At 57.1% G+C, this 54,544-nt stretch overlaps 4 protein-coding genes across 16 annotated transcripts; 2 read left to right on the top strand and 2 right to left on the bottom strand.

The window, feature by feature from the left end:
• Positions 1 to 18,923: 18,923 nt before the first annotated feature.
• MFSD11 (major facilitator superfamily domain containing 11) lies at positions 18,924 to 36,432 on the bottom strand. Of its 2 annotated transcripts, XM_028519253.2 has the most exons (13): positions 35,749 to 36,432; positions 35,128 to 35,183; positions 33,454 to 33,561; positions 32,796 to 32,875; positions 32,578 to 32,674; positions 31,467 to 31,525; positions 30,606 to 30,750; positions 28,832 to 28,872; positions 25,909 to 25,974; positions 24,695 to 24,820; positions 21,641 to 21,815; positions 20,252 to 20,387; positions 18,924 to 19,756 (listed from the first exon to the last, which is right to left on the bottom strand). In XM_028519253.2, the coding sequence occupies exons 1-13, from the start codon at positions 35,842 to 35,844 to the stop codon at positions 19,592 to 19,594; spliced, it is 1,350 nt and encodes a 449-aa protein (XP_028375054.1). In that variant the 5' UTR covers positions 35,845 to 36,432; the 3' UTR covers positions 18,924 to 19,591. The 2 variants fall into 2 exon arrangements, with proteins under 2 accessions (XP_028375054.1, XP_035890074.1); XM_036034181.1 differs by lacking the exon at positions 21,641 to 21,815.
• Positions 36,433 to 36,807: 375 nt separating this feature from the next.
• SRSF2 (serine and arginine rich splicing factor 2) lies at positions 36,808 to 40,064 on the top strand. Of its 6 annotated transcripts, XR_004904970.1 has the most exons (5): positions 36,808 to 37,415; positions 37,674 to 37,984; positions 38,260 to 38,363; positions 39,019 to 39,115; positions 39,627 to 40,064. XR_004904970.1 is itself a non-coding variant. In XM_036034193.1 (3 exons), exons 1-2 carry the CDS (start codon positions 37,054 to 37,056, stop codon positions 37,975 to 37,977), a joined length of 666 nt encoding a protein of 221 aa, XP_035890086.1. In that variant the 5' UTR covers positions 36,808 to 37,053; the 3' UTR covers positions 37,978 to 37,984; positions 38,260 to 40,064. The 6 variants fall into 6 exon arrangements, 2 of the variants coding, with proteins under 2 accessions (XP_035890086.1, XP_035890085.1); XR_004904967.1 differs by having other exon boundaries at positions 39,019 to 40,064; XR_004904969.1 differs by having other exon boundaries at positions 38,260 to 39,115.
• Positions 39,554 to 44,605, bottom strand: METTL23 (methyltransferase like 23). 2 transcript variants are annotated; one of them, XM_028520877.2, is made up of 5 exons: positions 44,472 to 44,605; positions 42,466 to 42,570; positions 40,965 to 41,202; positions 40,798 to 40,882; positions 39,554 to 40,657 (listed from the first exon to the last, which is right to left on the bottom strand). In XM_028520877.2, the coding sequence occupies exons 2-5, from the start codon at positions 42,547 to 42,549 to the stop codon at positions 40,492 to 40,494; spliced, it is 573 nt and encodes a 190-aa protein (XP_028376678.1). In that variant the 5' UTR covers positions 42,550 to 42,570; positions 44,472 to 44,605; the 3' UTR covers positions 39,554 to 40,491. The 2 variants fall into 2 exon arrangements, with proteins under 2 accessions (XP_028376678.1, XP_028376677.1); XM_028520876.2 differs by lacking the exon at positions 44,472 to 44,605 and having other exon boundaries at positions 42,483 to 42,554.
• A 308-nt stretch (positions 44,606 to 44,913) lies between these two features.
• JMJD6 (jumonji domain containing 6, arginine demethylase and lysine hydroxylase) lies at positions 44,914 to 50,231 on the top strand. 6 transcript variants are annotated; one of them, XM_036034178.1, is made up of 7 exons: positions 44,917 to 45,342; positions 45,842 to 46,230; positions 46,498 to 46,784; positions 47,469 to 47,566; positions 48,076 to 48,164; positions 48,889 to 49,027; positions 49,823 to 50,231. In XM_036034178.1, exons 1-7 carry the CDS (start codon positions 45,214 to 45,216, stop codon positions 49,952 to 49,954), a joined length of 1,263 nt encoding a protein of 420 aa, XP_035890071.1. In that variant the 5' UTR covers positions 44,917 to 45,213; the 3' UTR covers positions 49,955 to 50,231. The 6 variants fall into 6 exon arrangements, 5 of the variants coding, with proteins under 5 accessions (XP_035890070.1, XP_035890071.1, XP_035890073.1 ...); XR_004904965.1 differs by having other exon boundaries at positions 44,922 to 45,342; positions 47,469 to 47,604; positions 48,071 to 48,164; positions 49,823 to 49,957; XM_036034180.1 differs by lacking the exon at positions 49,823 to 50,231 and having other exon boundaries at positions 44,922 to 45,342; positions 48,071 to 48,164.
• Positions 50,232 to 54,544: the final 4,313 nt, after the last annotated feature.

Raw genomic sequence — 54,544 nt, 5'->3', positions numbered from 1 at the left:
ACCCGCGGTTCCGGATGAACAGCCGTTGCCTTCCGGGAAGGAAGGCGGGGACAGGAGTCGGGGGCCACTCCTGCCGGAGGGCACGCCCAAGGACTGATGACCTCAGGTCATGCAAGGCTTCAGAACCCTCCCCTCTTCGTGCCTTTTCTCTTCGGAGGCCGTAAACAGAACCGCGGGCCCGCCTGACACGGGGGTCCAGGGCCCAGACCACACCAGCCCGGGGGGCTCTGAACGTGGCACTTCCCGGCTCTCCCTGCCGCCTCCTGGCTGGAAGGGCGGGGAGAGGCCTCTGCCAGGAGACGCGGGCCCTCTGCCCCAAAAGGGAGGGCAGGATCCCGGGGAGGGTTTTGGAGAAAGTGAAACGCGACTACTCAGGGTTTTCACACTCCGAATGCCCAGAGGGCGGGCCAGACAGAGACAGGAAGGGGGCCACTGCGGTGGCCCCTTGGGGACCGAGGGGCTGCAGACAACAGAAGTTGACGGCCCCCAGGTCTGGAGGCCGGAAGCCCAACATCAAGGTGTCGGCGGCGTTGGATCCCCCCGGGAGACTCCACGGGAGGCCCCATCCCGCCTCTCCCTGGGTTCCGGCGGGGGCCGGCGGTCCTGGACATCGTCGGCTTGTGACACGCGGTCTTGTCCCCTGCGTGTGTCTGTGTGTCCTCTCCTCTCCTGACGAGGCCACCAGTCGCTGGGTTAGGCCCACCCTAATCTAGAATGACCTCACCTTGGCTCACCCATCTGCAAAGACCCTGTTCCAAGTGAGATCCCACTTGGAGGCTCCAGGCAGGCAGGAGTGTGTGTGTGCTGGGGGGGGGGGGGGGGGGGCGCTATGGAAAGGGAGCAGCCAGCATCCGTGAGGACTGGAGGTAGGTCCCCACGCTGTGAGTGACCGTGAGCCCCGTCATTTCAAGAGAGTCAGAAATCCGGGCTTCTCATGGGAAGTCACAGAATTTTAAAATGCAGGCTCGATTTTTTTGAAGCGCTGTGCAAGATCATACAATCCACTGGCAAGTCCGCCATTCGGGTCCCCGCAGATGTCATCAGCAGCAGGCAGAGCAGGGAGCCCGGCAGCAGCTCTCCTGCAGCCCACCCTGGACCCTTCCACTGCAAAGACGCCTCCCTGTCCCCAGGGGCGAGCTCAACACTCCCTGGGGGCCTCCTTGCCCCTTGGTGGCCCCCCCCCCCCGCCCACCGCCAGCCTCCCTGGGCGCGGGAGTCTGAGCTGCCGCCCCTGCCTTCTCAGGGCGGCCAGGTTGCTCTGGAGCCCACAGAGGAGGCCTGTGGGGGGGCGGGGCGGGCAGGAGGCGAGAAAGAAACAAGCAGCGTATGGTGTTTGAAACCCCCATTTAACGGGCTCCGACTCGGGCAGCAGACAGCACATTAAGAGGCAACAGGCCATTGTCCTCTGCCGGGGAGCGGAGCATTCATAATGTCATAACAGCGTTTAGTGACACCGCGCACAGATCATCCCCGGCCTCACGGGGTGGCAACAAGCAGCCCCGCGGACGGACGGGCAGGCGGGCAGGCGGGCAGGCGGGCGGGTGCCAGCCGCCGCGAGCTGGGCAGGGAGGCCGGGAGGTGGGGGGCGCCGTGTCCCCGATGCATATTTCATGCTTCCTGTTTCCCAACATTGAGGCTAATCCACCGATTGAAAAGCGGCGTCTGGGTTTATTTTTATTGGTGCCAGAAGGCCATTCTGCCGCACGGCGTGTGGGCGCCGCGGGCGCGGCCGCTGCACTTTCCTGGTCTGCAGGGGCGTCGGCTGCTGTGCCTATGCCTGGGTGTGCGTGTGCATGCATGTGCATGCGTGTGCATGCGTGTATAAGGCAGTGTGTGCTCCGGGAGCGGGCAGGGGAGCCAGGGACAGAGCAGACAGGGGGCCTCCCACGTGGCCCCCACCCCAGCGCTGGACACACTGGTGAGCTCTTCCTTTAATGAGACTGTGAGGTCCCACTGATTGAGCACCTACTGTGCACCAGGAGATGATCTAGGGACCCTAACTATGTCACCATGTTTACGCTGCTGTTTTATTTAAAGTTGCTTTAGCAGGACAGCTTTTTAAAAAGTGACCCCTTTTCTGTTCTGGCTGGTGGAGCTCAGTGGACTGAGCATCGGCCTGTGGACCACAAGGTTGCCAGTTCGATGCCCAGTCAGGGCTCATGCCCAGAGTGCAGGCCAGGTCCCCCAGCAGGGGGCACTTGAGAGACAACCACACACGGATGTTTCTCTTCCTCTCTCCCTCCCTTCCCCTCTCTCTAAAAATAAATAAATCAAATCTTAAAAAAATATATATCTTCCAAGGCTATAGGGAAAAAAATAAAAAGTGACCCCCTTTCTTTCCGGACAGCCCCCTGGATGGATCACAGGCCACGCTGCACTGCAGGTGTGCGGCAGGAGCCCCCTGGGGGGGGCAGACTGGGGGGCTCCCAGCGGTGACCACACCCTGGTCCCCAGCACCTGTGAACATGTTGCATTGCGTGGCAAACGGGGTCAAGGTTGCAGAGGTCATTAGGTTGGCAACCAGCCAACCTTCAGAGGGAGATCATCCCAGATAATCCAGGTGGGTCTAATGCAGTGACAGTCCTTAAATGGGAACAGGGCAGGGGGCAGGGCAGAAGGGAAGTGAGCATTGTTAGTGTGACGCCGTGTGAGCAGCACTCAGCAGCCTTTGCCAGCTCCGAAGAAGAGGCCCTGGCCCAGCAGCTCAGCTGGTTGGAGCGTCGTCCCAACACACCAAGGTTGCGGGTTCAGTTCTCGGTCAGGGCACCTGCGAGAAGAAACTGATGAACGCGTACATAACTGGAACAACACATCGATGTCTTTCTCTCCCTCCCCTTCCTCTTTCTCTAAAAAATCAGTCAATAAATAAAAATTTTTTAAAAAGTTGGGGGAAGAGGCCACGGGCCAAGGAATGCAGACAGACGCCAGAAGCTGAAAACGGCAAGGAGCGGGTCCCCCCACCCCCCCCCCCCCCCCCCCCCCCCCCCCCCCGCCTGACCCTCCAGAAGGAACGCAGCCCCCGCCCCTCGGTCTTAGCCCCGGGAGACACACTTTGGACTTCCGGTCTCCTGACCTGTAAAATGATACATTTCTGTTGTTTTCAGCCACTAAGCAAGCGCCAGGTTATTTGTTACAGTTTTCAGCCACGAAGGGGGTATTTGTTACAGTGTCACAGAAAACACGCCCGTCTTTCCCCAACGGCCCGCCGCTACCAGACACTCGCTGCTCCCAGGAGGGGTGCACGCCTCCGCTTCACAGGGGAGGGCACCGTGGTTCTGGGGGGAGGGGGGCGGTTCCGGGGGGCGAGCATCTCACGCAGAGACTCACCGCGGATCCCCGCAGAACTCGGAGCCCACGCCATCCCCGGCTGTCAGTCACTGGGCCCCAAACCCCAGTCCAGGGCCCGAGGGGCAGGCTCAAGCAGGCACCCCCTGGGGACTTTGGGTCCCGAACAGACCTGGTTCCTTTGCGCAAATCCCTGCGCATGGTGGGCGTTGCCCTGGGCTCGGCTTCCCTCCAACATTCCTGGCCTTTTTTCCCCCCTCACGGTTGATCCACAGGGTCCTCAGGGCGTCGTGGGCCAGGCACTGAGTAGCCGATGCCTTTCTGACTGGCCAACACCCAGAGTTCGGGGAGTGCAGGGCCGGGGCGCGGCCCCAGGGTTCCCAGTGTGAAGGCGACCGTCCTGTGACCCACCACGCCCCCGAGGGGGCCTCTCCCGTGTCATTGTGGACATTTAGAACCTTCCCCCTAGAACGGAGTGCCCAGACCTTTCTCTCCCCGTCCTCTCTCCGCTGAGCGATGAGAGAGAGTCTTCATTAAATGCCCAGTGGCTGCTGGTTTAATTTGATAAATACAACACTGAAGCACGCTAACAAAGCCCTCCATCAGCCCAGATCGCAACGGTCCCTGAGCTGAGGGTCCTTTTTTAAAATCCGTTTTCTGGAGGTTAACAAATCGGGTCTCATTCAGGGATATCATCAGCATGAGAGGCGGCTCAAGGTGACATGGAGCCACCTCCAGGGATGTGTCACCTCTGTGCGAATTCTCCCAGGATCCCGCCTGTTTTTGTCCCACCGCCCAGGGGGCCCCGGAACGGCACCCCAGCTTGCACCCCCACTTCGTGGGAGCAGGAAGTACCTCGAGTGACTTCCCAGGGGCACTCTGGGGAGTCTCGGAGGATCCTGGCCCCGCTCCCGGGCTGAGCTCAGCCCCGCCAGGGGCACCTGGCCCACAGGTGCGGCCGGTCCGGCCTTGGCCTCGACTGCAGGAGGAGCCTCATGACCTCAAGGGTGGGGTTTTCTGGTTCCATCCTTCAAGGCTGCTCCTGAAGAAAGAGGCTGACACAGGGAGGGGGCCAGCCACACACACACAGGCGCTGCCCCCAAACCACCCATCTGGTCCTGAGCCAGCTCTAAGCCCCTCAAGGAACACCCCAAGCTTCCGAAGCGAAGACCCATTTCATGGTTTGGTTGTTTGTTTCTAGGGGGAAGATTAAGGCAGCAGCACACGGTGGGCTGAAGGCCCGGCCAGGGCCTGGCTGCTGCCTTCAGGGGCCCCGTGGGCAAGGCTGGTTCTGAGCCGCACCTGCACGCCCCCTCCCGTCCCTGACTGCCAGGGAGCACGCCCCGGGCCGCACGGTCTGTGCCAAGGACACGGTTCTCGACCGTCGCCGGCTCTGCCTACAGGAGCCTGGACCTCTGCCAGGCGGGGATGCTGACCACTGAGCTATCAGGGAGCTGTCAGGGGTCTGGAATTTCGAGTTGTTCAGTGCGTGACCAGCACCCAGCAAACACCCATAGAGCGGAGTCTCCAGTGGGCATCTGTGTGGGCAGATATCACACTGGTGTCACTGCATTTCTCGTGGCCCTCTGCTGCACTCGGGGTGGGCGCAGGGTCGGAAGCCTGCAGAGCTCTCTGGACCCGCCTGCGGCTCTGCCCCCTGCAGCCACGGCTGCGGGCCCTTTGCTGCGATGAACCTCAGGCCTGAGGACACACTGCGTGCGGAGTCCCGCGAGCCTCTCTGGTGAATCACTGAACGTGGGGGGCCGTCTCAGGGACCCAAAACCCCACAGGGCCAAGCAGGAAGATGGGCACCAAGGGGAAATGTAATAAAAACTGTCTCCATCCCAAACAGAGTCAGGTGCGAGCTGTGTGTGGGGGTTGCCTTGGAGGCAACAGGCTGAAGACTTAGGTCCCCTTGTACAGAGCGGCCCTGGGGGGCTGGAAGGGGCTGCCCGGTGAGGGCTGCTGGGGCGGAATGCAGAGAGGGGTCCCCGAGAGCCACTGCGTGGGGTGCAGCCCGCAGAGCCGCCCCACGCCCCAGCTGCACAGCAGGCCTGCTGACAGCAGGCCACCCCGGCTGTTCTCCGCTGTTAGGGGAAGAGCATGCAGGGCGGAAGTCCCCTTCCCACCTGTGGTCACCGTGGTCACCGTGGGCGGCTCCAGGCCCTGCAGGCTGGCCACGCCCCCTCTCCGGCGTTCCCTGCTCCCATCAGCCCCTCGTTCCAGGGCTGCAGACTCCAGCTGGCCCCTGGGAGGCCTGCTGTGGCCGTCTCCTCCACGCCCTGCTCTCCTCCACGCCCGTCCACACTCCGGCTCCCACCTGGGGTTCCTCCAGTCGAGGGGAAGACTCACCTTGACCCACAGTGCCTTGAGGGCAGTGCGATCCCTCCGTGACCCCCAGAAGGTCTCCAGCCACGAGAGTGCCCAGCAGGCATGACTGTGGCCGTGGGGAGGGGTCCCAGTCCCCGGTGGCCGGCCTGCCCAGGGCTAGGGATCCTTCCTTGGCAGCTCAAACCAGCTCCACGCCACGCTGCGCCACCCCCCCCCCCACTGCCGCCCCGCCCAGCTCTCAGCACAGGGCAGATTACTGGAACCGTCACACTCAGGCGAACACCGGATCGATTTTCTGACATCCCCGCAGAAATGGCACGCTGTGGGAGCCAAGGCAACCAGAGCACAAGCAAACAGGGGGGACTCCAGCATTCTACAAAAGCTTCTGCACAGCCAAGTTGACCACAAACAGGACGAAAAGGCCGCCTGTGGAGTGGGAGAAAGAATTCGCACACCACGTATCGGATAAGGGGTTAATATCCAGACTATAAAAAGAACTCACAGAGCGCAGTAACAGCAACAACAAACCTGCACGAGTAACCCAATTTAAAAACGAGCAAAAGGCCCCGGCTGGTGAGGCTCCATGGACTGAGCGCTGGCCTGTGAACCAAAGGGTCACCAATTCGATTCCCCGTCAAGGCACAGGCCTGGGCTGTGGGCCAGGTCCCCAGTAGGGGGCGTGCGAGAGGCAACCACACACTGGTGTTTCTCTCCCTTTCCTTTCTCCCTCCCTTCCCCTCTCTAAAAATAAGTAAATAAAATCTTTTTGTAAAACACGAGCAAAAGACCCTGGCTGGTGTGGCTCAGTGGATTGAGTGCTGACCTGTGAACCAAAGGATCATGGGTTCGATTCCTAGTCAGGGCACATGCTTGTGTTGTGGGCTGGATCCCCAGTTGGAGGCATGCAAGAGGCAACCAATCAATGTATCTCTCACACATTGATGTTTCTCTCCTCTCTTTCTCCCTCCCTTCCCCTGTCTAAAAGTAAATAAATAAAATCGTTTTTAACAATGAGCAAGAGGCCTGAATAGATGGTTTTCCAGAGAAGACATCCAAATGGCCAACAGGGCATCCAAGGTGCTCAGCGTCACCAGCCATCAGGGAAACGCAGGTCAAAGCCACTGGGATGTGTCCCGTATACCTGTTCGAAGTGAATTAACGAACAGATGAGGGATAAGGGTGCCGGTGAGGAGGTGGGGAAGAAGGGGCCCTTGGGCACCGTTGGTGGGGACACAGATCGGCCACTACAGGACACATAGCACGGAGGCCCCCCAGAACATTAACAATAGATCTGCCATGTCACCCAGCAACCCCACCTCCGTGTTGGGGACTGCCCTGCGTGGTCTCAGGAAGCTGTAACCCCTCGTGACTTAGGCTGGGTGAAAGACCTCCGGACCAGAAGCCACTAAGGAGACAAAGCTTATTTCCCTGGCATGAGCGCTGCCTGTTCTAATGCCTGGCTCTCACTGCATGATCGGCAGTCAGTGACGGGTAACAATCCTCTAAGAAAGAGAATGAATCTAAGACAGACGCGATCACATGGGAATGCCCTAAGGGGAGAGACTCGGGGCTGTGGAAATGAAGGGGTGATGGACATCAACCCCTGCCCCCTCGGCTTGTCAAAGCCTGAGTCCTTGTGAGAAATCCAAGTCTCCTGGCTGCCTTTGTCTCCTCTGTTAACTCAGGCCTGCAGGGGCAGTGCAGCCCAGACCAGAGACGGCGGACCCCTGGGGTAATCAGGCCTGGGACATAGAATATGCAAGATCCTGTGAGATCTGTTTGCTGGAGGATGTTATTAGACTAGAATCTAAAGGCATAGGCAGGAAACCAAAACTGCCCTTTGAGCCCTGTTACTCCTTTCAAATGTTAAAACTCCAATCTCTGCGGAGAATCACAGCGGGGGTTCTGTCTGCACTTTTAATAGTCACCTACTTCTTTTGATCTTTTCTGCCAGACTGTGAATCCACAAACTGAGTCTGTTTTCTCAATAAAAATCTGCCCGGGAATGGGTAGGGCACACTCTTTCCCCTAGAGAGAGGGGCTGTTCTGTCCCTACTTCCCCACAGGACCTGGTTGTCTCTGTGTATGTTTTTCTCGTGTTTTGATGAGCATCCGCAGCAGAGGTGGATACTGCTGGCCGGCATCATCCACGGCTCCGGGCGTATCTGAAAGAAACGGAGTCACCCTCCTGGAGAGATACCTGCACTCCCATGTGCACTGCAACAGTAATCACAGTGGCCGAGGCACAGGAGCAACCCGAGTATCAAGGAATGAGTGAGCGAAGAGAATGTGGTGGATGTCACACACACACACACACACACACACACACACAGTGGAGTAGAATTCCGCCTTTTGTTTTTAAGATTTTATTTATTTATTTTTAGAGAGGGAAGGGAGGGAGAAAGAGAGAGAGAGGGAGAGAGAGAAACATCAGTGTGCGGTTGCTGGGGGTCGTGGCCTGCAACCCAGGCATGTGTGCCCTGACTGGGAATCGAACCTGCGACACTTTGGTTCGCAGCCCGAGCTCAATCCACTGAGCTACGCCAGCCAGGGCTCTTTCTGCCTTTTAACAAGAAGGAAATCCTGCCATTCGCCACAATGTGGATGAAACCAGAGGAAGTTATGCCGAGTAAAGTAAGCTGGATAGAAAGAGACAAATACTATACAGTATCCCTTCTGTCTAGAATCTAAAAAAACACCGAACTCGCCCTGGCCAGGAGGCTCATTGGGTCAGGGCATCGTCCTGATACGCCAAGGGGGCGTGTTCGATCCCCAGTCGGGGCCCATACAGTGAATGCACCAACCAGCGACTGCATCAGTGAGTGGGAAACAAACTGATGTCTCTCTCTGTAAAAAATATCAATAAGTAAACGTTGAAATAAACCCAACTCACAGACACAGAGTAGCAAGGTGGCTGCCAGGGGCTGTGGGTGGGGGGAGCAGGGCGCGGGGCCCGGTTACGTAATAACTAAGGTCATCCGTGGCGACTGTATTGACAGCACTGTGCGGCAGAGCGGAAGTCTAATTCGCCGGAGTGGCAGTTCAGTGGTCCCCCACAAGGGGGCGCCTGTGGGGCGAGGGGCATGTTCATCACGGCGCTGGGCAGCCTTTCACATGTGCACGCACCTAAAATCACCACGACGTGCGCTTTAGAATGTTACAGTTTTATAACCGGCCAGTTCCTAACCTCCAGAGGCTAGAAAAAGTTCTTTGTTTTGATGATGGCGTTGATGACGGGTGAATCCCTGGCCTGATACACTTAAAAGGTGTGTTTTAGTTCTGAAAGCTACACTTCAATAAAGTTTGCTGGGGTTTCTTTTGCTTGTTTGTTTGTTTTTTAAGAGGGGCGTGCTGCGTGCTCCGCAGGGTGGAGGGAAGCCGAGCTCAGCGCTCAGACGATCGGTCTTTCCCCGCTACTGGGAGACACGCCCACACGCACGGCCCCGCCCACTGCACGCCCCGCCCTGCCGCGTGACGGTGCCTGAGGTTCCTCTCCTTTGAAGCCGAAGGGCAAGGCCCAGTTGCACTTGGCCGACTGGCCGCAGCGCGGAGGGCAGGCGGACTCGCCCTGCCGCCAGGCAACGGCGCAAGGCTGCCCCCGCTGGGGGTGCTGGGTCGGCCTCCGAGGGCTGCCGTAGCCAGGGGCCGCGGGCTGGGCGGCAGAAAGCCGCTTTGTCCCAGTCTGAGGCCGGACGTCTGAGACCCCGGTGTGGGCAGGGTCAGTTCCTTCCGAGACCTCGCTCCTCGGCTTGTGGGGCCTTCATGCGGTCACCCCGCTGTGTCCACCTGTGTCCTAACTCCCTCTTAGAGGGGCACCGGTCATACTGGATCAGGGCCCACACTGATGACCTCGTTTTTCCTTAATCACCCCATCCTGAGGTCCTGGGCTTGGGGCTTGAACTTGTGAATCTGGGGAGGGGGCCCATTCAGCCCATAACTGACCCCCCCAGCAGCAAAAGGGTTACAGTTAGAAGCCAGGGGAGTGGGGGACCGTGTGTCCGCCTCACGCAGACTGAGGAGGAAGGACTGCTGCGGCCTGGGCTCTCCTGAGAGCAATGGAGGTCAGGGCCGGACAGTTCGGGCGGCTGTGTCTGCTGGCCCAGGCCGGGAGGGTCGCCTTTGCTGCTGCTGCAGCTGCTCTGGGATAAGGGAGGGGCCTTGGAAGGAGGCGAGTCCAGCCAGGGTCCTCTCGTTGGCTCAGGGCACACCTGGGTCGAGGTGGGACAGTCCAGAAGCCCCTGGGTGGACCCTGGTCTCAGCACACCCCAAGTCTCCCCTCTGCCCCCGGCCGCCGGCTGCCGGCTCCCACCTGGAGAGGACCGTCAGCCCCTCTCCCCAGGAACAACCTAATTTGCTCCCTGAGCTCCAAGCGTGGGTGCTGGTTTGAAACCTACAGTCACCAGAGGATCCCCCCAGGCACCCTGGACCTGCTGGGCGCAACAAGAAACATTCCTGGGGGTGCTCTGGTTGGGGGGTGGGGGGGCAGGCCAGGTAAGGGAGCCGAGAGGGGGGCTCTACCCCCCACGGGACTCAGCATGGGCACCCAGTCCCGACCTCGGCTGGGACCCCATGACGTGAGGACGGCTCAGGAATTCCGGTTTCCTCCCCGCTTCTAGCCTTCGCCCAAGAGACGGGAACCCGGGCAGACAAAGGGACAAAGGGGACAAAGGGGACGACGAAGGAGAGCAGAGCCTCAGACGGAGAGGGAGACCCGGCCTCCCCCGACGACACAGCGTCGTGGGACGGCAGGCATCTTCAACGCCTGGCTGGCTGTCGCGACACCAGCTGGAGTCTCCCGTGTGTGTCTGCATTGGTGGTTTTCCCTGCAGGGACTGATGGCAAAGGCCTCTTGGGGCCCCGCACGGAGCCCTGTGGCTGCACAGGGAGCCCCAGGCACCGTCTCGGAGGCACAGGCTCCCCACACAGGTGTGTCCGTTCCCCAAGAACGGGGCTGGATGGTGCCCCTGGGTGGGGCCCCCCAGGGCCACTGACAGCGTTGCAATGGTCCAGTGGCTCCTCCGGCCGCACAGGGGCGGCCTGTAGCGGGTCCCAGAGTCCACGGGGAAGCACCAAGATTGGGAGCAGCAGGCCGGGAGGCGGTGATGAGAGAGGACTGGACTGACGGAGAGAGCATACCTGGATTCGCTGAAAGCATCCGTCCGCTAGGCAAGGGCCCCTTCGACACCCCTCCCCGCTCAAGTCCGGGGAAACCCAGGAGCGCGGCGCCGAGCCGGGACCGATGTGGCGCCGTCGGTCGGACCGGGTAAGACGAGCTTCAGGAGCCCAGGCGGCGGGCGTGGGGGCCGCACAGAGACAACGCCTGCTCCGCGGCGGCACCGCGGGGGCACGGCGGCTTCCCGTCCCTGCTCTCGTCTCCGCCCCCGCTCAGAGACAAGCCGTGGGCGAAAATGGGCCTAATTCAGTGCAGAGACCACAGGTCCGTTCAGCCACCGTCTCCAGACGCACACAAGCCAACCGCAGGAGCAGGGCGCCCTCTGCAGGGCGTGGAAGGACAGGAGCCCACTTCTGCCTGCCCAGGATTCTTCCCCGCGAGAAACCCGAAGCCAGCAGAGGAACGCCTGCCCCCCGAGAGCGACAGGCGGCGCTGTGAGCGGCACCACCGGCCAAGCCTACAGGGACAGGCCTGGACCGGTTTCTCCTCCGACACTCGTCACCGTCTGTTCTGGGGCAGTGATTCCGTTCTACTCGTCGGGGTGAGTCTTCCTCCCACTGCACCACCCTGACCCTGACCCCTGACCCCAACCCCGACCCCAACCCTGACCACTTTCTTTCACTGACAAGGATGCTTGTGATTTGTGGCCCAATAAAATAACCGAGGATGACCCCCCCAGCTCCAGGTCGGCTGACTGGCAGCCCCCGTTCTCCTCTGCCTTGTAAGAGTCACAGGTTCCAGAGGTGAGGGTGTGGACTGGTCTGGGGGCGGGTCCTCATTCTGCTGACCACGCGCCCCCCCCCACCCCCACCCCCCCCCCGTACCTGGAAAACAAGGTGGATCCAGGCTGCCTCTGCTGTGACGGTCCCGGCATCCTGCTGGGACAGCCACCTGTACCACAGCTGCAGCACAGCCGTTCACTGTCCGGGTTCCAAACCAGAGGTCTGGGACGGAGCTCGGCCTCCCCACTCATTGCTTCTGCCATCTCGGGACTGCACTTGACCTCTCCGTGCCTTTCCTCATGGCCGTCTGCACGTGCTGTCCTCGTATAGAAATGGATGTAGTGCCCTGGCTGGCGCAGCTCAGTGGATTAGGCACGGGCTGCGAACCAAAGCATCACAGGTTCAATCCCCAGTCAGGCCACATGCCTGGGTTGTAGGCCATGACCCCCAGCAACTGCACATGGATGTTTCTATCTCCCCCTCTCTCTCTCTTTCTCCCTCCCTTCCTGCTCTGAAAATAAATACATAAAATCTTAAAAAAAAAAAAAAAAAAGATGTAGTAAGGGTGATGGGGGACTCCAATGTGGGAAAAATTTTAGCCTCAGGTGATAGCTAATAAGCTTAGTAATCAATGCAAGTACAAAGCTATTGTTCCAGGAACTGAAGGTGCGACCCACCCTGACTCCAGGACCCTAAGCAGTTCCCCCTTTGTGCCCCCGGGGAGGGGGTGGCTGCAAACCTGCAGATGGTATCTGAGCCCTGTGCTCCGGGGCGAGACGCCCAGGCCCCGGGCACCGATAAAGACCACCACCCGGAAGTTGCAGCTCTTATCTGATGAACCCCTCCCCTGAATTCCAATGCCCTGACCTACACTCTTATTATTATTATTAAAAGGGGCCGGTTTAAAATGGAGTTTAGGACCGTCTGCTAGGGCACAAACCCGCCCAGAGAGATTCTGAACCCGGCGCCCAGAGAGATGCAGCCCCCGTCTCTCTTATTGGGTCCGGCAGGTGACCGGCAGCACGGACAGACGCCGGCTCTCCCGGTTCCGAGGGCACCTGGATGCTCTACCTGTGAAGTGCCCAGAACAGGGCCCAGTGCCGACAAGCGCCCAGCAGACTGGCGAGCTCTGGACACAGAGAGACCGGCGCTGGATGGAGCCCGGGCCCCGGGGGGCGTGGGGGCGGGCACGGAGAAGCACCTGGCGTGAAGAGTCCACGTGGAACCACCCAAACCCGTGGAAAGTTTCCGGAGGGGTCACTGGGGTTCACAGGAGCCAAACAGAGGACGTGCCTGGAAGCCATGCCTCCCAGGAGACAGCGCGCGGCATGCTGGGACAGCGGCGCCCCCCCCCCTCCCCCCGCTGCAGCTCCTGCACGGTAGTTTGGCGTGGGGGCGGGAAGGGAGGACGAGTCCGTGAAGGTGGCGGCGGGCAGGGCAGAGCAGGGGCCGGGTGCAGGACGGTTCCCAAGGTTACGTGCCTCCTTGAGGGCAGCCGCGCTCCCAGGGGTCTGAGGGAGCTTTTCCTAAAGAAGGTCAAGGCCTGGGGCGGGACCACCCACCGTGACCTGCCCGCCAAGGGATTCATAACGCGGTCGCCCTGTGAGGCGGCTCTCAGTCACCGCGCGTGGCTGAGGTGGCAGGTGTAGCCCGAGCCCCCTTCTCACCCACGTGGACGCCAGGAGCGCGCTGCTCCGAGGGGAACGCAAGCAAGGGGCTGATCTCTCAGGAGAGGAAGCTGACGGTGTGCCAGGCACGTTGCACTTGAACCTGCAAAACAGTGGGACGGGCCAGAATGGTTCCTGGGCGTGAGGGTCTGCCGCCGCCCAGGCGATGACCTTGGGTCTCCAGCAAGTGCTGGCCGCAGAACAAATCCCTTCCCCGCAGAATGGAGCGCAGGGTAGCCGTGGGTCCGGGCACCTGCAGGAGAGCCGGCCCTGCAGCCCTGCGCGGCTCCCTGTGATGGCGTGGTCCACTCGGCAGACCACATATCCAACACACCTGTGATGGCATCGCCCACGTGGCAGACCATGTACCAAACACGCCTGTGACAGTGTCATCCACGTGGCAGACCACGCACCCAAAACGCCTGTGGCAGCATTGTCCACGTGACTAACCACGTACCCAACACCTCTGTGGCAGCATTGTCCACGTGACCAACCATGTACCCAACACACCTGTGGCAGCATTGTCCACGTGACCAACCACGTACCCCACACGCCAAACGAAAACACTGCGGCGCCCCTTATCCATCTGAACGCTTCCGACCGCACGGAAGGAGGCGAGGAGGAGACGGCTGCCCTCCCCCACTGCGCCCCCCGTGTCTGCAGGATGAGTCACCGCGACCGTGCTTTCGGTTCCCGTGGCAATTACCCTAAAAGATCCTTTTAAAATGTGAAATGGAGAGAACTAAACCAATTTAGAAAGAAAAGTCAAACAGGCTCAGAATATAAACAGAGAAGATTGGAGAATCAGGACGATCTGACAACATCTTCAGGAAGAAAAGGAAAAAAGAGGAACCATGAATTGAAGTGGAAAAAAGAAATGCGCAAAGGCGGCTTTTTTTTCTGATGTCTCTAAAACAGCAATCTGCTTTTTTTAAAAAAAAAAATTTCTCTCCATTCACACAGAATTAGGGCTGTTAAAACCCAAAATTCAGCGGAGTGGATTCGGAAGTCTGATTGGCTTTATTCAGCAACCCACGACCGGGCAGCACCCACCCAACCACAGGGGCAGCTCCAGGGCTGAGGAGGGGTGGACTTCCATCTGGAATGGCAGGGTTTTGCAGGCGGAAGGGTGGGGCAAGGGCACTGCTGACAGAAGAAAAGAAAGTGTTATTTTTAGAGCAGGACATCTTTGTAGGGGGGAGTGGCGTGTTTTTTTTTTTTTTTTTATCATGCAGGCTGCACCTTGCATGTGGGGAGGTTAGACATCCATGGGGCAGGTGACCTCACTGGTGTAGACCAGAAACCTCCAGGCTGGCGGACACCGTGTTTCTGGGGGAGGTTGACTCCGTGACCTCCCAGTCAGGTCATGTATGAAGCCTTGGTTTGGGGTCACGGGCTGTCGGCACGAGTGACGCCACTCGGGGCCTGTGGTTTTCTCTTGAACAATTCCCCCTTTCGAGATGCCTCTCGGCTTTCCCGGGAGACAAGAGCTAAAACTGAGGGACCAGAGTCACCCCCAGCTTCCTGGGCCGCCCTGCGGATCCTTGGTGTTGCCTCATCCCTGCGACCTTCACGGGTCACGGTGCCAGGCCCCTAATTCCGGAAGCCAGCCAATCTCCCTGTTCCCCTTTTTGACTTCCCAGGCTCAGCACGGCCCTTTGCTGGGCAGTGAGCGGCTGCCAACGTGAGTGCAGCGCCTCTGAGGGACTTCCAGGGCAGGGGCGTGGGGATGCGGGCGTAGGAGCCGTGTAGACCTGGTGGCGGGGGGGGGGGGGGGGGGGCGGTGATTTTCGTGAGCGTCTCGGAGCCACACCGACAACTGCCGGGAAGCGAAGCCTCAACAAACTGAGAAAACGCCCGGGAGACGGCAGTGGTGCGGCTTGTGGGGGGAATCGGAGGAGGGGACACATGGGGGTCTGTGAAATCCACTGGGGGGAGGTTAAGGCAGGGAGAGGAAGCACGGCGGGGAAACCTCTGGGTTTGGATACGGAGTAAAACTCGGAGACACTCATTTCTTCTACATTGGCGGGGGCGGAGGGTAGCCATGACCGCTCATGTCATGCAGAGCTGGCACGTGGGCCACCAGGTAACGCCGTGACCCCGCCTCCGGCTCCGGTGCCCCAGGCGGTGCCTCCCAGGGCTCTGGGGACGAGGAGGACGCTGACCTTTCAAAAGCATGTTATCTTAGATGCACAAAGACGACAGACAATGTCAAAGGTGAAGGGTGACCTTTGTCGAGGAAGCTGCAGGCCCAGGACGTGACTCCCTGCCACAACCTGCCCCTCGTTAGGGATCCTTCCCCTCAGCCCACGCTGGCGGGCTACTCTCCTGCTCTGAGCTCGGGAGGCTAATTGCCTAACGAGGCGAGTGGGGATGCAAGGACGCTCTGGCTTCCTGGCCGGAGCACTCGGGGTCAGAACAGGCGTTCGGCCCCTTCCCACCAGCCCAGCTGAGAGCCCGGGGGAACGAGCCACAACGTGGGTGGCAGGGCCCAGCTCTGGGCTCAGACGGGAGCCGAGCAGCCTTGTACGATGGTCCCGAGGACCCCCGGCTGCTGGCACTCACCTCCTCCGGCAGTCCTGTCCCGTGAGTGCGGGGTACTGCTTTAGAGACGGCAACTTCCGTCTCGCTGGCACTCTGTCTCCCCTTGCTTGCTGTCTTTGGCGAAGACAGTTGCCACGTGGGGAGCTGCCCGGAGGACGAACGGCTCCAGGCAGCGGGGCACAGGGGCGGCCTGCAGCTGGCAGCCCCGGGGAGCGAAGACTCGGGTCCAGGGGCACGTGAGGAACCGCCTGTGGCCCACCACCACGTGAACGCCCGGGTGGAGCCCAGCCAACGCTCTGACCACGGCCTCGGGACAGACCTGGCTCGGCCACACCCAGGTTCCCGACCCCCAGGAAGTCTGGGTTGACGAGCGTGTGCTGTTGCCGGCAGCTGAGTGTTAGGTTACTCTGTTGTGTGGTGATTAGAACGAACACACGTGGGTAAACAGTAATGGGCTCAGATAACGAAATAACAAAAGCACTTAATTCTTTCCGAAATAGCATTCACTGTATTTCTAAAAAAGGGAAAACAAGGTGTTGTTTTTCCTCTTGGCTTAACGTACCTCGCCCTCGATTCCTTCCCTCGTACGGCTAAAAAAACCCGTGTTTAGAAGTCACTGCACTTTGCGGGCACGGGTCGAGCAGTTAGGAGCCACGAGGGCGCTCGCCGCGCTGGAAGGCACCCGGGAGAGGTGGACGTGGGCCGGCTCAGACCACTAGGTTTCCCGCCAACTGCAAGCAGAAGCCCATGCGACGAGAGGTACAGGGTAAAAGCATCCACAGTCCCGCCCCCTGCAGCAGGATCCCCGCCTAGGTTTAGGGAGCAAAGACTTCCCCTTGTATCAGCCTATTGTGGCGAGGTATTTGTGAGCGGTTCAGCTTCTTGCTGAGCCCCGAAGAAAAGAGGTACTTCCTCCCTCCGGCTCGAGATCTCGGGCGTCCCTACGGGAGTGGGGGCCTCGCGGAGGTGTCTGGGGTCTGATCCCCGAGAGGTGTAGGGGCCTCATAGGGAATTCCATCTCGTGTAATTTAACTTTTGGCTCATCCGGGGAAGTGCAATTTAAGGGTTGGTCACCCAGCACTCCGAGCCCTCCCAGCTAGCTGGTCTAGACGACTGGGAAGAGACACCGAGACCCATAAGCAGGGTTAGGGCACCCCGAAATATCCGGTACCCCTCTCCCTGGCTGCCTTCCACCAACAGCACGTTTTTGCCCCACTGCACTCTCCTCACTGGCAAGAAACAGGAACTGAGGTGCAGGCGGAGTGAAAGTGAGACTGAAACTGGTTTTGTCATCGCCGCGCTTGCGGCAGGAGGAATTTCAGAGAAGCTTCTTTTATTTGTTCAGGAATTTCTTTAAGGGGTTCTACAAACACTCAACCATAGCAACGGGCTCTCTCAAGAACGAGAGCAGTGTTTTAAACTAATGCAGCTTTTTAAGGCTGTTAGATGTCTCTCTAAGGGAACTTTAGATGTGGAAATACGGGGAAAAGCAGGACAGGGAGGTCCTCATAGTCAGGAAAGCTTGGACAGGAAGAGAAGGGGCCCGTGGGATGGTGGTGGCAGAGACTCCAGACGCCTGCCGGACCCGTCCCGTGGGTCGCCCCAGCTGCGGTGAGCATCACAGCTGGGCCTGGTGAGCCCAGCCGGGGCACCGGTGTCCGGCGTGCCTGCGCTGGCAGCACGGTGGGTGGGGCCTGGTCTTTCTGCCCAGGACCGGCCACAGCGGAAGGCAGGGTTGGTCCTCCTGCCCTCCCCTCCTCCCTGTGGTAGCCCTTATGGTAGCCCTTGGGTGCATCCTTGTTTTAATCCTTATGTGCGCTTTGAGATGGATATGGAAGTTGTTTTCTTGGGATCGCATTTGAAAATAGCAAATAGTAGGTTTCACAGGCTTCACCACCACAATTGATTTTAAAAACAAAAAAGGGGGCAATGTTGTGAACCGCCCTGCCTGGTTTCAGAAGCTGTAACCCCCGCCAAGGCTAGGGCTGAGGGAACGACCTTGGACTGTAAGCCACCAAGGAGACAAAAGCTTATCTCCCTGGCAGGAGCACCACTTCTGCTCCTTTTACTTCACCCTGCCTGGCCCCCAATGCTTGGTTGGTTAGCCAATGATGGGTAAGATTCCCCAAAGGGGGGAACGACCTAAGACAGGCACGGTCACATGGGAAGCCCCCAATGAAGGACTTTGGGGGCTACAGCAAAAGGGGGTGATGGACTCTTGGCCCTTGGCTTTGACAAAGCCTGAGTCCTCAATTGTCTTCGAGAAACCCCCTAATCTCTTGGCTGCCTTACTCCCCTTGCTCCACCTAAGCCTGAAACAATGAGGGAGGGTGGTGCAGCCCTGTGCTGGAAAGGGCTGGTTCCCCGGGTGATCAGGCCTAAGAAAGAATATGTAAAATCCTGTGAAACCTGCTTTGTTCAGAATGCTCTCAATGAAATAATAAGGGTCCAAGCTAGAAGTTTGTTCCTCAAAATTTTACAGCTCTTTAGCTATCTGACCCTGACTCAAAATAGGCCCTCAGAGTTCTTTGTTATCTATTGTTTGATCCTCACTGCCTGACAATTAATGAGCTTTATCTGAATTCTTGTGTAAATGAACCCAATAAAAGCCCATTGAAGAACAGGCTCTTGGCCCTTCTCCTGTGAGAGATCAACCTTCATTCCTCCCCAAGCAGATCATGTCTTGGTAGACTTATTCTCATCCGTGGCAGTCGGGGGCACCCTGCAGACAGAGCCCCCCTGTTCCCATAAAGCGTCAGCACAGGCAAACTCGTTCAGAAAAGGGTGCAGATGAGGGGTTCCAGGGCCAGGCCCGAGGCGGGGGACTGGCTGCTGACGGGCCTGTGGCTCTTTTCGGGGCGACGGACGAAAATGTTCTGGAGTGAGGTCGAGATGGTGGTTCAACAGTCTTGTGGATGTACGATGAAAAAAAAAAGACACTGAACTGTACACTTTAAAAATGGTGAATTTTATAGTTTCTGAATGACGTGTAAATTAAAGACGTTTTAAGCAACCTCTTACGGGGGGCAGTCGGCATCCCACCGAACGCCTGCCCGGGGAGCGGTGTGGCGTGTCCAGGCGGCGCGGACCGGCCGGCCCCAGCGCGGAGCACCCTCCCCCGCCACTGTGGGTCTTCCAGGGGCCTGCCAGCAAAAACCCTCCTCCTGTGTGTGTGTGTGTGTGTGTGTGAGTGTGTGTCAGTGTTCATCTACAAATGGTAGATTCCTGCTCTTAAGACTGAAGACCATTTTCACCTCACTTTACAGTAGTTAACTAGCCACTCCTTCCTACGAACTATGGGGTGAGAAAACTTGCCAAATGAAACATTGCAAGAGGAAGAAAGTGCAAATCCTTTCACGGAGAAGACTGCGTTTCAGTACCTCCAGTTTATTTCAGTGGCATCCACGCGCGCACACACACACACACACACACACACACGTGTGGGGTGGCGTGTGCTCCCTATTCTTACGTAGAAGCATGTAACTCGATACCCAGCAAGAGTCTCTACGTGACAGATGGCCTAGGGTTCGGAATCGAGGCAAGATCATTCGAGGAAAGGGGAGGGGAGGAAAACATTTACATTCGGTAACGTGATTATAAGGAACTCGCGACAGATGAATGAAAAATGACATCTTTGAACAATTATAATGGACAGACCAAGCCTCCCTTATTCCACTTGTGTTACGGAGCGAATCTGTAAACTTGAACGCCGACTCCCATGGACCGAGCTGTCCCACGTCCTCGGTGTCGCCACGCTGAGCGCCCTCCGCCGCGAGGTGACAGTGGGAGGCGGCACCTCCCCCTGCGCTCCGTCCCGCGGTGAGCAGTCCGCAGAGGCCCGGCCTCCTGCCCGTGGCCGGCTCCCCAGGTCAGATACTCCGGTAGTCAGAGCCCCGGGCGACGATGGCGGCCGCTTCCCACTCCACCGCGAAGAACGACACAGTTCCGCAGAACCCGAAGATCACCATGACCAGGAGTTGCCAGGGGAGGAGAAGGTAGTTGCTGTAGAAAAACGCCACGGCTGCGCAGATGGACTAGGGACAAAGGACACAGGTCACGGCACGCACATGGTGACCCGAGCGGCACGGTGAGCCCCACCCCGCCCCGCCCCACCGCCCTCGTGACTGGCTGTCCCTCTGCGCTTCCTGCACCCAGCAAGCACGTGTGTGTCACCAGCGCACACACGCACCACAAACTCCCTCCCCCAGCCCGTAACCCTCAAGCAAGCTGCGGCCTGTCATTTAACACCGTGACTTGTGAACACTGGAACAACCAAGGGCCACGCAGACGCAGGGAGGAGTGTCCGTGCTGTGAACGGATCGGGATCTGCAGACGGAAGTGTCCAATCTGCACGGGACGGACCGGGACACGTAATCTCTCCTGCAAACGGGGAGGCCCGGGCCGCGCTCACTGCTTCCGGACTCTACCTGCGGGTCCCTTGAAAGGCTGCCCGGCTTCCACCTAGGAGACGCCTGGGAAACGAGCCCACAGCTCCGGGACCAAGGGCCCGCAGTCCACCCAGCGCTTACCTGGACGAACTTAAAGACTGCAAACGCGGGGGCGCTGTCTTCGGAGTAGAGGAACCCCAGGATGCTGAGCAGCTGGGTGTTGAAGCAGCTGTCTCCGAGGCCCAGCAGGAAGCTGCAGAAGATGGCCACTTCTTTGCTGAGCAAGGCAAAAATTAATTTAGGGTGAGTATCAGCAAGATTTGCCAGAGCCATTTACTATGTAAAAAGCAACTCACCCACGAAAGCCTTTTACCTTCCAAGTTTTAAACACTCTGAAACAAGAATAAATACTGGAATTCTCAAAGGAAGAACTTATGTTTAAATGCACTCATGGGTCAGATATGTTCAAACATCCTGGCTGGTGTGGCTCAGTGGACTGAGTGCCGGCCTGCGAACTGAAAGGTCGTTGGTTCAATTGGCAGTCAGGACACATGCCTAGGTTGTGGGCCAGGTCCCCAATTGAGTGTGTGTGAGAAGAAACTGATCAATGTATCTGTTTTTTTTTTTTTTTAAAGATTTTATTTATTTTTAGAGAGCGGAGGGGAAGGAGAGAGAGAGGGAGAGAAACACCAGTGTGTGTGTACCCCCTACTGGGGACCTGGCTTGTAACCCAGGCATCTGCCCTGACTGGGAATCGAACCGGCAACCCTTTGGTTCACAGGCCGGCACTCAATCCACTGATCCACACCAGCCAGGGCGTGATCAATGTATCTCTTGCACATCGATGTTTCTCTCTTTTTAAAAATTTTTATTTACTTATTTTTAGAGAGGGAAGGGAGGGAGGGAGAGAGAGAAACATCAATGTGCGGTTGCTGGGGGCCGTGGTCTGCAACCCAGGCGTGTGCCCTGACTGGGAATCAAACCTGCGACACTTTGGTTCACAGCCTGCGCTCAATTCACTGAGCTATGCCAGCCAGGGCTTAAAATAAAGAAAATCTTAAAAAAAAAAAAAAAAAAAAAAAAAAGACGCATTCACGTTCCCAGCCCAGCAAACCCCGGGCTGCCAAGGGTTGGGGAGGCAGACCCTGTCTGGGCAGGGCCACCCATACACTGTGGGTGTGGTCGCAGATGTGCCCACGCCGACTCTGCGAGGCGAGGAGGACACCCCGAAACGCCGGGCGTCAGCTGTGAGGTGAGAGGACCGGCTGCCCTGCCCGGCTGGCGGGCCGCCCCGACCCTCGCTGCTCTTCCTCCTGGAGGCCCTGACTCCCGGGGCCCACTGCTCAGACAGGCAGAGGTAAACTACGGATTAGCATGAGCTCTCGGCTCCTTCTGGCTCCGCTGCACTTGACAGGGGACCTTACGTAAAGGTAACAGACCCCCAGAGGAGGACCAGCTGCCCCCCTTTGGGGATCAAGACCCGCCGACCCCGCCCCGCCCCAGCCTGCTAGACAAAGGGCGGCCCCGTACCTGGATGTGATGTAAGCGCGGCTGTCCGTCCCCTCCAGGGGGGCGATGGGCGCGTCCCCAGGCATGTTGAGAAATATTAAATAAAAAGCCACAAAATGCACCAGGATGCCCAGCAGCACAACCGGGTTCCTCCCGAAACGGTTGTTCTTGCTCAGCAGGCCGAAGAGGCTCCCACCTACGAAATGGACGGAGCAGAGAACGGAACCACCGTGAGCAAGTCACTGTATCAAAATCTTGACTTGAAAAAAGAAACAAAGTGCACAAACCAATAGTTAATTTAATCAAGAAAAACATATAAAATAAGGAATAGCTATCGAAACAGAAGTTGTTTTAAAAACCAGAACAGACTTCAGGTAAGACGGAAGAGCAGCGATTGGCTCTACCCTCCCACCTTAAACGTACACAGAAAATACGGGGGCGGTGGACCTGACGAGGGGACGACTGTCAGGCACCGAAGGGCGGTGCCCTCTGGGAGACAGGGAACAGAGGGTGAGCCCTGCGACTGCCCAGCGGGCTGCCAGGGGGAGGCAGGTGAGGACGCCGCCCCTGAGCTGAGGAGGCAGAGCTGAGGGCCCGGGGCCCCGGGGGGACCAGAGTTCCCAGGATGGGGCGACAGAGGGACAGCCGCTCAGAGATGGTCCTGGAGCTCTGCAGAGGTCCCCTCGGTCCCCACTGAGGGCTGACCAGCACGGAACATGAGTACATCAGCAGAGAACCGGGAAGAAGCGTCCACCGGGGTCAGAGGCAGTAGTGCCCCGCGCTGGGTTGGGAGTGGTGCCGGGTCCCACCCGCCGACGGGAAATCTTCACTCTCATGAGCTGGGGTGCAGAGCAGGGCACTCCCACACCGAGGGTGCGCCCTCGTGCACGGGGCGCACACAGCTCAGCCCCAGACTGAGCACTGCTCCGGGCCCACCCAGCACATTTAAAGAGCAGGACCGAAATGAACTGTCCTCTCCCTTTCCAAACAAATGAGCGGAACCCAAGGACACAGCTCAGGAGCATTCAGAGGACCGCAAGCACACCCGGCACCCCCCAAGGGGAAGGTCACCATGTCTGGTCTCCGCACTAGCGCCCGGCGTGCGGAGGAGGGGGGAACCAGGACCCCTCTTGAGGAGGAAAGGCAGCCACACGCAGGGTTATCACGTGACCCAGCAGCTCCAGCCCTGGGTCGGTGTCCGCCCAAGAGAAGCGAAAACCTGTGTCACACACAACTCATTCCGCCCTGGCTGGTGCGGCTCAGTGGACCGAGTGCCGGCCCGGGGACCCAAAGGGTCGCTGGTTTGACTCCCGGTCCGGGCACACGCCTGGGTTTCGGGCCAGGTCCCCAGTGAGGGACGTGAGAGAGGCAACTAACTGATGTTTCTCTCTCCTTCCTCTCTAAAAGTGGTAAATACATCATTCAGATGCTCATAGCGGCATTATTCATACCGGCCCAAAACCCAATGCCCATCAAATGACGAACGGATCAAATGTGGTGCACGCCCACGCAACCAACATTCTTGGCGGGAAGGCGGAACGGACACGCGCTGTGAGTCGGGAAAGCCCCGAGAACACTCCACTAGGTAAAAGCAGCCAGACGCAGAGGCCGCGGACGGCACGAGGCGTCTCAGCGAGGCGCCCGGAGCCAGCGGACCTGCAGAGACAGAGAGCAGGCGGCAGCCGCCTGGGAAAGGGCAGCAGGGTGCTCCGAGAGAGGCCTGGGGTGAAGGACGCTCGGCCGTGCGAAGACGCCGGAAAACGCTGACCCGGATGCTCCGACCGGGGGACGTCTCAGTAGAGTCGTGAGAAACAAACAAATGAGCAAGCCCACCCAGAGCTGTGGCGGAGGTTAGGATGGGCAAAGGTTCGAACCATGCCCCGCGTGTCCAGACGCTGACGTGGCCGGCACTGCCCCGGCGGGCAGGAGAGCGGGGAGCAGAGGCCGGCGGCCCGCCATCCCGTGGGGCTCGCCACGGGGCCTGACGGTCTGAGCCTCCTGTGCTTGCTTCTGGGTTCCTCCCCGAGGACACGAGCTCCGTGCGGGCAGGGCGTCTGCTCCGTGCACACGGTGGATCCACATGAGTACCTGTGGGTCAGGCCCTCACAGGTGACGCAATATCCAATCTACCGTGTTGAAGAAGTCTTGGTTCGACCCGGAGAAACCAGTGCGGTGCAATGAAATACCGGGTCTTTGCCCCGTCCCCTGCCTTCCTGGCACGGAGCCCCTGCAGCCCCAGGCGTCTCCTCAGCGCCAGGAGTGTCCTGGTCATCCACGGGAACCCCTTTCCACACGCCCGGAGTTTGTGTCAGTGAGGCCACCACAGGGAGGGCTGGGGTGGCCCTAGAGAGCTGTAGGAGGGGCTGGTGGCCGGAAGGACCACGCGTTGACTAGAGAGCCGGACTCTCGGCCCCACGATCTTGGGGGAGGGGAGGAGGCCGAGGGACGGAGCCCATCGCCAGTGGCCAAAGATCTAATCAGTTGCGCCTGCAGGAGACCTCACCAAAGCCCCAAACGACAGTCTTGGGAGCGCTTCCTAATGCGGGGAGGTCGCCACACCCCACTGCATGGGGACAGAGGCTCCTGTCCTGTGTGCCTCATCAGGCTGTGCATTTCGGTCCCTGAGAGTAACTTGAATATCAAGTACAACGTCTTTCTGGGGGCTGCGGGAACCCCCGAGTTCACAGCCCAATGGGACAGCAGTGTGGGCAGACGCCCTCGAATCCGCGCTAACCCCGGGAGGCGGAGTCAGAATTGGATGGGACTGCCGGACGCCCAGCCGGAGCCAGATGGCTGGAGAGCAAGCAGGTCAGGGGCCCCAGACACTGCCCTTGCGTGGGGAAAAGCTGGGGGACACCGTGTGTTTTCCTATGTATGGTTTTGCCTGTGAATTACTTGGCAAATGTCTTATAAATCAGTTCTCTTAAAACAGTAGCAATAAAAAAACGAAGACATACCCATCGGGGTAAAACTAAGCAGGGAAATAGAAACTCAAGAACAGAGAGGTGCAGTACACTTAAAACTTCTGTCATAACTTAAACTGACTTAACGCAGAACTTTTTTTTTCAAACTAACCTAAAATTTCTCCAATGCCAATGAAAATGCCAGAGAGTCCAATGAGGCTCTTCTCTTCCGTCCCAAATTTGTTGACGGCGCCGATGCAGGTTCCATACACGCCGGAGAAGAAAGTCAACTCCAGACCTTCGGGAAAAATCAGACTTAAATTATACGTTCAGCCCTGGCTGGTATAGCTCAGTGGATTGAGCTCAGGCTGCGAACCAAAGCATCGCAGGTTCGATTCCCAGTCAGGGCACATGCCTGGGTTGCAGGCCATGACCCCAGTGGGGGGCCACGTAAGAGGCAACCACACATTAATGTTTCTCTATTTCTCCCTCCCTTCCCCTCTCTAAAAATAAATAAAATCTTAAAAAACACACACTTTAATAAAAAATCAATCAACGAATGTCTCACTCTTCCTTCCTCTCTCCTCTAAAATTAATAAATGAAAAATAAAAAAAAAAAGATTTTGTGTATTTACTTTTAGAGAGAGGGGATGCGTGCCCTGACTGGGAATCGAACTGGGGACACTTTGGTTCACAGGCCGGCGCTCAATCCACTGAGCCCCACCAGCACTTCTGAGGACAAAGCAGATTTTCCCGTCATTCTGAAGACCCGAGAACACTGCGCCGGTCCCACACCGCACGCCTGGCAGGGGGCCACAGAGCTCACCCCTGCTCACTGGGAGTTCTCCGGACCCACACGCACCGACCAAGACTCACTCCTGCTATTCTCTGCAGGGCCCCACTCCGCCCTAAAACCGTGGGTCGGGATGATCCGTGCCCCGGTGTTAAGCCCGTGGGTGGAAGCGTCCCCACGGGGGGCGGGTGGCCCTGTGCCTTCCTTGCAGCGGAGGGGACGCTGGGCAGGTGCCAGGCCAGCCGAGGGCCCGGTCGTCTCTCCCCTCCTGCCTTTTTTGGAGGGAGTCACGTGCGACGGGGTCCCTCGGCTGGCCAGAGACACCTGGAGAGAGACGGACCCAGCCCGCGATCTGACCCCTTCAGACAGACCAGCACACGGGACTCTCTGGACCAGGCTGCTCTCCAGGACACGCCCCCCACCCCGCCGTGCCCTCCAGAAGCAGCACTGCGCAGAGCCTGGGCAGCGTGCAGAGCCGTGAGAAAGAGCAGCAGCGTGGCGGCGGTCTTTAGCCCTCAGTGTCAGTGTCAGTGTCAGTGTCATTACCCAGCAACAGACAACGAAACGGAACGCAGCAACCCCCAAGCGCTCACCTGTATACGCTGTCGTAATGCTAAGGAGGAGCATCTCCTTGGTGACACATAATTGAAGAGACTTTTCTGTTAAAAGAAAAAAAAAGAAAAGAAAAGAGAAAGGAAACATTTTGGGGAGTGCTTGACTCAGTTTCAATTAATCAAACAAAAATTCTAAAACATTTATTCAACCAGAACACCCTTTGGCCATTGATGCAAGGAAGTCAAAAGAAATAAAAGAGAAGAAAATAATAATGCAAGTAAACAGACACTCTGGGACAGAGGTTAGGGGTTCAGACTAAAACACTTAAGGTCTGAACTAAACATAAACCTGCTCTATGAATACCCTGTTTCAACCGTTCCAATACATTCTAGAGTCACATTTTCTCTAAAAAATAAAAAAATAAAAAATAAAAAAACCCAAACACCAAATGGAGAGAAGAAACAGAATCAAACAAAACACCAGAGTATTCTAACAGCCTTGGTCACGGGTCAGGCTATTCCGGGAGCCGACAGCTGGCGAAGCGCTAGCTCCCCCAGGAGCTATCGGCGCGGAGCAGCTTGGGGACCGGACTGGGATTAGAACCGCCGCAGCTTCCTGACCATGCCCCGGCCGGAGCACACTTCCTGCGCTTCTCCCTCGGGCCTGAGGACGAAGCTCTAGCTCTGCACGCTGGCTCACGATCGCTTTACTGTCTGTGTTCATGCTGCTCAAGCTAGCTGACATCTGCCATGGAAGACGCATTCCTAAAACCTGTGTATTGTGACCGTCTCTCTAAACCGGCTCACGCTGCATACTTAAGGCCACTCCTCCAGGGCCCGCAGCTCACAGCAGACGCAGACTTCTGTTCTTACTCAGCTGCTGCCGCGAGACCGACTTCTGTCACACACACTCTGTCCTGAACTTCTCCAGTGCAAAGGCGCCGCCTGTCCAGTTGCACTGAGACACAGCCAGACCAAATGCAGGGTTTCTACAGATCGCTCTCACGTTTTTCCAGAAAAAAATACATGATCGATAAAAAGTTTGAAAGAATTGTTTTAAGAGAGGGGAAGGGAGGGAGAAAGAGAGGGAGAGAAACATCAATGTGTGGTTGCCCCTTGCACGCCCCCTACTGGGGACCTGGCCTGCAACCCAGGCATGTGCCCTGACTGGGAATCCAACCTGGGACCCTTTGGTTCACAGGCCTGGCGCTCAATCCACTCAGTCACACTGAGCAGGGCTAAAACAAATTTTTAATTAAAAAATTATATTAACGGGACAGGTTTGTTTTTGAATAATCAGAAGATTTAGCTAACAAAAAGGAATTTAAAAACATAACCTAGTATGATATGATAAGGGCAATTACACGTCATTATACACTTGCCCGAACCCATAAAATGTGCGTCAAGAGTCAACCCTGATGGAAACCACAGACGCCGAGTGACAGTGATGTGTCGATGCAGGGTCACCAACTGTGACAAAGACCGTGCTCTCTCTCGGGGACGACACCGACAACAAACGAGGCCGTGCCTGTGTCAGGGGCTGGGGTACGTGGCCATCTCTGTACCTTCCTTTCCATTTTGCTGTGAACCTAAAACTGCTCTAAAACCTGAAGTCTGTTTGAAACACACACACACACACAATTTAGAAAAAGGTTTTTAGAGAGAAAGAGAGAGAAACACTGAGTTTTATTGTTGCAATCACCGGCGCCAGCACTGGCTGCTCCCGGCACGCGCCCCGACTGGGGATCGGACCCTCCGCCAGCCTTGTGTGTCGGACAACGCTCTGACCCGCTGAGCTGCCCGGCCCGGGCCCTCCGGGGATCCTGACCACAAGCTTCTGGACCTGCAGAGCTGCAGGCCAGCCCTCTGACTGGTGACCATCCATCTCGCTGGGGGACAGTCCAGCTACATCCCTTTCAGTACAACTCACAGCCTAATAGATCATCACATTCCTGAAACAGAAGGAATGCATGCGAGGAAAGCCTGGAGAAACAGCCCTAACAATGGCACACGCGTGTGCCAGCTGCGGACTCCCACACCACGGGCCCTTCTGAAAACAGGCTGCAGGAATGCCCGGCCAAAAGCTGGCATGCTTTGTGTGGTCTGGCCATGGCCGGGGAGACCGAGAATTTGCACCCCAGCCTCAGGCAACCAACTGCCCGCCGCCATGGTCAGACAGGAGTAAGGGGCGGGGCTGGGGAGGGGCAGGGCCTACTGAGAACAGGCGGCCCCAAAGGGCTGCTCCCTCCCAGAGAAGAGCCGCCGAGGTCAGGGTCTCCCCCCTCTGAGACAAAGCCATGGAGAGCTGCATACAGGCATGGAAAAGAATGGACCCACGCCAGGCCTCCCTGGACTCAGGAGCCGTGGCTGCCCGACCCCGACGGGGCCGCAGGACGGCCATCGCGGGGATCGCCCACTCTGCCCGTTGGACAGTTTGGGCTCAAATCCCAGCTGAGTCCCGTGCTCGCCGTTTGGCCTGGGGTGAGCAGTGCTCTGCCCCTCGGTGGCTCTTCTCTAAAATGGGGACAAGGACAGGCTGCGTCTGCCACTTCTATCATGCGTGCCATTGGCACTCGGACTTGCTGCGAGAACGAGACACGTAGAGGTGGAGCCCGGAAAGGCCCCCCACAGGGAGTGCGGCTGTCCCCAGCTTTCCTGGGCCACCAGAGCCCACTCCCTTCTGAGGGGGAGCAGGTGCCAGATCACACCGTCTGTGCCCGCACCTTCTCATGCAAACGCCCGCCTCCTGAGGTCCCTGCAGCCCCGCCGCCCTCACCCAACGCCTCGGGCAGGCTCGGGGCGTTGTTTCCACCCCTCCCGTGCCCACGCCTGGGGGTGTTTCACTCTCCCAGATACGCTGCACACCCGGAGAAACGAAAACACCGGGGCGCCCTCAACCCAGAGTGAGCAGGGAAAAGGGAGGGGCCGATGCCGAGGCCGCTCGTGCTCAGAAGATACTTACTGAACGCATCCGCTGCCTTTGTCATGTTGTTCTGGGCAGGCCTGAGACAGAACAGAAAAAGCATAAGTTTCTATCCCCCGGAAACTGAAAAGAGAACAGAAAAAAACCCTATCACATTTTGACTGAAGTTGGTAAAAGCTGTCCTCCGCATGGCCCGGCGAACACTTCTAGTGCCCCGTGGTGCTCTGGGCCCCAGGGTCCCCTCACGGCCCGTGCCCCTGCTTCCGAGCACGTGGTCCAAGGGCCACCTGGGTGGCTCTTCACTAACAATGGGGCACAGTTCCCTCATTCTCAATTCACTGCCTGTGTCCACGCATGTGGTTTTCACAGGAACCTCCTCCATCCGCGGTGCCAGCTTCACCCTTAAACACCATCTGCGGGAATGCAATTTCCCGCCACGCCTGCTCTGTAAAAAGAAGTCCTTCAGCGCTAAAACTCTTCCACAGCAACACCGTCTGTGGTTCGTGGCTGGGTGCAGTACGATCTATCGGTTGGAAACGCGGCCTTCGGAGGCTTGGGCACCGCTTTGCCCTTTGCCCTCCGCAGGGTTTCATTCCAGTGTTTCATTTCCTCCCTTAAAAAACAGGGGCACGGCCACTCCCTGTGAGAATTAAATACGCTAATGTGATTTAAGTGCCTTTATCATGATCATGGTAAGAAAGATTTTAACTAAGACTGCACTTCTTGCCCCGGCTGGGTAGCTCAGTTAGAGCATCATCTGGCAGCTCAAGGTTGCCAAGTTCAATCCCCGGTCCGGGCACGTATAAGCAGCAACCAATGAATGCGTCAATAAGTGGAACAACAAATTGACGTTTCTTTCTTTCTCTTCCCCCCTCTCTCTCTCTCTAAAAATCAATAAATGAAATAAATAAACTTTTTTAGCCCTGGCTGGTGTGGCTCAGTGGATCGAGTGCTGGCCTGCAAGCCAGGGGGTCACTGGTTCAATTCCCAGTCAGGGCATGTGCCTGAGCTGTGGGCCGGGTCCCCAGTTGGGGATGCATGGGAGGCACCACACACTGATGTTTCTCTCCCTCTCTTTCTCCCTCCTTTCCCATCTCTCTGAAAATAAATAAATAAAATATTTAAAAAATTTTTTTAAAGATTACATTTCTTAGCCCACCAGTCAAAAGGGCAATACCTACTTTTCCTATATCTTTAAATGATACTGATTACAAAAAAAAAAAAGGGAAAAGAAAGAAACCTAATGGAGAGCTAGTTGACTTACGTAAATAAATGACCGATACAAAAAAGGTAGTATGTCCTAAACCAACAGGAAAACGTTTTCCTCCCCTTAAAAACTCATGCCTTCCCTGACCGCAAGTAACCACTCGGACTCAATTGCGTAAATAGCACCCTCGTCTTGCAGTCGGACGGCGTCGGGCGTGAATTCAACACCTCCCACGCCAGGCCTCCAACGAGGCGGGACCGACACTGTCTGTGGACACAAGATCGGTGCACGGGCACTCGGGGGCGCGGCGCTCACTCCCGGCACAGGCCCATGAGGCCGCAGAGGAGGCCGCTTCTGGGACAGGAGCTCTGAGACCAGCCCGCAGGGCCATAGGTGTGGGGCGGGGCGGGTGCGGCTACCTCCCGCTCCTCTTCCTCTCCCCTCCCTTGTTATCTTCTCTCCCGGATTTGCTCGAAAACTTTTCCCTCACGCCCACCTGGTCTCAAATATCACTCAGGCTATAAAAAGACCGGTGGTAACCTCTAGTCTAGATCCACCCAAAATACATTTTCGAAACAAAGATGAGGAACGTCTCCAACTTCTTACTCATTGATTTCCAGGTCCTGGTCGTCGGAAGATTCATCCTCTCCCAGGATGTTCTCGGGATCTGGCTTCCGAATGAGAAAGAACAGAACGGTCCCCACGAGGCTAATCACTGTCAGGGCAATAAACACCGTTCTCCGGTCGCTCTCTGGGGGTGGGGGTGGGGGAGAAAGCACACAGAGGTGACCATACACACGCAACTGCAGAGTCAGCATGCTGCCCAGAGCTGGTGTGGAACTACCGAAACACTTCCTGATTCAACTTTTACTTCCCGGTCAGGGCCCATGCCTGGGGTGGGGGCCAGGTCCCCAGTGGGGGGGGGGGTGGGCAGGGGGGTGGGGTGGGCAGCGGGGGCGCATGAGAGGCAACCACACATTGGTGTTCCTCTCTTTCTCCCGCCTTTCCCCTCTGTAAAGATAAATAAAATTGGTTTAAAAAAAAATTTTTTTTTTTACTTTGTTGCATCAGTAAAAACCTAGGGCAAGGAGAAAAACGGGATATCTGCACTTTTGTTTTTTAGTGAAATACAATTAGGAAAAATTAAAACAAAAAAAAGCACAATAACTTAATCAAATTCTTTCCATGGAAGAAGTGTACAGACGACACAATTAAGAACTCAAAAGCCTGACCGCTGACTCAGACACTCACATGCACGGCATGACCCGCCCACACCCCGAAATGCCGCTGGAAGTCATTAGCGACAACCCCAGCTACACAATACGATCCAAGGGGAAAAGTCACTGAAAGCTAAAATCTGAGAGGACTCAAGGCACCAACATTCACCAGAACAATTTGGAACAAGGCAACTACGGGTATTTTTGTGAAACTGCTATTGTACTTTATGAATAGCCGCTTAAAACAAACCTGATATTTGAGTTTTCCCTTGCCAAGCAAAATATATGTAGAGATTTCCAAAGAACAAGCTGAGGGGAAAAAAAGGAAGACAAGAATGTTGGGAAATTACTGTCATGTTTCTAGTTTCCTAAGAATTTTTCCATTATTTGTTAAAGAGAGAGAGAAAGCTGGAGGCATTACCTAATTTTAAAGGTATCTACCTGCCCTGGATCACTTAAAAGTGTCCACTCCACCCTGACTCTTCCTGAAAACCGTAACTGACCCAGACGGAGCACAGCCCCTCACGTGACAGCAACCTGACACGGAACTGCCCTGCGCTGCCGTCCTGACTCACGCGGAAACACGAGACGGATTGTCGGAACACTGGAGGTGACTCCCTGGAAACGAGTGCGTGCTACTTCTAACGTCTTCTATTTCACAGAATCTACGAAAAGTCCTGTGACTTAGCTATCTGCATCTAATCAGATCCTTCTTTTGCCAACTTCCCTAGAGAAGAAATCACTCCCGCTGCACTTTAAAAGGAAACATTTGCATTTGTTAAGCCTTAGTCAAGCCAGAATCTCAGGGCCGGACCCAGGAGGGTCAATCCTCAGGACAGACTCGGAGGCCTGATGGCTGTGGCTGCTTCCGGGACACAGCTAACCCGCACTGTAGTTCAGGGTGGTTTAGACAGGTGTTTGGTAACAGCCATCAGGCCGAGGGCTTGGTCAGAAGGGTGAGGCCTCTGGAATGCAGATAATGATGGTTTACATCAGATCGGTTACTTAACTTTGAAGCCTCTCTTTTCTCCTCTGTGTGTCTTCCCATCTCATGAGATTGTGAAGACGACTGAAATTAAGTAATGAACCCAATGGTCCCTGAAATATAGCCAACGCTAAATGTATTATGGTGACTATTAGTTTCTATCTAGCACTCATAAGTTCCGATGCATTTGAGGTCGATTCGAGCATTACAAGTCATTTCATACAATGTTTAATCTGTATGCGGCCAGGAACTTAAGCCATACAACACAGATCTGGGTTTTCAATACAATAAAGATCTAAAACTGTGATGTGACCAAAAAATAAAAAAAAATTACAGGCAAGATTGAGCTGCAAAAGGGTTATTTCTTAACTCCTACCTGGACTGTAGCAGTGCCCAGAAAATCCCACTGTTCCTCCCAATGGTGTGCTCATCGGAATTTATGGTCAGGCAGTTTCCTTGTGCTGTCCAAAGCACTGAAATTCAAACCGAAGGTTATCCGGGGAGTGAAATCCCGTAGCCTTACATACGAAATGCGCAAATGTGACTCTTAGCGAAGCCCCGGAAAATGGAGAAAAGAAACATCAGGATGCTTACCGGCAGCCGCGATTCCGATGAAAACAGAGGCTGTGTAGAAGGACCACGTGAAAGGCTGGATAAAAACGGCAATGTACATGCTAAAACGTAACAGGTCAACAGCGCATTACGGTCAAACAACACCCGAAGCAGCACGCCACGCACGCCTTCCGGGGATCAACGCGCAGGACTCCTCCGGGGCTCAGAACAAAGCCAGATGAAGAAGGACAGGTGTGACCTCGTTTCTCAGTTTACTAGCTCAAATCTGTACAATCACACACTCGAAAAGGTCTGCAGTTGGCCTTCGCCAAGTGCTCAGCCCACGACGGGACTGGGCCTTTGTAGCCCACAAGAAACGTTTAAGTGTGTCATTTCAATTCTTGTTAGTCAATTTGATATAAAAAAATGTAATATTATTTCATGGGAAGTTCTCTTCAACTCTTGTGGAAAGAGACTTTTGGATGCTATCTGTATTACTCGTAAAACAAAGGCAAACATACAGGCGCCCAGCCTCACTACAACTCTGCTATCCTGGGCGTCAAGAAGAGAGCCAAACCCCTAAATTAGTGGCTCTGTTCTCTTCAATCCGAGTGGGCAAGGCCTGCCAGAGGCTTACGTGTGCCTGGAAGAGGCTGAAGGTGTCCTAAGGAAAAGGAAGGGGAGACAGTCAGCCACTCACCTGTAGAATAAACCGCTAGCGAACATGGAGAGCTGGGGTCCCACCACGGCGACCACCGAGGGCGTGATCAGGTTCGAAGCAGAGAACACCCCGTAAATGATGGCCATGCTGCAGACGCGGACACAAAGACAAAACAGAACTCCTGAGGTGCTGACTCCAGAGTTCCCCTTCCCCGGGCTGCTCAGTCTACAGACGCCCTGCAGTAGCACCCACGTTCTTTAGCCGGCATTTACGACAAGCATGTCCTTGAACCGAATGCCGTATTAAAAGTTCTCACTTCTACAAAACATTGGCGGCTTATCAAATGTTTTTTTGTTTTGAGTAAGCTGGATGACATGGTTTGGATGGACCAGTAAGTTATCATAACAGCTACCGCATAACACGTCCCGGGCACTGTGCCAAGTACTTTCTACACGTGTTTGCCTTTCACCTGCGCTCTGCCGAGAAGGCAGAGGTGTCGTCCTCCTTTTACGGAAAAGATAACTGAAACAGAGGGGCTAAGTCCCCTGCCCAGAGCCCGCCCGGACACCGGGTGAGCGGCGGGGCCGGGGTGCCGGCCCCGGGAACCTGACCCCCGAGGCCCCGGCCCACCGGTCTGCTCTGCACACTCAGCCCACAACTCCTGGCAACGGCACGCAACCTCACTGCTAAAAATAACAGGCACGGAGTTACGGCTCGCTTCGGCCAGAGTTTCTTTAGCTCAGCCTAATGGTCTCACTGAATATTATCTCGCTACTACAGACCCAGCCTGCCTAACACGTGTCTCGTGACAAAGTGTGACCAAGACCATTCCGCAGGTCCTGAATTCAACTACTGCTTATACATCCAAAGTAAATTGTTCTTTGATGCTTATGGATCTCCCCAACGTTCTTCCATTTGCTCTTTAGGTTATGCAAAACACAAAGCACTCCAGAAAGTTGTGGTTTTATCAATCCTTGAGAAAAACGGACATTCGTAACCCTTTCCTCTCGAATATCACATGCGAGGTCAGACCTAGGATAGGCGATCGAGTTTGACCTCGACAGGGTGGGCGTGCGGGGGACCACAGGTGGGTGTGGGGTTGGCCACAACCCACTCTCTCCGAGCAGAGAAATTAAGAAGGAACCCAGGTGGGCTCAGATACAGGCACACGCGACACTCCCAGCTCCTGTCACCAAGCACCAGTGACTTCTGATTGTCTTTTCACTTCGTTTGCTCCGTGTGCAGAATGGGGACCAGCCACCTGAATACAACTCCAAACGCTCCTGATGACAGCGCGTGAATCATGGTGACATTACCAAAAACAGAAAGGCCAGATGTTTCCAGAGCCACGTAGGACCTCCTCTGCTGCAGCCTGGGCAGCTGTAACGTGACCACACTGGAGCGCTATTAAATGCCGGGCGCTGTGTGCCAGGCGCTTCTCGGGCATCAGCCGGGCAAGGAGACTCGGCTCTTCCGAGCGACTCGCCTGAGATCACGCAGCAGTTCAGCCGTGCAGCCAGGGCTTCAGACCCGGCGTCTACGTGAAACCAAAACTTCTCGCCTTCATTCTACTACGTTCTCCCAAATAGTCTAGATAGAGAGGAGCAGTCGCTACTCACTCATTCATTCACAGCATTTTACTGCCAGAGATGTTGATGGGATTTAAGCAACCGCCATCACATAAAAAGTAAAGCCCATTATCCGATACGATACCTGGTGTATCCACTGCCGTGGAAATCGGTGCTATTCAGGCTCCTGATGACGGTTTGCTGTGTGGAAGACAGAACTAATCAACCACCACGGGAAATGGTTTTGCAATCCCCCTCCCCCTGCAAAGTCTCCAGATACTGAGAATAAAGTAAAAACTGAACATGCTCAATACTCAACACACTGAAGTAACCAGGAGAGACGAAGAGAACTGCAGAACAAACCAGTGACAGGGGGTGGGGGGGTGGATTTAAACTGTGCCTTGGGGCTTATTGCCTGAGCTCTCCCAGTGCAGCACAGACCTCAGTGCAGGAGAAGAAAAGAAATAGGTCAACGTAGAAACCCAAAGTAAAATCAGAGGAATAACAGCGGGTAAAACCCGGGGCTCTGGGGCCAGATGGCCTGGGTTCAAACAGAGGAATAAACGGCAATGTTGCACATCCCCATATATTAAAAAGAAACGTCTGACACATGAAATCCAATCATAAAAAACAAAACGAGGAAGGCTGTGAAAATAAAAGGCGCAATGGAAGCGCGCTGGTGGGGATAATAAGGAACGTTCACGATCCTCGCTGGAATGCATCAGGAGCAGCACTTCAGAGGAGAAACAGCAGGTCCCCAACTCACCGCCACATTCCCACAAGTTTGAAAGGCGGTGAACATAAACATGAAGGCAATCCCTAAAATGATGATGTTGAAAAGCTTTTTAGATTCCGGGGACATTGTGGCTGCACGCCGCCGGAGGTCAGCAGCCGGCCAGGGCAGTCAGCTGTCCGCGGGGCGGCCCCACTGCGGGTCCTGGGGGGACTGAAGAGACGGCGACGGGAGGCGGACAGATCCAGGGGCAGCGAGTATCCAGGCTGCCGACTTCCAGTCCTTGGATCAGAACCCCGGGCGTAGGGCGCGGCGCTCCCCAGCGGCAGGACTAGGACATTCCTAAGCCGCGACCCGAGTCGGGAAGAGTCCGACACCCGGAGACGCGCAGGGACCGTTGTCACGCCAGATTGAGGGGCCCGCGAGGGGGAATTAGGGGGCCAAGGGCGAGCTGCACAGGCCGGCGCGGCCCCGCCCGCGCGAACCCGCCCAGAAGCGACGCGGCTCAGACGACCCGGTCACCTGACCGCAGCCCGGGCGCCGCCCGCTCGGCGCGCTGGGAAATGCAGTCCCTGCGCGGCCCGAGAGTGGCAGGGACGTCGCGAGAGCTGGCCGGCCCGAGGGGAGCGGAGGCCAGCCTGCTGCGGGTGGCGAAGGGGGGCGGAAAGCGGAACCTGGCGAAAGAGGGGGCAACTGCGAGAGGGGACCTGGAGACCCCATAGCGGGGTCTGAGGCGACAGGGGACGGAGACGCCCGTGGGGGAAGGAGTATGCCCTCTAACAGAGGCGGAGCTGAGGCCCGAGCCGAAAAGCTGCGCGGAACCCCGATACCCGCATGGAGGAGAAGGCGGAGCCCAAAAGGGGAACACCTCCTCTTCCTCCGGCCCCAGAGCACCCAGCCGGAAGGAGCGTTTCGCGGGCTTTCCAACCGCCGGCAAACGCCGCTCCCCCCTCCCAGCGGCAGTGACTCCGCGCTTTTCCCGGCTCTGCGCAGGCGCGCCAGAAAGAGGCGGGGCACGCAGCGGGGACGTTGCGGGGCCAGCCAATCTGAGGATTCATTTGTGGGTGGCGCGGGCGCCATTTTGTGGGGAGGACTATAAATACGCGCTGGGCTTGGCCGCCTGCCCAGTCGCCTGTGTGCTGCGGGAGTAGGCCGCCGTAGCCGTCTGTTGGACTTTAAGAAACGTTTCCACGAGGAAGCCAACCGCCGGAGGGGAGGCGCGGCGTGCAGCCGAGCTAGTGTGGGGGAGCCGCCGCCGCCTCGGCCGAACGCGCGGGCCCGCCCAGGGCGTTACTTTGTAGGCGCGCAGTCTCAGGGCCCGGCCGCCTCTCCCGAGCCATGAGTTACGGCCGCCCGCCTCCCGATGTGGAGGGCATGACCTCCCTCAAGGTGGACAACCTGACCTACCGCACCTCGCCGGACACGCTGAGGCGCGTCTTCGAGAAGTACGGGCGCGTCGGCGACGTGTACATCCCGCGGGACCGCTACACCAAGGAGTCCCGCGGCTTCGCCTTCGTCCGCTTCCACGACAAGCGCGACGCCGAGGACGCCATGGACGCCATGGACGGGGCCGTCCTGGATGGGCGCGAGCTGCGGGTGCAGATGGCGCGCTACGGCCGTCCGCCCGACTCGCACCACAGCCGCCGGGGACCGCCACCCCGCAGGTACGGGGGTGGCGGCTACGGACGCCGGAGCCGCAGGTAAATGGGGAGGGGCCCCGAGCTGACTCACAAAGGTTCTGGGGGACACGTGGTGGCGGGCCGGGCCCGCGGCCCCTCGCCCGCTCGCCGCGGTCCTGCGGCCCACCCGGCCGCGGCGGCGGGCAGGCCTCTCCGGGCCCGGGCGGCCCCGGCGCGCGGCCGGGGAAATGGCGCCTGGCGGCGAGATAATGGCGGGCGGGAGGGCGGGCGGGGCGCGGCCGATCGCGGGGCCCTGACGTCTGCCGTTTCCGCCCGCAGCCCGCGGCGGCGCCGCCGCAGCCGATCGCGGAGCCGGAGCCGGTCCAGGTCCCGGAGTCGATCCCGCTACAGCCGCTCCAAGTCTCGGTCCCGCACCCGCTCGAGATCGCGGTCAACCTCCAAGTCCAGGTCGGCGCGAAGATCCAAGTCCAAGTCGTCCTCGGTCTCCAGATCTCGCTCGCGGTCCCGGTCCCGGTCCCGGTCCAGGAGTCCGCCGCCCGTGTCCAAGAGGGAGTCCAAGTCCAGGTCGCGCTCCAAGAGCCCCCCCAAGTCTCCGGAGGAGGAAGGAGCGGTGTCCTCGTGAGCAAACGGTAATGTCCGCGGGGACCCGAGGCGCATGGCCCGCACTGAGAGCTGGGGTGTGGAGTAGCGTTTCTGGCCCACGTTGGTGGAAAAGCGCCCCCGACGGCGGGGGTGCGGCCCTGCGCCAGCGCGGCTTTGGGAGTGATTCTGAAGAGGGGTCTGCAGGAAGGATGTGTTTAAAGCTGAGATGTTTGTGGCTGTTTCGTAAACTGTTTGAGACCTATTAATGAAAATGACTATTTCTTGCTGTTTTTATCCAACGTCTGCATTTTCCCCTTTAAAGCTGCGGTCTCCTGTTTGATAAAAGAATATTGGCCAGTATTGCAGATTTTAACTGATTTGGCTGATCCTCCAGGGACCAGTTTCTGTGGGCGTGTATTGGAGCAGGTTTGTCTTTAAACGTTAAAGATGCACTATCCTCTTAGAGAAGGCTGTCAGTCCAACTCGTGTTGGGCTGGCCGGGATACACTATGCTAGCGGATGTGGCGAACGAATCGCAAAACGAAGCGATGAACTTTGGAACCCAAAAAAGTTTGCAGGTATTGCACCGGGTGGGGAAAGGATAGTGTGTCTTTAACTCAAATTGTTTGGTCCTATTTTTTAAAAGGAAGGGCCCTGAGTAGCTCAGATGTTAAAGCATTGTTCTCAATCGCCAAAAGTTTTGTTTGAAAACTAAATTTATCTTGAAACATAGACTGGTTTTTCTGATTTCACGTTGTTTTGTTTGGATATTTGGACACAGCCCTTTTTTTTTTTTTTTTTTTTTTTTTTTTTTTTTCCTTTTCTTTTTCCTTTTTTCCCCCTTAATATTTTTCACCTTGGTTATTTGGCCAAGAAAGCACAAACTTGTAAATGCTGGTGGTAGCCTTTGTGAGCATTTCCTAATTTGGGCCTTTAAGAAATTGTGAGAACGGCCGGGTGGAACCTTTCTGTAACCGCTCGTTTCCCCGGAGCCTTACTTAGTAAGTACCAGCCCAGGCTGAAGCCCTGTGCGCGGCCCAGTGCTGGCGTGTCCACTGAACTTGCTTCTCTTCACACCTAGATGTGGCGACAAGCAGCGTGACAGACGCCCTGGGGAGAAGGACCACATGCTCAGCCCATCACGGAGTCCTTGGAACAAGCAACTGGCTATTGAAAAGGTTATTTTGTAACATTTTGTCTAACTTTTTACTTGTTTCAAGCTTGGCCTCAGGTGGCAAGCTTCATTTTATGTGCCATTTTGTTGCTGTTATTCAAATTTCTTGTAATTTAGTGAGGTGAACGAACTTCAGATTTCATTATTGGCTTGGATATTTGAGGTAAAATTTCTTTTTTGTTTATATAGTGCTGACTTTTTTTGTTTGGAATTAAACAGATTGGTAAACCAAATTTGTGGCCTCCTGACTTTTAAGGAAACATGCAGCCATTACGCACAGCCTAAAGCTGTCAAGAGATTGACTCAGCATTGCCTTCATTCCTTAGAATTAAAAACCTACAAACCTGGTGTAAATTTGTTTGTGTATGTTACTTATCTACAGATCTAAATGGTAATCTGAACCCAAATTTGTATAAAGACTTCAGGTGAAAAGACTTGCTTATTTTTTTTTTTTTGAAAGGATTGTTTACCAAACACAATTCTAATCTCTTCTCTTGTGTATTTTTGTGCACTAGGCGCAGTTGTGTAGCAGTTGAGTAATGCTGGTTAGCTGTTAAGGTGGCGTGTTGCAGTGCAGAGTGCTTGGCTGTTTCCTGTTTTCTCCCGGTTGCTCCTGTGTAAAGATGCCTTGTCGTGCAGAAACAAATGGCTGTCCAGTTTATTAAATGCCTGACAACTGCACTTCCAGTCACCCGGGCCTTGCATATAAATTACGGAGCATACAGTGAGCACATCTAGCTGGTGATAAATACACCTTTTTTTCCTACCCCCACTCCACCAAATGGTAAAAATGATCATCTTCATGTATGAACTTAAAATATGAAAAATGTTAAGGAAGCAAATGGTTTGTAACTTTGTAAGTACTTAAAACATGGTGTATCTTTTTTGCTCATAAATATTCTGTACTATAACCATTGTTTCTATAGTTTAATTAAAACATTTTCTTGGTGTTAGCTTTTCCAGAATATGTCTGTCTTTTTTCCTCCCTTTATTTGAAAGACCTGTGCAATTTTCTGTGAATGTTACTATCGTATGAGAATAAAATGTTTGGCTGACTTTTTTAAAGTGGAAATGCCAGTTCAGAACCCACCTTCCCTGAAACCAATGCCCTAAGGTAGCACTTTTGAGTCCAGGGGTACTCCTTTCTCATCACCTAAATGATGCCCTGTTTTAATAACTCAGGAACAATCGGAGTCCTTTCCTTAATAAGTGTTTTAATTTGTTTCATGGCTATGGCAGCCATGGGTGTTGCCCAGGTGACCCACCGCGATCTAAGGCCAACAAACAGCTAGACCATGTTTGGGCCCGCTGCTCGCACTGTCCAAGAGGCCGGAGTGGTCCGGGTCCCAGCACTGTCCCAAAACAGCTTGTGGGTGTAGTTCAGAGCCTGTCCTTGGCAAAGGAGATGACCAGCATTTCAATGGTATGTCTTCCTGGGAGGGCAGAGTCTGCTATGTCGTCTCTGTCTGCATCAAAAGACGCCAGAGGAATGTGGATGCATTTCATATCCCACTTGTAGAGCAAAGCTTCAAGTGACCAGTCAGCACTGAGGAAAAATAGTTTTTAAAGGTTACGATTTTCCTGTTTTGCTTCAGCTGCATTTTCCATTTTATCCTTTGGCATTGCATTAGGAAGGTTTAATTCAACTGAATAAAAACTGAGTGAACCAGTACTAACAGGGCTTACCTTCTCACCTGGTAAGTAGACCACAATTGGACCTTAGGGTTCTTCTGCATCAAAAAGTAAACTGTAGTTAAAATGTCTTCAAAATCTGGGAAGAAAGGGCTTATTAATAGATTTCTACTTACATTGTAACTCGGGTCAAATTCACTGCTGAGCAAAAAAAGGTTTACCTTCTGGTTCAAAGAACACGTCAGATGCGAGAATAATGTCTTGCGGTGGCAAAGCCAGGAGGTCCTGTGACAGGTGGCCCCACGTTAGTCCTACGACACGCACCTGGGGCAGGCTATTCAGTCGGCAGCTTTGCCGACAGACTTCCAGACAGTGCGGCAGCTCGCAGCTGTCCGACAGGATCACTTCTGCACCGCACTTCGCAGCTACAACTCCGGGAAGGCTCACTCCAGCTCCAATCTGGAAAGGGGAAAAGACATTGCGAAGTTGGCCTAGGAATGCAAAAAAGTTGGGTCTCTGCAGATAGTTCCCCATTTTTAAAAAATGCCTTAAGCTGTAGGATGCTTGGGCTCTCTGTTTAAGGCAAGAGTTGGGACTACCCTTAATGGGGTCAAAGGGCAGCCCTAGTCCCCGCACAGCCCAGTACTCTGCAACTGATCGTGCTTCCAGCCTCCACGAGTATCTGGCCATGTCATTGCCGACAAGCCCAGAAAAGGAGTCTGGGACACTTGCCTGTCGTTTTCCTAGGGCACGGGGTCTCCAGAAGCTCTGCGTGACTGACTTAACATGCACAGCCAGTTGGTACTATATCTTTTAAGATCTTTTCAGAAGGGAAGGGATGGGGAGGGAGACAAACATCCATGTCTGGTGACCTGGCCCAAAACCCAGGCACGTGCCCCAACCTGGAATCAAACAGGAGCTTTTGGCCCAAACAACACTGCCCAACCCGCCGAGCCCACCAGCCAGGGCAGGACTGATTTTAACCGGTTTTAGTGAACAGAAGACTGACAGGTCCACAGTGTGGCTTCCTACAGAAGGGATTTCCCATCTGGGCCTCAAAAGGCCCTCATTACAATAAAGACCAAGACCAAGGACTGCCTTTGTATTAACACTGAAACAAGCTGCCCATTTTCCAGTTGGAGGATGGGCACAGATTCTCCATCTTTTCTGAATGCCTGACGATTGCCAGCATTTGGGGACAGAAGTATGCCCAAACACCACCTCTGCCCTTCATTTATAGGTTTAGCAAAAATCAGGTGTTCTTAAGCTTCTGGTTTGTGTTTAACCTTTAAGTTTAAGCAAAGTTACCACCTCTGCCAACAACCAAAGGTGGTTTCTCCAAGTCCCAAGTTAGTCTTGGGCCATTCCTTTTTTTTAAAAACACTTTACAAATGTAAAATTTGTTCTCCACTCACACACCTTACAAGTTGGCCGAGTTACTCTTGATTTTAAAAACGGGGGGCTGGGGGCTGAGTGGAGGGGGACAAAGTGGGGGAACGGGAGGGAAGGGTGGACATCTGTAATAGTGTCAACAAAAAGTTTTTTAAATAAAAATACAGTGTGGAGCAAACGAAGGCTCTGTTTGTATGGAAAATTATAATACAAGAATACATGTTGCAGAGAACTGTAAACCTACCTTTACCCCACGCTGTATTTACCAACAGCGAATAGCATGTGGACTTAAATCCGAGTAGTTTTTTGAAACTTGGAGGGCACGTTTACCTCTAAGAGAGCCTTGCCTGGTAGAGATCTTCTGTGGAACCACAGGTACTGGGCCAGCACCACAGCACAGGGCCAGACGTACATGCCATACTGGAGGTGCAGGACCTGAAAAGGATGTTTGTGTATCGTCAACAACTCGTGCTGGAATCGGAATGCTTGCTTACACCATGGCTGGGTGCCTGGCACGGACACCCATTCCAAAAGGACTCCCCAGTTCACACCCTATGGGAGGGTATGAAACTGCAATACCCTGTGGTAACAAGCCCTCTTCACTCCTTATTCAATGGGCATTTATTTAGAGACTCAGTGGCTCAGTAGCTATTCTAGGCTGAAGATGTAACTCTCATGGAGCCTGTGTATCCTACTAGGGAGAGACAGGCAACAAGCAAGCAAATAAAGTTATTTTTGGCTTGTGAGAATGCTATCAACACAATAAAACGGTGATGTCAGAGTACTGGGGGTGGGGGGGTAGGGGGTGGCCCGGGGTGCGGGGTACAGTAGCCACAGGGTGGCTGCCCTATATAGGGAGAAAGGATGATTCAGACAAAGGCCTCAAAGCAGGAACTGACGCCTCTTGCTGGACAACCGAGAGCCCAGCCTAGGGGTCAGAGGCAGGGCTTTGCAGAGCACGCAGAGGTCACAGGGAAGGCAAGGACCAGACCTAGGGGGTCTTACAGGCCGCAGGAAGTCTAGCTTTTTATTATTTTTTATTATACTTTTAGCTTTTAAACGCAAGATGACACTGGAGGGTTTTAAGCACAAGCATAACTTGGTATGCAAATGGAAGCAATACGGTCCTAGGAGACCTCCTAGAAGAGGTTGAGTGGACCTGAGCGCGGAAGGGGTTAAGAGGGCGGGCAGGTTCACAAAGCCTTTGGACAGGCGCAGAGTCGTGAGGGTGCGGTATTGAGCGAGGCAAGCCAGCGCCGCTCACAACTCCCTCACGCGCCTGCTGGAGCTCGAACTCCAGATCTGCGATGTACTAGGTGTGCGACCTCACTCAAGTCACTGAAGTCTGTGCTTTAGTCTCCTCAATTGCAAAATACAATCTCATACTGTGGTTAGGAAAATTCAATGCAAACCACTTAATCCAGTACCAAGCACGCAATAAGCATACGGTTAGCAATGATTAAACCGGAAGTCTGTTTTCACAAAGGGTGCCCCTAGTGGGGTGGTAGGAAGGGGACTGAAGTAATAAAATATCAAAAGGTGAAGGAACTAAGGTCTGAACTTAACCCAGTCAACAAGAATATTAGTGCCCAGAATTATGTGAGCTACTGTTCTAACCGCAGGCGGGGCGGCATGCGTACGAGAGAAAAACGCCTCCCCTGGCAGACGGCAGCCAGGAGGGCAGTGAAGGGTTTCTGAGCAGAGTGGGCCGCGCAGATAAAAGAGGCCTCTCTTCTCGCAGGGAGGATCTTCACTCCCCGAATTTGGGAAGAAATCCAAACGGGTACTTCAAGGTGAAGGCATTAGAAACTATCAGAAATGGGTCCCACTGGAGCTGTCTCTCACCTTTAAACTGTTATTACTAAGATCTACGCCACAGGCGGCCGTTAAAATGAAATGAAACACTACAGCGTGAACGTGCTTTGAGAACCGGACGCATGGAAAGCACAATTTTGAGTTTGGGGGCAACCGTGAGCTGAACGGAAGACGTGAGTACCAACCCAAAAACTTTGCTTGGGCAGAGAGGGTTAGAACCCCCGGTCCCAGGCAAAGATTAACTAAGAAGCCTTTCAAGAAGATCAAAGGCAATACTAGGTATCCAGAATTCCATTTTCCTGGCAGGAATATTCGGTGTGGAGAGGCTCCCTTCCTGGCAAGGTCCCCATATTCCTTACTGAAAGACAGGTAATACTCCAAAGGCTTCATCCCAAGGCAGGAAGCCGCGGACGACACCCCCCCCCCCCGCCACCCCCCGCCCAGATAGGCTGGAACTGCTCCTGAGACAGGTAGGGCGTGCAGGACTCGAGACCCTTTCCCGCGGGTGCAGCTGCACGCACCTGCGGGACGCAGACCTCCAGCACCGCCCCCTCCGCTCCCGGCTCTTCCGAGAACCGAAAGCGCTGGGCGAGGACCACGTGACCTCGGAGACCACGGCCGCCCAGAGGAGAGTCGGTGGCCCCCGGGAGGGTCGGCAGCAGCGGACGGCGCCGCGCGGCCAGGCTGCCCGCGCGGGGCCCCTGGGCGCACAGGGGCCGCTTCCCCGGCACCACGTGGCCCTGCGCGGGGCCCCTCGGGCCCCTAAAGCCCTACGCCAAGAGTGGGGGACAGCACCCGTCGGGCGACGGAGTGACAGCACGCGGAGAACAGAGCCGAAGCCAGCTACGTGACACAGAGAGAACTGGCGGCCGCGCGGCGCGCCAGCGGAAGTGGGCTGCGGAAACGCTGCGCGCTGCCGGACGTGACGTGACCGGAAGCAGGCGTACGGGGCCGGCCGCAGTGCGACGGCTCCGGGGCAGGCCGGACCTTCCCAACATGGCAGAAAGCCGGCGTCTGTGAAGGCGGGCCCTGGAGGCGCCGAGGCCAATGGCCGACCGGGAGAGGCCGGGGGGCGGGGAGGACGGCAGCCGCAAGCCCAACCCGAAGGCCGGGAGGTGGTTGGGGAGTGAATATTCTGGAAGGAGGCTTTAAAGGCGTAGGGCGTTTAAGAGCGGCCGCCGCCTGGGCCGGGAAGGGGCGCGTTGGTGGCCGGAAGCGAGCTGCGCCGAGGTCGTCGCGGAACCAGCTGGTGACCCCCGCAGGATGAACCACAAGAGCAAGAAGCGGATCCGCGAAGCCAAGCGGAGTGCGCGCCCGGAGCTGAAGGACTCGCTGGACTGGACCCGGCACAACTACTACGAGAGCTTCTCGCTGAACCCGGCGGCGGTGGTGGTGAGCGTGCGGGGATCGTGGGCCGGGCGCGTGCGTCCCCGGGCGGTCGCGCACCTCTGCCGGGGCACAGTCCACCGGCCCCGAGCGCGGAACCCCGGGCTTCCGATGGGCTCAGCCGCACCTGGCGGAGGTCGGGGTCATCGGGACCATGATTCCGGGGAGTGTCTCCTTTCTCCCCTGCCCGGGCAACTGGACTCTCACGCGTTTGGCGCCCTCAGAGAGCTCTTGTTGCCCCTTGATCTCCTTGGACGGCGAGGCCCTCGGGGACGTGGCTGTCAAAGGCCACAAAGCTGGGAGATTCGAAGCCACCCATGATGCGGTGGCTCACGCTACAACGTGCTCGCACTCACGCAGGTCCTTCCCCCGCCCCCCAGCCAAACCCTTAGAAGCCGGAACAAAAAGCTACCTTTTTAGATATGTCATTGTTAACTGGCCCTGGGGACACCCTTATTTGCTTGATTTTTTTTTTAACTGGATAGGTCTTTTCTGACTCCCTCAGGATAATGTGGAGAGGGCAGACGCACTACAGCTGTCGGTGGAAGAATTTGTGGAGCGATATGAAAGACCTTACAAGCCGGTGGTTCTGCTCAGCGCCCAAGAGGGCTGGTCTGCGCAGGAGAAGTGGACGCTGGAACGCCTGAAAAGGAAGTACCGGAACCAGAAGTTCAAGTGTGGGGAGGACAACGACGGCTACTCCGTGAAGATGAAGATGAAATACTACATCGAGTACATGGAGAGCACGCGAGATGACAGCCCCCTGTACATTTTTGACAGCAGCTACGGTGAACATCCCAAGAGAAGGAAACTTCTGGAAGACTACAAGGTGCCCAAGTTCTTCACTGACGACCTTTTCCAGTACGCAGGCGAGAAACGCCGGCCCCCTTACAGGTGAGGCGCCGTCGCAGTGTCCTCTGCAGCAGCACCTGTGGGCGCGCTCCGTCAGCTGCCTTTTTTGAGTCAGGTGCTGGCACACCAGTGATTTTTCTTCCTCTCCGTTAGGGATCAGTCCACACACAATTCACTCGGCGTTTTTGTGTCCTAAAATGCGTGTAGTCTTTGGAACAGAGATAACAGTGCAGTGTATAAAGTTTATTTTGTGCTGTGTGTGTGTGTAGTTTAATCTCTCTTCCCGCCTTGGGTCTGTCTGTCCTTCAGGTGGTTCGTGATGGGGCCCCCACGCTCCGGAACCGGAATCCACATCGACCCCCTGGGAACCAGCGCCTGGAATGCCTTGGTTCAGGGCCACAAGCGCTGGTGTCTTTTCCCCACCAGCACACCCCGGGAACTCATCAAGGTGACCCGAGAAGAAGGGGGAAACCAGCAAGATGAAGCTATTACCTGGTTCAACGTCATTTATCCCCGGACACAGCTTCCCACCTGGCCACCTGAATTCAAACCCCTGGAAATCTTGCAGAAACCAGGAGAGACTGTCTTTGTACCAGGTATAGATGAGCTGAAACGGGGTCTTTCCTTGAAGTTAGCGATTGTCGTTTTGGAGCAGAACTACCTATAAAGCGAGTCCAAGAGACCCCTCCGGACTGCCACCCTCCTCATCACCTAAATATATAGTGACTGTTGGTAAACTTTCTGCGTATAAAGTTCTACTCATTTTTACTCTTAGCGTTTACCTAGTGTCTTCTGTAATCTCCGGAGGTTGGGGTTTTGATACAATGTGGCACTGGGTGGGTCGGGTCAGGAAATATAGTGACTGGGAGCCTAGTGGCAGTGACTCGGCCCCACACTTGCTGCCTCTGAGAGGTCACATGTGGCGAATAAAGGGATTTCGGTCGGGCCTTCCCCTGCGAGAGGCTGAAGAACTTGCTGCCTTTACGGTTTGGGTCACTGATTTGGACTGGCAGGAGAGGACACACCTCTGCCCCTGTAGCAGGAACTCGGCCGTAGATAATCCCAAACGAGCAGGCACAGCCCTACTCCAGTGACACGGACAGGTCCCTTGTGCCTCTGGGATCAGGAGCATGGCCACGCGGCGGCCCGTGCCCGGGGCGCTCCCTCCGGACTAGGAACCCCCGCTCCCGGAGTTCCCGCTAGACGTGGTGTGCAGTCGGTGTTACAGTGGCTGTGTCCGGAGCCCGGCCCCACTGAACTCTCCGCTTGTTGGATTTCAGGAGGCTGGTGGCACGTCGTGCTCAATCTCGATACCACCATTGCCATCACCCAGAATTTTGCCAGCAGCACCAACTTCCCTGTTGTGTGGCACAAGACGGTAAGAGGGAGACCAAAGTTGTCCAGGAAATGGTATAGGTGAGAGACACTTTCTTCTTTCTCTTGCTTTGCTCCGATGTCCGCCGCAGAGAAAACACGGAACGAGCCCACCGCCACGCTGACGTGCTGCGCTCAGGCAGGCCCGGCCGGGGCTGGGGCCGCAGGGGCCCCGGGCGCAGGAGCGTGAGCCCAAGCGGGGCGGGCTCTCGGGGCGCTCGGCAGCCTCGGGGGACAGGCGAAGGCGCCGCATGCTGACCAAAGACAGTCAGTCAAAACGTGGTTGTGATTGGGATTGTTTCTCGTTTTTTGGGCAGGGAGGGGTGTTTGCTTTTGATCCTCCCCCCTCCCAGAGCTAGCGCTAGCAAAGGAAGCTATTTTGTTCGGGTTTTATGTTGGGTGTTTCTTTCCCTTACCCAGAAGCCTTATTCCCATTTGAACTTACTCCCTTCAGTTCTTGCGAGTGAGGTCACTGCCCTGGAGACTTAGCTCCTTTGTTTATCCACAGAACAGATACAGCACGGGCAGCGGCAGTGCACGCCACCCCCAGCCACCCCGTGCCTCTGTGTCCCAACCCTGACCTGGAGGGACCAGCTCTCGGGGTAAGAGAGGGATGCGGCTGGTTCAGCTCAGCCCCCCTGCTGAGAGGGCAGCAGGGGTGGCGGCCCCTTCTCCCCAGACTCGCAGGCAGAGAGGCCCGTGCTCCCTCCTGCGGGCTGCCGCGTGCTCTGACGGCCCTGCCTGCGGCAGGGTCTCGTCCTCGGTCACAGCAGGCGCCACGCAGTTCCCAGGGGGCTGCGGCCTCCGACGGCCCCGTCCGTCCCACCCCTGACGAGGGGCCCTCTCTGTACGGGACACTTCTCGTTTCTCACAGACCTAGTCGTGTCCTCCCACAGACAGAGCCTCACCGGCCCGACGCCAGCCGCTGAGGCTGTGCTGTGGATAGGGAGGTTAAAAACATCAGCTAGGAGCAGTTCAGGGAGAGCGTGATGACAGATCCCCCCCCCCCCCCCAGGGGGAAACGCCGAGACTGAGTCAAGGCCACGCTGCCCCCCGGCAGGCGCGCCCCAGCCCTCTCGCGGCGGCAGGGGTCACGTGGAGCTAGTTTTCTCTGGGGAAGCTGACGGCGCGGCGCGGCAGGGCGTTGGTTCCCAGCCTGCGGATCCGCGTCCTCGCCTCCCTGCAGCCCTCCTTCCGAACGGGTGCCCGGTGGTCCCGGGCGCCTCTGGGACAGACGGCCTCCGGCCCAGCCTGGATCGTGTGCGGGCGTCGTGTGCGGGTGTCGCTGCGGCCCCAGCGCTGAGAACAGGGTCTCTTGTGCCTCAGGATCCTGAAGCAGGAGCGGCCCGAGCTGGCGGTCCTGGCGGACTCCGTTGACCTGCAGGAATCCACGGGAATCGCCTCGGACAGCTCCAGCGACTCGTCCAGCTCCTCCAGCTCCAGCTCGTCCGACTCCGACTCAGAGGTGAGGCCTGCTCCCCCGCCAGGCCTCCGGGGCGCCCCCCCCCCCCCCCCCACAGACGCCAGGGGCGACTCGCCCTCCTGTCCTGCGGGCAGGAGAAAGCAGCGAGCCCCGGCCTCACCACTCCTGCTGCAGAGGGACTTTGCCCGCCCGGTAGCTCTAGTGTCTGCGGGTCACTGCGGTGGCCTGGGGAGGGTGAAGAGCAGTTGAGGGTCTCGGTAATGCATGGCCCGGGGCCACACAGCCAGCAGACGGCTGTGTCGGGCGCCCAGACTGCGAGCGTTCTGAGCACAAAGTCCAGGGCAAGGATTTCCCCCGGGGGTGGGTCAATCGTGAGCCTGGAAACCCGGCAAATGCAGGGACCCCTGAAAGCTTCCCTAACACGGGGCGAGCACGCCCTGCGCCCCGTGCAGGTGGGACTCCCGTTCCCTCGGTGCCGCCCCCCCATTCTGCCCTTCCTCGGGGCGGGGCGCGTGCCGCGAGGGGTAAGTGCGGTGCTCGCCTTCCTGCCCCGGGCAGCGAGGGCCGAGGGAGGCCCCGTGGCGCAGTCTCCGAGCGCCCGCACGCGTCCTCAGAGCGGGTGCCGGACGGCCCTGCCACTGGCCAGCACAGGGCGCTGGCCGCCTGCCGGGAGACCCGCGTTCTCCAGGAGCCGGCAGTGTGCAGGGCGGCGGCCGCCCAGGCTGGACTCTGGGGCGGTCTCGGGCAGCCGCTCTGCTTTGGGGGAAGGCGGGCAGTGTGCCGGCCGTCCCCCGCAGCTCCATCGGGTTGAGTGCCTGTGTCTCTCCATGTGTCCAGTGCGAGTCGGGGTCCGAAGGGGACGGCACGACGCACCGCAGGAAGAAGAGGAGGACCTGCGGCATGGTGGGCAACGGGGACACCGCCTCCCAGGACGACTGCGTGAGCAAAGAGCGCAGCTCCTCCAGGTGACCGGGCGCCGCTCTGGGCTGTGTCGGAGGACGTGCCACCGCGGCGGCCGGGGCCTGGGCCCCAGGCCGGCGGCCTGTCGGCCCCTGCAGGCCCCGGGAGGGCCGGCGAGCGCGGCCGCCCCCGGAGTGAGTCCGCTCACGTAGCGTCTGCTGCAGCAGCTTGTTTGCCCGCTGCCGGTGCGAATCCACGCGGCTTGTTTCGTGCGTAAAGGCGAGGGTCTGTGTGGGTGGTGCCGAGGAAGCCCTTTCCATTATTTAATAAAAATGAAATGCATTTTACATCTTTGAATCTTCTTCGAGAACACCAGAACCGTCCTGTGCTGCCCCTCCTGTAGCGGCCCTGGGGGAGGGGAGCGGCCGCGCAGCTCTGTGCCCTGGATGGGGGCCGCAGGGTCGCGGGGGGGGGGGGGGGGGGGGGGGGGGGCGGGCCCTCCCGGCATCCGCAGGCTTGAGGTGCGGCTCCCTTCTTTCCACTTGGTCGTGGCTGCTGTGACGGTCGGGTTGAGCTGGACAGAGGCAGAGACCTCAGACTTTCTGAATAAAACCTGAATCGTGTCTCCAGTGTTTAAAAACCAGAATCGATTTAAAGACGTGGAAACTCGCAGTGCGGTCAGCGAGGGTGAGGCCGCACGCCCCTGCCCTGGTGCTGGGCGCGTGGCGGGCGCGTGGACAGTGAAGGTTGGTGGCTCGGGCACCGGGGTCTCCGTGTGTCAGCGTAAAGGGGTGAGGTTCCAGGAAGACGGTGCGATGCCGGGGTTCGTGGGCGTTCAAGTGCCCGGAGTCCCTAACCGCCCACTAGGCAGCGTTCCCGTGCGCTCCCTCGTGTCTGTGAGCGGCCGAGTGTTCTTGGTCGTGTTTCCCGGTTCCCCCCGATCTGGCCGGGGTTCCGTGGGGAAAGGCGGTGCCTCACTCAGGGGAACTGGTGGCACTAGGGCCCGTGTCTCAGCCCGAGGTGCCCTTTTCACGGCCACACGTGGGTTTCCGTCATTGCAGACTGTGTCTGCCCGTGAGGTGTGCCTCTGCCGCCTGAAAGAAAAGTTTCTAGGGAAAGCCCTGCCATCGCCTCCACGTGGGGGCCCGGGGGCCTGCGGCAGCATCGCCCTCCCGCCCTGCCCGCGGCGGTGCTGTCTGTGCCGGTCACAGGCGGGCGGACTTGCCCCGGCCGGTGAGGGACGCGGTGGAGGCCGCGCTCACCCCCGAGCACCTGAAGAGACGCCCTGCGCTGGCCCTCGTGTCAGCTGCCGGTGGCCGCCCAGCTCGGCTCCCCCCTTCTCCTTGGTCTTCTCGGACTTGGGGTCATCCTTCTCTGGCGCAAGGCACTGTCGCTGGTCAAATGCTGTCGTCACTGCTGAGTGTCAACTCCGCCAGCTCAGTGGCCGCCGAGGGCTGCGTGACGTTGGGTGAGAGGGTCCTGTGCGTCTCCTGTGGGACCACGCTGGCCGACCCCAAGGCTGGCGGGTCGTGAACCTGCACTGTCCCCAGAGCCAGCTGCGTGGACACAGACACACACCGACGAGTGGGTGGGCTGGGTCTGTGCGTGGGACCAGTGACACGTGAGAAGCACTGTGAGGTGCTGCCTCCCGAGGTCCCCGTGTACCCAGCGATGCCCCCAAGGCTGTAAGAGTTCACGGCCGGTGCCCCTGTCGGCCGGACCTGCCCAGCACCCGGTGGGTGGCTTCTGTCATTACATCAGGGACAGATTCAGAGAGGCTGCAACTGCTCACGCACAGCTGCCGAGGCTCCTGGCCAGTTCCGCTACAAAAACCCGGGGGTCGGCCCACAGGCCCTGTATCTCTTGCCCTCCTCCGTCACCTGCTCGCCTGCCTCTGTCCCTCACCTGACTGAGAACGAGGGGGCTGCGAAGGACCCGCACACGGACGGCACCCCGCGCCAGTGCCTCCCGAGTTCCCCCCAAAAACAGGTGTGATCAGGCGAGTCCAGGCTTCTCTGCTCAACGTCAGGTTTTTACCCAGTCGGTCAGCGTCCCTGCCACTGGGCTGTTGGTGTGACTTTCTGACGGAGGCCTGTCCCCAGTGTGCCCTGGCCCAGGTTCCGTGTCCTAAAACACCAACCTAAACGTGTGGCCGGCTGGATGGGATGCTGCCGCCGTCTGTCGTGGGCACCTGCCCCTCTGCCTGTCCCAGTGCCGCCCTCCCCTCCCCCGCCAGGCAGCCGGGCTTCTGGTGCTGGGGTGGCCTGGCCTGTGTGTGGGCGAGAGTGAGGTCAGACCCCGAAACCATCATCTCTTTGTATTAATATCCGAGTGGTGTTCCTCCTTTTCAAAGAACTTTTCTTGCCATCCTGAAAATGCTTTCATCTTTCCCCCAGTACTGCTGTCAGGCTCTCCCACTCATTCTCTTCTCAAGTACTGAGGGCTCCTCTCTGAATTAGAGAAAAATGCCAAAACTAAAGGCTGTCTGCCACCAGGGGGCGTAGTGAGCCGCAGCAGTGGCTGGGATGGTCTAGTGGCAGTTTGCCCTTAGCCGGCCCCTCCCCCAGAGGGGCCCTCCCCCAGCCTGGGTAGCAGGTCCTCAGTGGTCCACAAAGCTGAGACGGACCACCCACTTCCAGAGCCTGAGTGATGGTCTCTGGCCTGCCTGGGGTTTTTGTTTTTAGAGTCTGACACACCCTGTTTTTCAAAACTCAAACTGAGACAGAGGGTCTGCCCAGTGGTGTTTCCTGACTTGGCTGTTTACGTACAATAAAAAGCCTCACCCAGCCCTGGCTGGTGTGGCTCAGTGGATTGAGGGCCAGCCTGTGAACCTGAGGTCGCCGGTTCAGCTCCCAGTCAGGGCACGTGCCTGGGTTGTGGGCCAGGTCCCCAGCAGGGGGCGTGCAAGAGGCAACCACACATTGAAGTTTCTCTCCCTCTCTTCCTCCCTCCTCTCCCTTCTCTCTAAAAATAAATAAATACAATCTTTAAAAAAGAGGGAAGGGAGGGAGAAAGAGAGAGAGAGAGAAACATCAATGTGCGGTTGCTGGGGGCCGTGGCCTGCAACCCAGGCATGTGCCCTGACTGGGAATCAAACCTGTGATGCTTTGGTTTGCAGCCCACGCTCAATCCACTGAACTACGCAATAAAATCTTTAAAAACAAAAAGGTTAGCCACCCCGTTTTGTTTCCCCAGATGCCGAAAGTGACCCCCGTTTGATCAAGGCCACCCAGAAGTAAGGGGTCAGGGATGCGGTGGGGAGACGGCAACAAAGGCGAGGCGTGGGGGCTGGGCGAGCAGGACCAGGGAGGCCGGGAACGAGGGGTTCGGTTAACCCGCTGCCTGCCCTGCTGGAGCTGCTCCTTGGAGTGGAGTCGACAACAGAGAAGTGAATGAAGGGTGCAGTGTCAAACCGTTCTTAGGGAGCGTTCTCCAGCTAGTTTTAAAGCCAACAGGCCGGGTCCGGAGAGGGAGGACCTGGGACCCCACGGCTGATGGGGAGGGGCCGTGGGGCACAGCGAGAGTGGGGGCCCGGACACCTGGGGCACCAGGGGGCCCTGGTCGTGGGGAACGGGAGAGGCGCCCGTGGCTCTTCCATCGGCCAGCAGCCTGCAGGGCTGCACGCAGGGGCCTCTGGGGGTCTTCAGGAGCACTGTGATGTCCAAGGTGACGCCTCGGAGGAGACAGCCCCCCAAAACAGGAACGTCACTCACACTTGGTTCACGTTCGCACACGCCCGTTTATTACACAGCAGGCATTCAACACGCTTGCCCGTCGGCACTGTCCCAGGTGCTGGAGACGCGGCCGTGCTGAGCCGGGGCTCCCGGCCCGCAGGGCTGCTGGTCAGGGCGGGCAGGGGCGTGCGCAGAAGCCCTCACTACTAAACGCACGTGTGTGAGATCTTCACGGAAGGACCTGAGTGTCACTACAGCTGTATTCCTGACGGTGGGGGCTTCCTCGCACACGCGCTAGAGGTACTCAGGGATCGGCGAGCGAGTTGCTGGTGGAGGTGCTTTACAAGCCTGGGTGAGGGTCAGCGCGGGTGTGGTCTGGGACGCCGGGCGAGGGTGCGGGCGGGGACGGGTGTGCTGCGGGCAGGCTGCCGGCGGCGCTGTCCAGGAGGCGGGTGAGGAAGCGTTCCGAGCAGGCTCCTCGACTTGCCTGCAGCCCTTCCCCCAGCAGGCTGCTTGTCACGCGAGCCCCGTGTCCTCAGGCAGCCCCGTGTCCTCAGGCGGCGGCCCGCAACCTTGTCTCATTGTTAGTTCAACGCCTGGGAACAGCTGTCCCCCTGTCTCCCCCCGGGGAGAGCCTCCCCCAGGAGACCCTCCGGCTTGTGGTCCGCGGGTGCCTGGGCGCCTCGGAGGAACTGGGACTGCCTGCTGAGCGCGGGGCCTCCGGCCTCCTCTGGTCCACGCTTCCTCGCGGCCACTGGATCGGCACAACGTGCACTCGGCTGGAACTCGCTCGTCGCTGTAAATAAAGCCACTTGCCTGGAGTGGGGTTTTTTTGCATTGTTTCACCCTTGTTTCTCTCCACGGTCACCGAGTTTTTGCCTCCACATCAGGACCTCTTACAGACATATTCTAAAACAGTGGGGGCAAGGGGCTATAAAAATAAGGCCTCAGCACTTGGGCCGAAAGTCCCCCAGTGGCCAAAATC

This window comes from Phyllostomus discolor, chromosome 8 (genome assembly GCF_004126475.2).
Source record: "Phyllostomus discolor isolate MPI-MPIP mPhyDis1 chromosome 8, mPhyDis1.pri.v3, whole genome shotgun sequence".
In the NCBI taxonomy this organism is placed as follows: Eukaryota; Metazoa; Chordata; class Mammalia; order Chiroptera; family Phyllostomidae; genus Phyllostomus; species Phyllostomus discolor.
The sequence above is the reverse complement of the archived record's forward strand: the minus strand, read 5'-3'. Positions and strand labels throughout refer to the sequence as shown.

Excerpts from the sequence above, each read along its gene's own strand:
- METTL23 (XM_028520877.2), bottom strand. The coding sequence starts at position 42,549 with ATGTACGTCTGGCCCTGTGCTGTGGTGCTGGCCCAGTACCTGTGGTTC. Across the intron at positions 41,203-42,465 it reads CAGGCAAGGCTCTCTTAGAG|ATTGGAGCTGGAGTGAGCCT; the intron begins GTAAACGTGCCC and ends TCCCCTTTCCAG. Across the intron at positions 40,883-40,964 it reads CGTGTTCTTTGAACCAGAAG|ATTTTGAAGACATTTTAACT; the intron begins GTAAACCTTTTT and ends CTTTCTTCCCAG.
- SRSF2 (XM_036034193.1), top strand. The coding sequence starts at position 37,054 with ATGAGTTACGGCCGCCCGCCTCCCGATGTGGAGGGCATGACCTCCCTC. Across the intron at positions 37,416-37,673 it reads TACGGACGCCGGAGCCGCAG|CCCGCGGCGGCGCCGCCGCA; the intron begins GTAAATGGGGAG and ends TTCCGCCCGCAG.
- MFSD11 (XM_028519253.2), bottom strand. The coding sequence starts at position 35,844 with ATGTCCCCGGAATCTAAAAAGCTTTTCAACATCATCATTTTAGGGATT. Across the intron at positions 32,876-33,453 it reads GCTAGCGGTTTATTCTACAG|CATGTACATTGCCGTTTTTA; the intron begins GTGAGTGGCTGA and ends GTTACGTTTTAG. Across the intron at positions 21,816-24,694 it reads TGGCATTGGAGAAATTTTAG|GTGGGAGCCTCTTCGGCCTG; the intron begins GTTAGTTTGAAA and ends TCCATTTCGTAG.
- JMJD6 (XM_036034177.1), top strand. The coding sequence starts at position 45,214 with ATGAACCACAAGAGCAAGAAGCGGATCCGCGAAGCCAAGCGGAGTGCG. Across the intron at positions 46,785-47,468 it reads AGAGACTGTCTTTGTACCAG|GAGGCTGGTGGCACGTCGTG; the intron begins GTATAGATGAGC and ends GTTGGATTTCAG. Across the intron at positions 47,605-48,070 it reads TTGTCCAGGAAATGGTATAG|AACAGATACAGCACGGGCAG; the intron begins GTGAGAGACACT and ends GTTTATCCACAG.